Source organism: Tursiops truncatus, chromosome 17 (genome assembly GCF_011762595.2).
Source record: "Tursiops truncatus isolate mTurTru1 chromosome 17, mTurTru1.mat.Y, whole genome shotgun sequence".
Taxonomy (NCBI): domain Eukaryota; kingdom Metazoa; phylum Chordata; class Mammalia; order Artiodactyla; family Delphinidae; genus Tursiops; species Tursiops truncatus.
In genome coordinates this window covers 61,205,053-61,277,141 of record NC_047050.1, presented here as the reverse complement: position 1 = coordinate 61,277,141, position 72,089 = coordinate 61,205,053, and the positions used below count along the sequence as shown (strand labels likewise).

The following is a 72,089-nucleotide window of genomic DNA, read 5'->3' as shown; positions in this document are numbered from 1 at the left end:
TGACTGGATAGGTTCCAGCAAGTTTTCTTCAACTCCCACAATCTTTCACCCACTCTCCTTCACCCCTTCCTCTTGGCTCTACCCATCTCTGGGAAAGTGGGAAAAGTACAACAAACCTTAGATCCTTTCTTGGAGAATTGTGAGTCGCGTATTATATCCTAATAGCCTGTTGGCAAATCTAAGCCCTATTCAAAGAAAATCCACTTTTGAAAACTGGGTCTGTAGAGATGTGGACATTCCTGGGAAAACACATTTCTCCTGTTACTTTTGTTTTCTTCTTTTATCTGAGGGCTTAACTTTTCTGGTTTCGTTATTTGATTCAGGGCTTCCGTTATTCTGTTTTTCGGAAATAGCGCCCAGCGTGGACAGAACAGAATACATTGTACAGAAATGCCTGCGACTGTTTTGACTGGCACGAGACTATCACCTAAGCAAACTGGCAACATTAGGAGAGAAGTAGCTTACAGGCTTGTATAAGAACCAGCAGCCGCAAGTACCAGCCCCAGTTCTGCGTCTTTCTTCCTGTTATCCTTGCCTTTATAAATGCCTATTTTGGGATTTTTATCTCTGAGTCATTGAGGTTAGGCAATCAGAAAAACCTGGCATGGATATGTCTTACTTGATGTTTTCTCAAGGGAATATAACAGCTACAACCTTTTGGGTAAATAGTGTTCATTTTCTAGCCATGAATGGACATTTTTTAAACCCATGGAATCCAGGGTAATTATGCTCTAAAGGCTACCTTTATTTAAGACTTGCTTCTGTTATCCTCTCTAGATTTTCTCAGCTCCTCAGTGGACTTCAAAGAGGTAAAGAGAGACACGCTGTATGTAAAACCTACTGAAGGGCAGTCACAAACGCATGGGGAGGTATGGAACAGAGCTTGATAAAGCCATGGAAGTTTCCACATAGGGAACATCTGTGCTGTTCCTTCTTCTGGAGAGAGGGGGACACTTTTCACATTCTCTACAATTGGTCTGTGTGACTTAAGTTAGTCGTTTTCACTCAGCAAGTATTTTTGAGCAGCTATTATGCACCAGGTAAGCTACACCCTACAACATTGTAGAAATATAATATTGAAATAAGACCAAAAAATGAGACACTATTTTTTAAAGGAGAAATAAAAATACATTTAACAAGGACCTCTGAAAATATGAAAACTCTGTCATGAAAGAAGGAAAAAAGGAAGGGAGGGACAGAAGAAAGGAGAGAAGAAAGAATTGTCTCTTGAAGTTATTTCATTCTTGCTACAAAAGACCCAAGGAATTGAAAGTTAAGGTTTTGATTTTATTTCCCTTAGAAAACTGAATGAGAGTCCCTCTACTTTAACTACCGGCTAGTTTACATAAACCAAACATTTTCTATGGAATAATCTCATGGCAATGATTACATTTGTTTTTATAAATGAGCTTCCCCAATTATGTCACGTGCTTCCCATGCATCGTATCTTTTCTTTTTAAGAACTATGAATTCAATGAATATAAACCAAGTGTTTGTTGTCATTTTAGACGGAGGATTATGGAAACTCCTAACTACTTTATGGGGTCTTTACAGCCAGCATTGCTGATTATGTTTGATTTCAGGCCATCCCTACCTAGAAATGGCACACACTCTAAGGAAGAAAACCCATTCATGTGAAACAGTCATAATCATATTCTGGGAAGTTATATTTTAAGGGAAAAAAAGATTAACTATGACAGACTTTTTCAAACAAGAAATCCATTTCGTCTAAGAAGCCGCTTTTTATATCATTTGAGAGCTTAAAATTGCAAAGCTGTTATATAGACTAGCAACTGAGTTTACCATAAATAAATTGAGTCAAAATATTTGGGGGCAATATTCAAAGTAAATTGAGAAATGGTGAATAGAATCAATTTTGATCTATTGATTTTGAGCTCATTTTCATGTCACTCTACAAAAACATGCAAATGGGAAGTAGTGAATTTTAAGAATAAGAGTTCATTGAGGCAGGGTTACAGAGGCAAATTAAGAATTTCATCCCTGGGTTGATATCTTCATGACAAGTTGAAGAAAATACTTAAAACTGGCATGCTTCTGTTTTAAGGAATTCTAAGTTATATCATTTCCTGAACTGTTATATTTAATCAAAGCTCAGTTTAATTAAGCCATGCATACAGAAAAGTTTTCCTTAAATAATTTTCCCCAGAAATATATAGCCATGACTGCTGTATTTAAGGATGTTTTCATAGAAGTTATTTTGGGGAATTCCACTCCGGGAAACAAACAGAATTTTCTCTCTATTTTTTTCTCTTTTCTTTCTTCTTTTTTTAAAACTGTAGTAGGTAAAATATAGTGCCCCAAAGCATTACAATTTGACTCTGTACTTTCAAAATAATATACATACTTATTACTTTCTAATATATATCTTATTTCTTAGATGGTCTGAGAACTCTAGTCCATGACTCTCTTCTCAAAAAGCCATAAACACTAAAAGTGAGGGAACTCCCCACAAATCACAACTCGATGTTTAACTGGAAGTGATAACAGCATAGCTAGTGATTGATTTATTAAAATTTTAAGGTGTTGTTGAGCAGGCCACTCTTAGCTCTTTTAATCAAATTTCTCATTTAGTTAAATTCTCTGCTTCTCTTTTGCATAAAGTCATTAAATAAAATGCACAGAAAAAAAATTACTTGAAGGGAACACTGAAAAAGACCATTCTATCCTTTATCCAACATTTATGCAAAAGAAGAATAAAATCTAGATTTTGTTCATTGTTGGCTAAAGGGAGTTTAATGACCCTGCAAGGGACATAGCACAATTCGTACTCCCGTCACACATTTTTATACAACCCTGGGCACTAGGGCTCTCTGTCAGTATACAACCTACAAGCTATCTCTGAAGCAAAGTCTCTTCAAAGGATTTGTCTTGCCATTTCCCTGTAGCTGCTAATGCCACTCTGTCAGCCCTTCTGATCTTGTAGCTGTCCTAAGAGAGTCTGGGTCTACATTTTCCAAGGGAAGCTTTCAGTGAACCGTAATCTATCTTTCCATTGGCTAAGCCTGTAAACCTTGGTGGGCTGGGTGGTTCCAAAAAGAAAAGAGGATGTTTTCTTTTTCCACTGTTTAAACCTCTTGTGAGTAATTCCCCACAGCTGTACGTAAACACCCCCTTTCTGAGCAGGGAGAAAGGTCTCGGAACAGAACAGCTCTCTGTTAACTAAAAGGGAGCCTCCTGGTCTCGATGCATTTTGTGGGAGACTTAATTGTACTCTGGGGCTTCAGGCTAGACTTATCCTGAGTTTTCCTTTAAAGAGTAAAAAGGATAAAGAGGAAAAAAAAACAAGTTTAAATTGCTGCTTGTAAACAAAACTGAGATTCTTTTGCAGCTCTTATGAGATTGTTCAACAATTAAATAGCTATAATTGTAACCCCAAACAATGTTTGACTGGGCTGGCTGCCTAATCAGTGAAGTTGTATTTTCACAGCAGACTAAGCATATTATTGTTAAAACAAATGTTATTGGAAAAACAGCTCTAGAGAATACATTTCTGCCTACAGAGAATAGGTGGTTCTTTTCAAAGATGCCAAGAAATTGGCATATAGAGGGTATAAAAAACCTACCATATAGAGGGTATAAAAAAACACCTGTTGGAGTGAATAGAAAATATTTAGGTTTGTTTGCAAATAATCTCTTGCTGTTGGTGGTTTTCAAACACCACCACATAGAATTTTCTACTTTTTAGACCCACTTGTTCTTCTAGTTCAATGTGGTTAAGCCAAAGGCTAAGTGATTTTGCAAGGTCATGCATTCAGTAGTAGACAGTGAGGTGGCAGACTTCTTCGCCTCACCGCCACATAGACCTTATAATTACAGTAATTGATTTAATTGTCTGACTTCACACATAGGCTATGAGATCCAAGAGACTTTGAATACCCATTGCCGAGTTAGGGTGTATGTGCATGTGAGTGTGTGTGTGTGTGTGTGTGTGTGTGTGTGTGTTTCTGGTGCAGAAAACATGGATGATGCTAAGGGTGAGTGCCATTAGTAAGTTTATAATAACTTGTATGAAGTATTGTATGAACTTGTATGACTGAGTCAAACTCAGACATAGTTATGAAGTAATGGTGAACAAGACATGTTTTCTGTATAACTACAATTTGATAGAAAATAGTTATATAAATTACTAACTCCTTTGTATTTTCTACAAGATCTAGTAGAGTGTGTCTCGTATAATTGAACAAATGAATGAATGAATAAATAAATGAATCCAAACTTGAATGTATAATGCCCCCCAAATAATAATCCAATCAGCTTCCCATTTGTTTCCTGGAAGTAAAAATAATTCTGTGGATGGACCTAGAGACTGTCATACAGAGTGAAGTAAGTCAGAAAGAGAAAAACAAATATTGTATATTAACACATATATGTAGAGTCTGAAAAAATTGGTATAGGCGATCTTATTTACAAAGCAGAAATAGAGACACAGATAAGAGGACAAACGTATGGATACCAAGGGGGAAGGGGGGTGGGAGGGTGGGATGAATTGGGAGATTGGGATTGACATATATACACTATTGGTACTGTGTATAAAATAGATCACTAATGAGAACCTACTATAGCACAGGGAACTCTACTCAGTGCTCTGTGGTGACCTAAATAAGAAGGAAATCCAAAAAAGAGGGGATATATGTATAAGTATAGCTGATTCACTTTACTGTACAGTATAAACTAACACAATATTGTAAAGCAACTATACTCCAATAAAAATTTTTAAAAATGATTCCAAAAAATAGTAATCATAGTGGCAACTTAAATGAGCCTGTGAATTTACAGCTGACAAAGCCTTTTCACTTCTATCATCTTTTCTTCATGAAAAACCCACTGAGACAGAAAGTGCAGGTTTTATGACTAGCTTCGTATGATAGACGAGCAAATTTTACCTCAAGGAACTTAATTAACCTAGCTAGTCAGAGTCAGACCTTCCAACTGAATTAAAATTCTGCTGGTGCAAAATTGACCCTGAGATGCAAGATTCAACAATACATGGTGAACCCAGGAGCCTGGTTTAGAAGATAAAACTCAGGAGACAGAGTTCAACACTTATTAAATGGGTATCATTCTAAGCTACTTGACCACCCTGTTGACTCCATTTTCTCATTTAATAAACTAGGGTTGATAACTTCCACTTTGCAGGATTGTTATCAACATTAAAAGAGCTGTTAGAATGCTTTTTGAAATGTTATATGAGAATTTTGGTTAAGCTCCAAACCAAAATGATGACTTCACTTTTGAATACGTACTTCAGCCTAATGAATGGACGCTCCCCGTAAGTTATCGGGTCCAAGCCAAGCTGATAGTTTGACCATGGTGATTGCTCTGGCTGTATTTACATCCAGCTTTGCCATTTAACAGCCTTGTGACCTTTGTTAAGTTGTTTAAGTTGCCTATGCCACAATGACCTCATCTATTAAATGGACATTAACAATAGATGCCATCTATTGTATAGAACACTTGAAAGGAATGACTGGAACTTACAAATGTAAAGGCAATGTCTGACACATAGTAAGCATTTAATAGATAGATGACAGATACATTTTTCTCTTTTTTTATTGAAGTATAGTTGATTTACAATGTTGTGTTAATTTCTGCTGTACAGCAAAGTGATTCGGTTATACACATATATATATACATTCTCTTTTCATTTTCTTTTTCATTTGGTTTATCATAGGATACTGAATATAGTTCCCTGTGCTATACAGTAGGACCTTGTTGTTTATCAATATATTGTTTTTCAGGTGTATAGATTAAGAGCTGTGGGCTGGAACTCCTTTGGTAAAAATATATTGAGCACCTATTACATGCCAGTCACTGCTCTAGATAAGGAAGGTTTATTTATTTATTTTTGGCTGCGTTGGGTCTTTGTTGCTACGCACCGGCTTTCTCTAGTTGCGGCGAGAAGGGGCTACTCTTCATTGTGGTATGCGGGCTTCTCATTCTGGTGGCTTCTCTTATTGCAGAGCATGGGCTCTAGGGGATGCCAGTTTCAGTAGTTGTGGTGCACGGGCTTCAGTAGTTGTGGCGCACGCGCTTCAGTAGTTGTGGCTCACGGGCTCTAGAGCGCAGGCTCAGTAGTTGTGGAACACAGGCTTACTTGCTCTGCAGCATGTGGGATCTTCCTGGACCAGGACTCGAACCCGTGTTCCTTGCATGGAAGCCTGGGAGGTTCATCCTTGAACAAGACTATATTTACCTTTCTTTTTCCTACTCTAGAAATAAAGGGAAAGGGGACTTCTTCCCCTCTGTGGCTTCAGAGGGTACAAGTTTCATCAATGGAGGTAGAAGAAGAAAGGAGGGTCTTGTCAGTTGTGGAGTGCTATGATTAACCTCTGGAAACTCAGAGATCAGTCAGACCAGGACTCAACCGTGACAGTTCACACAGGTTAGAAGTTCACGTTTCCTTAATTGATCCCAGACTCTCATTACGAACAGTCGTCGTTGGTGGTGGCTTGCCAGGCAGCCTGCTCAAGGTGTCCCATCAGATAACAATGACTTCATTTTCCCCCGGGCATGCTCAAGAAAATGTACTCACTCAAGCTCCTCCTATTCTTCCTGGAGAAGTGTTTCCTCATTTATCAACTGACAAATAGAATATATCCACATTTGCCTAACTTGTTTATCTTGAAGTGGGGACCCAGCACTTATGTACGAGTTACTCGCAATTTAAAAGGCAGAAGATTCTATCTGAAAGTCGGACAGAGAGAGAAGCGTTATTAAAATATATGTAAATGACCTAGAAAAATATCTCTTCTCTACCACAAAAGGTTACTATGGGCATCAAGGTCGATAAAAGACATTAAGCAATATTTTTCCCAATTAAATTTTTTTATTTTGAGAAAATTGTTAAATTACATGCATTTGAAAGAAATAATACAGAGAGATGATAAGTACTCTTTACTTAGTTTCTTCTAATGGTAACATCTTGCAAAATTGTAACACAATATTAAAACCAAAAAATTGACATTGATAAGATCCACCAATTTTATTTAGATTTTATAAGTTTTACCTACACTCACTTGTGTGCATGTGTGTGTGTGTTCACGTTTAGTTCTGTGCAATTTTATCACAGGTGTAGGTTCATGTACCCACTACAATTGTCAAGAGACAGAACAATGTAATTACTATCACCACAAGGATCTCTCATGTTGACACTTTATAATTACATGCCCCCCATACCACCCACATTGGGCACTAACTCTTGGCAACCACTGATCCACTCTCCATCTCTATAACTTTGTCATTTAAAGAATGTTATATAAATGTAACCATATAGTAACTGAAAGTATAAAGAAATGTAAGTTGGCATTATTATTATTATTTAAAGTAATTTTACTAACAATTTGTTATTTTTTACACCAACCATATTTTTTTAGGTAACTATAATTTACTGTGAGCAGTAGATTTTCTGACTTATATGGATGGTCCACTAAAAGGGAAATGGTATTAAACAGTAGCTGGATTTTCTGACAGCTTTTCCTATGGGAAAAGGCCTCATTTTGACAAACACACCTAGGGAGAAGACTAGAGTCTATACAACAGAGCTGTTCACTCTTTCTAGAAGTTTTTATTATTAGCTTTGTAAAAATAACTCCGTGGCTTTTCCCAAAGAGGTATACAGTGATCTAAAGTGTGGTGAATAATATACCTTGACAATCTCGGAGATCAGAGTTGATGTTTGAAGAAGATTAGATGCAGCAAAATTTGTTTCACAGTAATTCTGAGACAGTTCTCCCTGAGAAAAAAGAGTTAAAAATTGTTCTGATAACATAGGCAAATTAAATTCATAAAGCAAATATTTATTATTATAATTATCATGAGATTGTTTTGGTATGATATGTTGAATTCTATTAGGCATGTTATAGAAAATATTTCATTCAATTCATACAATATCTTTTTGTGATTAGTGTCTTTTATCTCAATTATTGAGAGAATATTGAAGCTTGGAAAGATTAAATAATTCTTTGAAAGTCCCATACCTAGCAAATGGCATAGCTGTACTCAAACCACATCTATCTGGTTACAACTCCCATACTCTTTTTTGGAGCAGAGGCATTTAAACCTATTTTATCTTTGCTTTTATCTCCAAAATTTTTATTCTGATAAAATTAAAACTAACAGAATAGTTGTAAGAATAGTACAAAAAACACCAATATTCCCTTTACCTAGGTTCATCAATTGTTAAAAATGTACCGCATTTGGTTTTTGTCGAAACCAGTAGTAGTCCGGTAGTCGTCTTTGTAAACGTATTTTCTCAATTCAGGATCTAAATATTTAGTTTTCCTGTCTCTTTGGTCTCTTTTGTTCTAGAATAGTACCCAAAGCCCATGTTCATAGCCACTGAAAAATACTGCCAAGCACCCGTCGCACGAATTTAACGACAAAGAAGAATTAGGCACATTGTAAGGAGGCAGTTCTTCCCCATCCCCTCCTACTATGACAAAACAAATACTATATTTTCTCTTTCCCCATGATAGATAGTCCAGCTGGGCTTAGTGTTACTGTCTTCAGGCAACATTTTTCTATTTTGCTGTGTATACAGATGATAAAACATATATACAAATTTTGCTTTATCCAAGCAGGTAGGAGGCCAGATTTCTTGCTGCTTGTAGAGTGTTCAAAGAGCTTTTAAAAGATGCATCTCGGGTTTCCCTGGTGGCACAGTGGTTGAGAGTCCGCCTGCCGATGCAGGGGACACGGGTTCGTGCCCGGGTCCGGGAAGATCTCACATGCCGCGGAGCGGCTGGGCCCGTGAGCCATGGCCGCTGAGCCTGCGCGTCCGGAGCCTGTGCTCCGCAACGGGAGATGCCACAACAGTGAGAGGCCCGCGTACCACAAAAAAAAAAAAAAAAAAAAAAAAAGATGCATCTCTATTTGTCATGCTTCATGCGACAGAAAGGGTCGACTGTAAAGTATGCCCAGGGCTATTCAATATTCTGACTTTGGAATAGGAGGCCTTGGGTTTGAATCCCAGATCCAGTGTTCCCTAGATATGTGGCTTTAACCTTTGCTTCTCTAAGGTCCAGTATCCTCATATGTAAAATGGATATCTACATGTAACTTACAATGTTTACATATGAATGCATCACCTATGATAGAATCAACATAATGCCTGGCACTAGCAGGCAATGAATAAGTATAGAACATTCAGACGTATTCAAGTCAAAATAATAGGATCTGTTGAAAAAAATGTCCCATACCAAATCCACGTCTATAGCTTCTTTTCCATAAGGAGTTTCCTTTATTTCTCTGGGGAAAATTAAGTTTTAAAATCCTCCATGGTTTTGAGGCCCTTATCTGTTGTCTTATAGGAGTTGTTGAATATAGAATTCACTGAGAGATACAGCACCAAACACAAGACTTTTCCCTTCATTTCCATGATAGATTTCCACTAGAATTATGGCTCATCAGTCATCCCAGATTGTGGTTATAAAGTTGTCCTTTGGGTTGGCCACAGGCCGATTTTCTCATTCTGTGGTTTGCTGCGGTTGATTGTGTGCCCTATTTACTCCCGGGAAAACCATAATACTCTGTATTTTAAAGTATATTCCTGAGACCAGTTCCTCCTCATTCTTCTATCTCACCCTTCGAAAGTGATTTTTAGCTTCTCCATGAATAATTATTTTTGTGTTGCCAATATTTTTCTTTTCCCTATTAAACAATGATTAAGAAAGCCATTTATTTGCTTTTGTTTTTATCATGGTTTATATTTATTCTTTCATTTATTTAAAATGTTTATAAAGCCCTGTTTCACTCATTGTGAAAGGAACTTTAGATATTGCAATAGTTAATTTTATGTGTCAACTTTATTAGACCATGGGGTGCCCAGATATTTGGTCAAACATTATTCTGGGTGTTGGGTGTGAACGTGTTTTTGGATTGAATTAACATTTACATCTGTAGACTGAGTAAAGTAGATTGCCTCCCCCTAATGTGGATGGGCATAATCCAATAAACCGAAGGCCTGAATGGAACAAAACAACTGACCCTCCCCAAGAGAGCATTCCTGCTGCCTGACTGCCTTCAAACTGGAACATCGGGTTCTTTTCCCACCTTCAGATTTGAAATGGAACATCGGCTCTTCCTGGGTCTTGAGCTGGCTGGCTTTTGAGCTGGAACTACGACATTAGTTCTCCCGGTTCTCAGGCCTTCTGACTTAGAATGGAATGTATCATGGGCTTTCCTGGGTCTCCAGCTTACCGACCCATCCTGCAGATTTTGGGACTTATTAGCCTCCATAATAATCTGAGCCAATTCCTTATAATAAATCTCTTAGAATGTATATATGTGTGTATATATATATATATATATAAATAAATATATGCACACACACACACATTCTATTGATTCTGTTTATCTGGAGAACTCTCATACAGATAGTGTATCACATTTAAGCCTCACTCTGAGATAGTTATTCTTGGCCTCTCAATGTTGAGGACCCTGAATCCCAGTGACTTTACAGTACTTACCTAACATTACTCCCCTGATAGATGCCCACTATCTTTGCTCAGGATTGTCTGACTTCAGTGTCCATAGCGGTTGCATAAGGGAAGATAAGTAGGCTGAGGTTTTATTAAGCATCTTCAATTCCAGTCCCAAGCCATGTGATTCTCTGCATTCACAAATAATATCTAAATATATACACACACAGAACAAAATTTATATGCAATATACAGACGCACAGAACATTTCACTGAACTTTACTGTTGTAGCCGCCTTTTTTTTTTTTTTTGTAGCCTTCTTTTTTAGGAAAAGCTACTTGCCAAATGACATATATTTGATTGGAAAATAATTTAGTTAAGAATGAATATAGCCAAGATTGTTTTAAGATAGATACAAGGAGCAGTCACCAAATCAAATAATTTTTGCCAGATTTACAAATGGCCAACTGCTTTTATGTGTTCTAAATGCCTCCTTCAAAACTATTAAAGGCATTCTAAGCACTCTTAGCTATATTTGTCAAATATGCAGGTTATTATAAGCAAATTGCTACATATCCCTTTACCTGGATATATAATATGATAATATACAACAGGGTGAGGAAAATGAGAGATTATCCTGAAACTCACTTGGTTTGAGGTCTAAACATTTGGAGGAAGACATTTCATTGCCCTGTAGCTGAGAAACAAAGACAGAATTTTGGGGCAAAGAAGCTCAAACCACTGGTACCTGAAGAGGTGGGGAAAGAGGGAAAGGTATCATTTCTGAAAAATGAAAGGAAAGAAAAAGTAAGACAGCTTGCCAGGGAAATGAAAATTAAAAACAGGCAAAGGTGTGTTTTTTGTTTTTTGAGAGATTGAGATTTCAGGAAAAGAGAGGAAAGGGCAATAAATCAACAGACAAGCTTATTTTGTTGAGAGTGGAGAGAAACCTCTTCTCATAAACTGCTTTAGGAAGGTAACTTCCTATAAACTTTACTTGAATCACAAACCTTTCAAAGACTCAGCTGGGAATGAGGACAAATGCAGGAGATAGCTAAGAGAAACAAAAGTGTCTTCTATTAAAACCTTTCGTATCAGGAAGAACTATATATCTTGACCTTGAAGTTGCCCAAGCATCACTATTTGCTGTGTAAATAACTAAAAGCTTTTATATACCTCAGGGCATCAAGAATGAGCCCAATGTGGGAATAAACACATCTGAGTAGATTTAAAGTGTGCATTGAGGTAGGAGGACATCTATTCTTCCTTTATCCTTTATTGTCTTCTCACAACATCTCACAAAATATACCCAATAAATGAATCAACTCAACCTACATTCAAGAAATACACATATATTTCTTAACATATAAAATATAGGTTTATATATTATATTTTATATATAACACATAAATATATTTATGTTACATATTTCAGTTTGTTCATTCATCTATTCAAAATTAATCTTCTATTATATGCAGACTTACTGCTATGCCCCTGAGATATTCAAGTATATAAGACAGTATCATTTCCTATGTGAAGAAGAGCTCCTAGGAAAGAAGACAAGCATATTAATAGGTTCTTGAAATAAAAATTAACGATTAATAAAAATAGATGAGAAAGAAAATAGTTATATGTGTAGTAGTCAAAGAGGATGCTCTCTAGGAGAATCTATCTGTGTCCTAAAGAGGTGCCTGCTATAGACTTAAAAAATTGCCAAGGCTCGGGCTTCCCCGGCGGCGCAGTGGTTGAGAGTCCGCCTGCCGATGCAGGAGACATGGGTTCGTGCCCCGGTCCGGGAAGATCCCACATGCCGCGGGGTGGCTGGGCCCATGAGCCATGGCCGCTGAGCCTGCGCGTCCGGAGCCTGTGCTCCGCAGCGGGAGAGGCCACAACAGTGAGAGGCCCACATACCGAAAAAACAAAAAAAAAATTGCCAAGCCTATAGCCTTACTAGCCAACTCATTCAATTACATATAAAAGAAAAAGCAACCAAATTATTGCAGGGGCGTGGTATAGTTATGTAACTTAGCATCAGCACATCATTACTTTTTCTCTCTTCTCAAACTGTCTTGCACAGGTGGAGAGTTTTATCTGGGCATATGACTCTCCAGCTAGAATCATTTCTTAGCCTCCTTGAGAAGCACATGGAATGTGGATGTGTTGTTTGGAACTTCCATGTCAGTTTCTTAAAGGATGTTGCTTGCCCTCTACTCATCCTCTTGGTCTTCTTATGGGCTGAAACCTAGGACAGCATCCAGCTTTGGCCTGGCTTCCCTGTATGGCCTGTGAAGAAAAGTGGCTTGGTTAACCTGGACCACTCATTTTCACACTATTACATGAGAGAGAAAGACATAACGTTTCTATCTTATTTAAGCCAGTGTGTTTGGGACCTGTTTGTTAGAGCAACACAACCTATATCATAATTAATACAGACATCTCTTTTCCCACTTGTCAAAAATTAAATGGAGTTAAAAAAGAAAAAACATACACTGTAGAATGGTTACAGGGGATTGTTAAAAGAAAAAAATAAAAAACATACATTTAAATTGCAGAAAAGAATCATAAGTAAAACTGACTTTTAAGGCTTTTTAAAGTAAATGTTCATTAGCCTATTTCCTTATAGTTTACTGTAAGAGGAGAGTATGTTTTAGGGACTTCCCTGGTGGCGCAGTGGTTGAGAATCCGCCTGCCAATGCAGGGGACGTGGGTTCCAGCCCTGGTCCAGGAAGATCCCACATGCGCGGAGCAACTAAGCCTGTGAACCAAAACTACTGAGCCTGCACTCCAGAGCCCGCGAGCCACAACTGCTGAGCCCATGTGCCACAGCTACTGAAGCCCGCACGCCTACAGCCCGTGCTCTGCAACAAGAGAAGCCACCGCAATGAAAAGCCCGTGCACCGCAACGAAGAGTAGCCCCTACTCGCCACAGCTAGAGAAAGCTCGCACACAGCAACAAAGACCTAACGCAGCCAAAAAAAAAAAAAAAAAGAGGAGAGTATGTTTCAGAGCTTTGGAGTCAGACAGACCTACATTCAAATGTCAATTCATATAACATAAAGGTAATATTATTTAGTGCCATCCCTGTGTCAGAAACTGAGTTTAGTAGTGAGTATTTGACTCCATTTCATCTTCAAAAACACCCAATAAACTAGTTATTATTCCCATTTTACAGTAAAATAATGTGAGGCTTAGAATACCTCGTGGGGTCACGCTAGGTAACATAATTAGCAGTGATGGGAGAAACGGGATTTTATTCTAGGTCATTCTGGCTTGTAAACCTGTAGTGAACAATGCTTCATCACATAGTAGCTGAAGGCAAAACTCTGGTTCCCAATCTATAAACTGGCAACAATATTTAGCTGTTTACGAGGTCACTGTGAGGCTTGGATAAGTCTGTATGTGATGCCCTTTCAGGTTCTGACACATAGGAGATACACAATAAATGTTGGGTACCTTTCTTCTTCCTTTGATGGTATTAGAGCTCTTACAGTGAAGGAGTAATATCCCTTTCACTTTTGTATTCCTCAGTATCTGAATGTCTGGCAAGATGTAGGTGCTTAATAAACATTAGGATAAATCAAGAGAATGAGGAAAGTAGGTATAGAAACTGGCAAATGGACAAAAAGGCAGTAAAAATAAGGGTCAATAAGGTCAAGGGTTTACCTGGGCTCCAGAATGCTCCCCCAAAGCCCTGTCCTGCATGGTTCGGGATTAAAGGTGATGGTTTGTAGAGCCCTGGCCCTTCCCAGCTTGACCTCTCAATGTCCTGCGGTAGCCAGGTGGGCTGTAGCTCCGGCTTCTCCCCTCTGGGGAGAGCTCCTGGGTGGCCAAGCAAGGCCTGTGGGCTTGCACAGCTGCCTTCCTTGTCGCTCTCCAAGCAGCTGGGCACGTGAGCCGCTCCAGCAGCCTGGAGTCAGATTGTGTAAACTGCTGTATGCTCCTGGCAGCTTTGGGACTGGCTGAGTCCCTTCAGGAAATGAAGGGAAAGCTCCAAGTGAGCTTGACAAGGGCTGCTCTGGGGCAGGAAGCAACAGACACTTGACCTCATTGAATTTCCAATGCAGCCCGTTTCAAAGGCACATGCTGTGTCTTAATCTTCTACAAATGTATTCTTTTATCCACCCCAGGACTTGTTACACAGTATGTGCTCAATGAAATTTTGCTGAGTGAATGAATAATTGCATGAAAGAGATGCAATTCTGTCTGCTAACATTGCTAAGAGCAATAATAAAGTAAAATTTATTTTAAGGCCCTTTAACAAGCTCCTTGAAACCAGTGACTTCCGGCGCCCGCCTCTTTCATAGCCCCTCCCATTTGCCTTGACCTCTGCCATTACTCATCACTCCCTCCTAAATCTACTTCTTCTTACCCCATGCCATTTACCTCTTTTTGATCCACTGTTTCAAGACTATACTAAGAAATAGCTAATCATTTGATCAGAATGAAAAGTAATTCTATTATGTGTCAGTGTTCATCCTCCCAGAAAACACGGATAAATCCTAACAGTACTCTTGCAGACAACTTCCTATTTCTCCTTATTTTGGCTACTATGACCAGCAATAGAAATATATTTTGCCAAAGGTCAACTGTTATGAAATCGTCAATCTACTACCTATTTTTTTCTCTACATTTAAGGCTAGCTCTGTTTTGGAGAAAGAGTCACAGATGATATCCACAGTTTGATGAGCTTTACAAAATATAAAGACAATATAACTATCATGTACATGTATCCACGCAGACCTCCAAGTGTTTTGAGTCATATCAAGTTGAAGGATAGTTTGCTTTTTTTATCTCCTTCTGAAGTGCAATTTTATCAGAAATTGTGAGTGAATGCAGTCTCAAATGTGGGTGGCACTAAAAGTTCCAGTCTGCATTTTAACAATGCTCCTTAATTTCTGGGGAAACACATATCAGGAATCTTTCTTTCATAATGGAAAGAAGTTTGCAACAGTATATTAGAATCAAGTTTCCAAAAATATGTAGCGCAAAACTATTTGTAATCTGTTTGTTTACAAGTCTATTTAATTGCACAGGAAAAATCAGTATTGAATGTGTTATAATAGTAGAATTAAGGTTGAATTTTTTCTCTTTTTTGTTTTTAGATATGCATTGTTATTATAAAAGTTGTACTGTTTTTAAAAAGTATAACATTATAGAGCTATAGAAAGTAAACGGTAAAAACGCTATCCACCCCTCCAAACTTTCTAGTCACCATCTTCAACAACAGTTGATATATGTCTCTTGAGACTAGGTTCTATATTACTGAAGAAAAAAAAAACTTATTCCATTAGTATTTATTAATTACATTCTGTATTCCAGGCACTGTTCCAGATACTTGGAATATAAGAGTAAACAAAATGGACAAGACCCATCCTCTCATGGCGATTACTTTCTTTAGAGAGAAGCAGATAATAAATAATGACTATAATGAATAAGTAATGTACAGTGTGGTAGGAAAGGTTAAGGGGACTAGACAGGACTAGGAGAGAAGCTGGGGCTGTAATGTCCTATTTTACAACGGAGTGGTTGAGGTAGGTCTCATTCAGAAGATGACAATTGGGAAAAGACTTAAAGGAAGTGAACAAGTCAGCCATGTGGGGACTGCAGGAAGATCATTCCAGGGATATGAAACAGCCTTAAGGCGGAACGCGTAGCTTGTTCTAGGACCAGCGAGGAAACTATGGGAGCAGAGAAGAGGGATGAGGACAGGAAGGCAGTGGGAAATGAGATCATGGAGGCGCCTGTAGCCCTTTGTAAGAACTTTGGCTTTCATTTTGCGCGAAGTGGAAGCTGCTGGCAGGTTTGAGCAAAACAGTAAACATGGTATGACTTGTGTTTTAAAGAAATTATTCTGACTGCTGTGTTGAGAACCCACTGAAGGGTGGCAAAAGGAAGAACAAGGAGAACTGTTGTGAGCCCACTGCAGAGGAGAGATGGTATCATATTTTGAAAGCACAGTCAAAAATATTTCCCAAAGAATTAAAAGCAACGCGTGAGACAAAGAGAAGAGTCAAGGACGATTTCAAGGTTTTACTCTGAGAGATTGAAAAAGTGGTATCAATACTAAGCATACATTTCTGAAACTTAATTTTTGTGGTACGCGGGCCTCACTGTTGTGGCCTCTCCCGTTGCGGAGCACAGGCTCTGGACGCGCAGGCTCAGCGCTCATGGCTCACGGGCCCAGGTGCTCCGCGGCGTGTGGGATCTTCTCGGACCGGGGCACGAACCCGTGTCCCCTGCATCGGCAGGTGGACTCTCAACCACTGCGCCCCCAGGGAAGCCGTAATTTTTTTTTTTTATTCACAATATATTATGAACATCATTCCTTGTCAAGGCGTAGGACTACCTCATTTTTAGCAGTTTCCTGATAGTCTGTTCCATGGTTACACTGTAATTTATTTACTCAACGTATGATTGCTTTTTTAAAATTTTTTTCCTAAATTTTTTTCAGTAACATTTTAAAATTGCTTTAAAATAATCTGATCTTGTTATTTTTCTTGAACAGGTAAATGTAGTGGCCTAAATCTACATTTAAAGCCTTAGTAGTGAATCTTTCTGAAATCTAGTTAATTAGCAAAAAGGGACATTATATATGTTCTTGCTATTGTGTGATATCTTTTAAGTTTTTCATTATTAGAACCATGTGCTTAATAATTTTATTTTTCATTACATCCACTCTAGTTAGAAATCTGGAAAGAAATAGACAGTGAATTGCAGCAATTTTAATTCTATTCTTGGAGAAGTTCTGCACCCAGGTAATGAAACACAGAGAAAAAGGCCATGATGTTAAGACAACACCTAGAAAAGGGGTTCAACATTGCCTTATTACATAAATGTATACCTATTACATAAATACATACTTAGCTTGGTTAAGAATGGTGACTTTATGCTATTCATCATTTCTTAAAACAACAAAAAAATTATTCAGAATCCATTTCTATAAATGATAGAATTAGCCATATACATTCATTTTTGTGTGTTTTTAGTTGTTTTTATAACTGTTCATGAGAAATATCTGTCTATATCACATAAAAAAGAATTATATTTACCTAGGGCAGAACTTATTTAAAACATTTAATTATTTACTTCCTTATGGAAGAGAGAATAGACTATATAGTTGCTTGCAGCCGTGGTGACTGCAGACCTAAAACCACTAAAATGCAAAGTGATTTGACAGGACCTACTATGAGAAGATGATAATGTTATATGTAACAATTAAAAAAGAAGAGAGGATGACTGATGACCCTTTTTTACATTTTGAGCAAACTAAAGACTAGGCCATGTAAGAATTTTTTGTCAACCTGCCATTCAGTCATCAAGATAACCCAAGTGTTATATGTTTGCACTAGAAGCCTTTGAACTTAGAAAATGTAAAATATTTTAGAAATAATATTTAAAATTGTGTTTGATTTAACATCCAGTACAGAGAAAGGGGAAAGTTTGGTAGTAGTTGGTAAAAAGAATGATCATGAGACAAGTATTGGACTGAAACTTCAGATTAGTTTTTTAAACTTTTGCTAGAGTGATTGTATATATTATATTTTTAAGTTCTTATTAAGTAATTATATATTATATATTTAAGTGTTTTAACTTTTACGAGTAATGGCGTAGTGTAATTTGAGCCTGCTCAGTAGAATCAAATGTAATTAAGTAATCCAGTGAAGGACATGCTGAAGTATACACACAATAGATAATTATTTATTATCTGCTTCTCTGAAGCAGTGTGTTTTTAGTTAGATTTCGAAGGGTAGATGAAGTTTTAGAAACTGAAGCTACTGTACAAATAAACAGCATTCTAAGTGGAAGACAGAACATTAGCAAAAATGATAAAAGCAGGAAAGCTAACATTTATAGGTAACAGTAAGTTTGGGTCCAGCATAGTTTAAATGCATTAAGAATAGTGGAAGAAAATACTGCAAAGGTGGGTTGAAATTAAGATTATATTCTTTATTCAACAACCTATGGAATGGGAAAAAATATTTGCAAATGATACAACCAACAGGGATTAATTTCCAAAATATACAAACTGCTCATTAGTTCAATATCAAAAAAACAAACAAAATTTCTCCAAAAAAGACATGCAGATGGCCAACAGGCACATGAAAATATGCTCAGCATCGCTAATTATTAGAGAAACACAAACCAAATCTACGATGAGGTATCACTTCACACCAGTCAGAATGGCCGTCATCAAAAAGTCTACAAAAAATAAGTGCCGGAGAGGGTGTGGAGAAAAGGAAACCCTCCTACACCGTTTGGTGGAAATGTAAACTGATACAGCCACTATGGAGAACAGTATGGATGTTCCTTAAAAAGCTAAAAATAGAGTTACCATATGATCCAGCAATCCCACTCCTAGGCATATATCTGCAAAAGACAAAAACTCTAATTCAAAAAGATACATGAACCCCAATGTTCATAGCAGCACTATGTACAATAACCAAGACATGGAAGCAACTTAAATGCCCAACGACAGATGAATAGATAAAGAAGGCGTAGTATATATATATGTGCAGCAACATGGATGGACCTAGAGATTATCACACTAAGTGAAGTAAGTCAGACAGAGAAAGACAAATGTCATATGATATCACTTACATGTGGAATCTAAAAAATGATACAGATGAACTTATTTACAAAACAGAAATAGACTCACAGACTTAAAAAACAAATTTATGGTTACCAAAGGGGAAAGGTGAGGGAGGGATAAATTAGGAGTTTGGGATTAACATATACACGCTACTGTATATAAAATAGATGAACAACAAGGGCCTACTGTATAGCGCAGGGAACTATATTCAATATCTTGTAATAACCTGTAATGGAGGGCTTCCCTGGTGGCGCAGTGGTTGAGAGTCCGCCTGCTGATGCAGGGGACACGGGTTCGTGCCCCGGTCCGGGAAGATCCCACGTGCCGTGGAGCAGCTAGGCCCGTGAGCCATGGCCGCTGAGCCTGTGCGTCCAGAGCCTGTGCTCCACAACGGGAGAGGCCACAACAGTGAGAGGCCTGCATAATGAAAAAAAAAAAAAAAAAAAAAAAAAAAAAGCTATAATGGAAAATAATCTAAAAAATAGTATATATGTATGTGTATAATCGAATCACTTTGCTGTATGCTTGAAAGTAACACAACATTATAAATCAACTATATTTCAATTAAAAAAAGGAAATACACACACAAAAAAGAGTATGTTCTTTATTCAGAAGGAAATGGAGACCCATTGAAGGCTTTTGAGAAGGGAAGTTGCACTGTTACTTTAGGAAGATGAATGAAATGGAGTGGCAGCATACAGGATAAAAAAAGTACAATAGGCTGCAAAGGAAGTGATGTTACAGTAGACAGTGTGCTCCCATATTCTTAGACACTCCTCCCATCTAGAGATGGGACTCGTCTCCTCCCTTCTAATCAATCAAGGCATGCTTGTGATAATTTCAGCCACTAGAGTATCGCAGAGGATGCTACCATGTGACATAGTATTTGCTGATGTAGAGTAGATGTGAGAAACATGAAAGAGGGAGGAATGAAAGACATTGTCATCTTATGTTTAGGTGAATATTGGCATTCTAGTTCCATTAACTGAAATGTTTAATTGCTATAATTGTCTTATTTAGTTGTTCACTCATTCAATCAATCACTTAACAAATGGCTATTGAGTTTCCAGTATGTTAGTCAATGTGCTGCAAACTAGAGAAACAAAGAAAAAAGACATTTTTATCCACAAAGTGCTTTTAGCCTAGAAGAAACATGGACTGCAAGTTGCTGTGTTCAGTGCCAAGAAAGGGTCAGCCCAGGTGAAATGAAGATGGAAATGATGAACTAAAGGAGAGCAGGTTCTAAAGTCAGCAAAGATCTGTCCAGCAATATCAGTTCTGAGGGTTTTCTCCTGAGATTCTGATCCCTTCCTTCTGTGTCCATGATTCCCTAACTTTGCAACATATAATTCCTGTCTTGTTGAGTATGGTTCTCCATTTCCCGCTAATCTAGTTGCATTCCTTAGCCCAGTAAGGACGCTTGCATGACTGCCTCCCTGATATGGTTCCTGGAGTCTCCACTGACCTCTCTCACAAATCAAAGGGAATTGTTTATTGTTTCCCTAACAGGTATGCTCATTACCATCTTCAAAGCTTTGCTCTCTAGGCCCACCTGCCTGGAACGTTCTCTCCTCTTCAAAGTCCAAATAGTCTAGGCCGAACTCAAATCATTTTTCCTTATTTTGATTATTACATCACAATATTTTTTTCCCTTTCTGAATTCCCACAGTATTTTGTGACTCGATCATTCATTGAGAACTTCTGTTATGCCAATCTATCTGTAAGTTTCATCTTCCTAAATAAATACTTTTACAGAATAAGGATCGAAACATATACTTAAATTCCTCATATCTAGCACCTTGAATTGTCCTCAGGAGGCATCTGACTAGTATTTCATTGATGACAATCATGAAAATGTTGATCTCGATATTCCTAATATTTCAAACACTGCTCTTTTATTTCATATAATTGAAGTGGATCTATTATTTAAAATCTTATACATTTTTTTCCTTCTTAACTATTTTTCATTTTAAAGGTTGTGATTGGTCATTAGGAAATGGATTTTTTCCTGTTCTCTAGTATTTTGCCCGTTTCAGAAATTGAAAAAAAAAATGATATTGTTACCTAGATTACAAGCAACCTGGTTCTATGAATCTTGAATATTAGAAAATAGGCACTATGATATCTGAACCCAATTTCCCAAATCTTAACTTTTTTAATGGAGAGTTCAAGACTTTAAATAAAACTTACAATAAACAAATATTAATTTAGTTATAATTTTTATTCAAAGCAGACAAGGAGAGTATAAATGAGATCTCTTAGATTATTAGCGTGAAGAATTTAACCATATATGTACTGCTTAAACACGTCATAATGTGCTAAATCTGGAGCCCACACTGAAATTACCTAGTTGCATCAATATGTTAAAGAAAATAAGGTAGACTGACGGAGAAACATGTATTTTTTCAAAGCCTGGGGCAATCCTGACAATCTGTTGCCAAGGCTAAAGGTCTCGTTCTGAATGTGTTATTTAAACCTCCCCTGGGAAATAAAAGTATCTGACCCTGACAAAGTTCATCCTGACCAAAATGTTGGTTTATTTTGTATGTGTCATCTTAAAAATCAAAAACATCAGACATGATGCTTCTTGCATCCCTGTTATTTATTTTCCACATGAGGACAAACTGCCGCAAAATGACCCAGAATGTAACTTGACTTCGAATCTTATTTTTCACCAGGTCCCAAGTTGGCTATGAAGTTTTGGTGAAATAAAATGTCAGGGTGTGGTCCCCTTGCTGTTACACGTTTCTTCCCCTTTCTGCAGGAGTTAGCCAGCAAGAGGAAAAGGACGCAACTCTGAGATAAGAGTAAGGAAACCTACACTTCCCCACTCTCCTGATCCGTCTCATCATGACTTGACAGTGAATTCTCAAAAGGTGGGTAGGGACTCTAGGGATCTCTGGACTTTGCTCCTGTGCTAAGTGTTTACAGTCTTACAGTCTGACCATGTCCCTGCTTCTGCTTCAGTAGGAGAGTGAATACTGGCTCAGAAGAGTTAATCCAATCCAGATGTTACCATGACAGTGTCTCATGCAGAGGTGAGGCTGTCCTCCCATTCATTAGCATTAGGTGGTTTCAAAACTGCACCTGGGGGAGATAGGTTACAAAGGCTCTCTCTTCTGACAAGTATATTTGAGTCAGTTCCTTTACTATCTGTCTGGTAATTTTGAATCTCTTAAGAATAAACAGAAGCTCAAAATTGTATCTTTTTTTTCCTAGAGGAGTAATACGAAGGTTGATACTATATAGGGTGAGCAGAGCATATTAAGTATTCTTAAAAGAAAAATTGTATTCAAATGAATTCATCTTGAAGGTTTCAAAATAAGTTTGAGTCCTCCAAAGGCAAGAAATTTTATTTTTGTTCACCCTACTGCTCAGATTCTATCCATTTGCATGAGAATGCTCTCAGCTGACATTTTCAATAATTTTGATGATCACCAACAGAGCAGAGAAGTGAGGGTGTTTAGGGACAATTTACTTCTTGACAATATCGGGAGCCAGACTGGAATAAATCTTCATCCCTTTCTCAACACAGTCAGTAGAAGAAATGTTTTCATAAACGCAGTGCCAATCAATTGCAGAAATGGAGGTGTGAGGACAGAGAGGAAAGCAAGGATGAGATGGAAGGAGGATTCAAGATTTTGTCTTTGGCTAGTTTATTCTCAATATGAGTGATTTTACGTGATATTCTTTCTTCAGCAAAAATCCCTTCCCTGGCATGGAAAATATATGTCTGCAATGGTAGATGGTAGCCCACAGCTCTGAAATAATGAAGGCCTCTGGTGACTAGGCAGAACACAAGGGCAGGGCCAAGTTTATTGAAGGTGGAATGTAGACCTGCCAATTTGACTGTTTGATGTTAGCAACTATTAACCCACCTATTATAGTCATGATTTATTCTCATTAAAACATGGTTGATTTGTAGGAAATGTGATGCCTTATACTCTTACCTACTACTGACAATTTAAACTCAACTGGATTACTGAATACACAGCAGAGCATAGACAGGGTAAATTTCACAACTGGGTACATAATGGATATTTCAGGGCGTGGGGTGGAGATGTAATGGTCACTTATGGGAAAGACAGACATATGAGCACAGCGGTCCCTGGAAGGAGATAGAGGGTGTAAATGCAGGAAAAGGCAGGAAACAGCAGCCCCTAATTAAGAGAAGGAATAAGGCTGGTTCTCAGATATGCCTTCAGTTGAATAGACACACAAATACCAGTCATCTCTTTTAATTTATGAATACTTTTTTAAATCATATCTAGGCTTCTAGGGCCCAGGATTAAGGGGTGGGGAATAAGGAACACTGTGTACAGCAAGGACAAGAGAATTTCCATCAGAAGATGGGAAACATTTTTGTCAATTAAACTCACCTGAGCCCATTTTCTGGCTCTGAATCTCACCAGTGGCTTGTGATTGTATAGATAGTCTAGGATTTGCACAACTGCTTTATAGCAATTTCCCAGCTGCAGAAGCGGAGCAGGCTAATCTTCAATACACTAGTTTTTGGAGCCGGAAAGAAAGCTTAGGAGACTTTTCTTTTGAGGAGTAATTACTATAGATCCCATCCTGCAGTTGCTTGATTAAAGGAATGAAAAGTATCCAAATTAAAAATCCGAAGAATATCCTAGAGAATGCTTGCCCAGCTTCTAGGACTTTCTCTATGGGCTCTTAAAAACTAGAAGCAATCCTGTTTACTGAAATGTTTTCTCCCAAGTTTACTACTCCACAACTTCCTAGGCAGAATGAGTTCCCCACAGATGCAAGGTAGGAACAAAGGATTTAGCTTGAGAAAACACTAGTTAGGAGTAAGGGTTTTTTTTTTTTTTTTTGCGGTACGCGGGCCTCTCACTGTTGTGGCCTCTCCCGTTGCGGAGCCCAGGCTCCGGACGCACAGGCTCAGCGGCCATGGCTCACGGACGCAGCTGCTCCACGGCATGTGGGATCTTCCCGGACCAGGGCACGAACCCATGTCCCCTGCATCGGCAGGCGGACTCTCAACCACTGCGCCACCAGGGAAGCCCAGGAGTAAGGATTTTTATCAAAGAGCAGACCCAGACCTCTTTAGCTGGACATTCTGACAGCGAAATAAAAGAGCACACCAGATCTTAATATAACCAACTCTGTGGTACAAAAGAGAAAACTAGGAGTGAAAGGATGACATTGCCCAATTGAAACAGCTGGGAAGTGGCAATGTCCGGGCGAAAACCTAGTTTTCTCACTCTTGGTCCAATGTACTCTTCGTTATAATACATCGATATTCCTGTTATTATGCAAGTCACACAACTTGCAAATCTGACTTTTCTGTGTTATAGGAACAAGTATGTGTTTGCTGATTTAATTTTATATTCATATCACCTAATTTGTTACTCTTGCTGCCTCTTGGTTGTTTCCTGCTAAAATGAACAAGACATTCCAAGAAGAAACTATTTTATACCTGCATTTGCCTCGGCTCTTACTGAGTTTCTCATGATACATACTTGGGCTTGTGACATAATTGAATGCAATAATAGGAGAAAAAAACATAAGCAATGTAGTGAAGCTAGAATCTAAGAGAATAGAGAAATCCAGGACAGATTGTACAGCCAGGACATGGTTTATTGCTGATCTCTTGGCTGTAGTATTTTTTTGCCTTCAATCAAGTGTACAAGACTGAGAATGAAAAGAGAAAACCTCCCCAAGCTTTTCTCTACAATTCTAATCTTATCTATCATATTAAATTATTTTTTACAGGTCAATAATTGTAATAACATTCACTTCTTACTTCTGACTTAATGTTAAGCTAAGGTATGAAAGCAAAGGAAAAACAGCCCTTTTTTTATGAAGAGGTGACAGTATAGAAACCTGGGGATCGGATACGTAGATAATACAATGTAAGTGCTTGAGTAAAACTCAGCATGCAGGGGAATTCCCTGATGGGCCAGTGGTTAGGACTCCACGCTTCCACTGCTGGGGGCCAGGGTTTGATCCCTGGTCCGGGAACTAAGATCCCACAAGACTCATGGCATGGCCAAAAAAATAATAATAAATAAATAAATAAATAAAACCAGGTGCTTAAAAAAAACAACTCAGCATGCAGCATAGAAACTTTTATGGCTTAGGATGGGAAACAAAGGGCAAAGGCTGGGAATGTCTTTCTCAAAGGGAAACTCTCTAAGCATCTGGAAATTAGTTTTTAGGCAAGTCAAAGGAAGGAAAGTGTGTTTCTAAGCTGATGGAATAATATATGTATAAAGGCACAGAAATAGGGAGAACATAGTCTTTTGGGATCAAAGTCATCTCTGTGACTAGATTATAGGATTTGAGAGGAAGAGCCACAAGAGTTAAGCAAAAGCTGGATTTTCCAAGGGCTAACATTCCCAACACAATGTACTCGGTGAGTAGAATTCAGATAGTAGAGATATTGATATTTGGGTCAATAATAATTAAATAAGGCAAACCATGCAAAAAACAAGAATCAACTCTTCTGTTCTCAGAACAGCCTGCTGTTATTACCCCATTGTACAGATGAGGAAAACTGAGGCACAGGGAAGTAAAGAAGTGATGAAGTTTTGAATTAAACCGGATTCCACATTATGTAGAAAGCTCCAACCACCACCATGGCACAAAGAAAATCACTCCACATGTAATAGTCACCACTCACAATTCTCAAACCAATAATTCATGCCCAGATTTTATTTTTCACATTAAAGAGAAAAGTCCCAAGTGTGACTTAGAGATCTTTGTCTACTCTACTGAAATCACCTTATTCTGTTTGAGGTAGGATAAAATGACACTACTGCCTTCTCTCTCCAACCAGCTCTGGAAAGTGACATAGATTTGCAAATGGCTTGATTTTCAGGCGGGGATGAAAGTGAAAACTTCAGTTATCTAGTGTGGAAAGAGCAGTCAGCTAAAGAAGGAGAGGATGAAAAAATGTTCTCAAATCGCTGTCCAGTTGGCCCATCTCCAGCTCAGAATGAAGTGTTCATTTTCCTGAAGAACAGGGATTGCTCACACCCACTTACTTACACCTCATAGGTAATCTTTTTTTTTCAGACATGAAATCAATCACTGAATGAACCCTTTGTAAGTTAGGGGCATAAACTGTCCAACCTTGTGGCTGTTTGTGATTATAGCTGGCAAAATGAAAGATTGTTCAGTAGATATTAACAGTTAAAAGGACAGAGCAAAAGAAAGAAGCAAGTTAATCTCACTGCAGACTTCCAAACTGAGGAAACTAGCTCATGAGGAAGTCCATGGATCTCAATGGGGTTGCCCAGGGCTCTGTTCTATTTGACCCTCAAAGCATTACCTTCATCTGGAAGAGGTGTTGATGAATGCAGGAGAAAAATCTGACACTGCCTAGTATTTCTGTGCTAGAAAGGAAATGAAATTTCCCTTGGTTTAGTTTCCTCTCTGACGCGGTTACTTTTTTTTTCCAGTTAGTGTACAGTACTGCTGAGAATATCTGCTGGAGAATAAAAGGCATCTCCTTTCTTAGAACAGAACCTGCTGAATATCAGAATAATGGCATTTGTGACAGCACTCCTGAGTGGAAATTTGAAGTTATAGGATTCTAGGAAACTTGAACTTGGAAGGACTCTCTTGGCTCGTCTATTGAGCCTAATGTGTCATGGACCCAAAAGCATCTCACAAAGAGTTTCCTAAACATTCTGACAAATGTACTTCCGGAGCAGGCACGAACAAACTACAGCCCACGGGCTAATGATAACCCTCTGCATGCTTTCATATGGCCCATTAACTAAAAATGAATTTTACATTTTTTAACTATTGAAAAATTATCAAAATAAAAATTATCAAAAATAAAAAATATCAAAATATTTCAATTTCATTATGAATAAATAAAGTTTTTTTGGAACCCAGCCATGCTCGTTCACTTTCATGTTATCTATGGCTCTTCTGCACTACAAGGGCAGATTTGAGTCATTACTAAAGAGACCATATGGCCTGTAAATCTAAAATACTTGCTATCTGGCCCTTTACAAAAAAAAAACAAACAAACAGTTTGTCTATCCCTGGTCTAGAGTATAGTGAGTGAGAAGAATGTCTTCTTTTGCTAAAACTGCAGCCTAATAGAACTTGAATATTTCTAAAAGGTGTTTGCAAAAGTCCAGTCTAGTTTATACGGACCTACGGGAAAAAACAGAACCATTCATTTCTGTTGAATATGATTGAAGCAAACTGAAAACTGGCCTGAATGTATTTACCAGGTCTGGCACACTACATTAAGTCAAATTAAATTCACCAGTGAGCTGTCAAATCTCTACTAATGATTGTGTTGAACGATATGAAATCACAGTTATTGTAGGTCGAAAATAATTAAATATCGGCAGTTTCTTAGGGTTCCTATGACTTCATAAGATGCTTTACAAAGAAAGGAGTCTGTTTTAATATCCATCTTTGCCAGCTTTCCTCTGTCATGCTTTGCACCTGACTTTGCTTTATTTTCCAACACTTCACATAACGAATGCATAGCACACATTTGTTGACAACCTGGTAATGAAAGAATAAGTTAAAGTTCTTTCTAAACAATCTGCACTGGTAAGAGTGTTACAAAGAAAGGATACCAGGACTTGAAACTTAAAGTGAGAAGTAAATTCTAAGTTCTAAGGCTTTCCTTAGGTTTGGGTGTGTTGCTCTGAGTGTCATAGGAAGACTTGATAAATTTGGTATGAGGGAATAGAGTTGCAATGCTTGCCTTTGTATACTACAATTACTAGTACATTTACTGTCAGAGCACTGGAATGGTTGTGGATTTACACTACTATAATCAGGTTTCTTTTGTCTCTTTACAGTGAAAGAACAACAAAAATTATACTAAGAATCTAAGATATATGTGGTACATATACATGTACAGTCAGCCCTCAGGATCCTTCGGTTCCACATTTATGGATTCAACCAACCTGGCTGCATCTCCCTCTGCTCTGTCTTTATACCATCTTCTACTCTGTATATCTTTGTCTGCTATACATCCCTCTATCTCTTTCTTATAAGGGCGCTTGTGATGGTATTTAAGGTTTATGACATAATCCAAGCTAAGTGCCTTCTCTCAAGTTCCTTAATTTGATCACATCTTTTGCCACATGAGTATATAAGATAATCTTCACAGATTACAGGCATTAGGAAGTGAATATGTCTTTGGGGGAACATTTTTTTCAGCCTACCACAGTTATGATGACATCATATTGAAGTCTATCTTAAAGAACTGCTTTTAAATTTTCTGAAAATAAATGGAAGTGAGACCAAAATACTTTTTACCTTGGAGCTAATTAAGATTATTTTAATATTAGGTGGATGATGGTTTTCTCCAAAAGAATTACTTTCTTGAGCTGCTAACTCTGCATTACTGTAAAAAAATATTTATGGTACTTGTGAATAAACAACAGCCTCTGAAGAGGTACATTACCAAGCGGTGTTTTTCAAAATGAAGATGAAAAACTAAATGATTTATCAAAGAAATTTCTGTTATCCATTTTTCAGTGGGTTTGCTTTTTTACCCACAAGAAATATTCATCAGTAAAGACCTTTCATTTGATTAAAAACAGGCTCTAATAAATGTGCATTAGGATCACAATGATAACCTATATTCAAGAACATGAATAAAAAGTGCTCTTGAAGGGAAAGGCTCACATATGTTCACATTTGATACCGGGAAATAATCGTATGCTGTTGAGGAGTGATTACTACCAGCTGTAAGCAAGTACACCGCACAATAATATCTCATCTGTACAACCACTTGGAAAGTTTCTTTCTTGCTCTCTCTCTCTTCCAAGAGTTTCATAAAATATGGCCAAATCTCTCCCGTCTTACTGAATACTGACCTTTTCAAATCCCTACATATGAAAAGAGAAAGACTTCGAATCTTGAAGAACACCAAGAAGAAACATGAAATTTCCATGCTTTTCCCAAAAATAAGATTGGCAAGACCATGTCACTTTATCCTTTCTTCATATTCTGTATGACACATTTTTTATTGTTTCCAGTGGCACTAGCAAGTTTTTAATCTGAATGGCCTAGAAACATTACTGAAATACAAGAAAACGGTTCTGAATAAAAGCAGTTCGGATCTCACTAATGCATCATTTATCTATAAACGCTTATCATTGGAAACAATTTGAAACATCATCTTGACTACCTTCCTGAATTTCAGGTATGGCAAATGCTAAATCACTTCTTCACCATAATTCAATCTCAGAAAGGCTGCTTTCTTCCTCAACCTGTCTTACGTTAGCTGAGCTAAACTAGGGTTCTGTAGAGGGATTTCTGGAAGGTTAGGAAAGAATAGTGGGGAGGGGATGGAGAAAATTTGAGAAGTTCTTGACTAACAAAAACACATGTGGGTTGGGTTTTTTTTTCTGTTTTAAATTTTAATATCCCAATAAGATTTTTGTTTAAAGAAAATATTCCCAGTTTAAACAAGGAGAAAAAAAAAGACAAAGGGGTATCATTGCCTTAATCTTTTTAACAGGAAAGTTAAGAAAAGGAAGATAGGAGACACTATCAGTGTGGACATCAGAACTCTTTTTTTTTAACCTGATGCAACTAGATGTAAATTAATCAAGGGCAAATGCACTTTCTGTGTTCTTAATATCACTAGCAGAGCCAAGTAACTATGAAGCATTTTGCCTTTAGAGAGAAGGCAAAGCGGGACTTCCCTGTCTATCCAGTGGTTAAGACTCTGCGCTTCCACTGCAGGAGGCACGGGTTCGATCCCTGGTTGGGGAACTACGATCCCACATGCTGCACCACATGTCCCCCAAAAAAAAAAAAGAAGAAGGCAAAGCAACAAATAATCAGTTAATTAACAAAGTATTTAGAAGATGGTGATCTCTGTGCCTAGATATCACTTCTCTCTTCCACTCAGGCATGGACTGATGCCCCGTGCGTAAAAGTTCCCTTTACAACATATATCTTAGCACTCAACACACTGCATTTTAATTGGCTGCCCTCCCCTACTACACACATACCTCAATATGAACTCTGTGACAAGCTATGTTAGCCTTTCTTATTAAAATCATAGACTATGGCAAAATATATGATTTATCTTAAGTAATAAACATTTGTTGAACGAAAGAATGGAAGAAAAGATATCTTATGAAGAGGTGGAAATAGACTCACACTCAAAAGCATGGAGCTCTTTTGGCTGAGGCTATGATCTGAAGACTCACATAAATTCATTCCCTGTGCATAATGGTCTACCCAGCCTCATGCCAACTATCAGTAATCTAATAATGAAAGAACAATTGTTCTGGGCCAGATGTGTTATGCATATTACCTCTGTAACAACATTACCTCTAGAGCAGTTAAGTATTACTGTCCTTATTTTAGGAATGAGAGAATTCTACTCAGATATACTCCTGCCTTTAAGCGGCCATTTCCAATTTTAAGTGCATTCATGTATAGCTCTTAAGCTGCTGTTCGTTACATTACACCTCCCTGACCTGTGTTTCCTTCACCCTTAGCAATGAAAAGGTTGAGGGAAGCTGCTTTCATCTTATTTGTACATGGAACTCATACCACGTTCATGCCACGTGACGATAATATATGTATGGCAAAGAATTACAGATCAAATGGATGGTAGAAGCACAAATGATCAAAGTAAAAGGCAGGGAGATTACCCAAGACTGTGAAAGGGAAGACGGCAGAACGAACCGAGCAGCAGTGCTCTAAGCCCTTTGTCTCTTGGTGAGGCTTAGAGCTTGATAAGGGAACATAATCTCAGAGAGGGATTTGGTGTACCCTAGACGCTGGACCTCCAGGCAAAGCCAAAGATCGAATGTCCAAAAGTATAGAGGGAGCCAAGGTGCTTTCTGACTCCAAGTCACCATGAGGACTACAATGAAGAGCCCATTAGTGATGATGCACATGAGTCAAGAAAGAAGGAGCCTTCTGGAATATTCTGCTCTGAAGCAGATCGTATGAGGTTTTGCACAACCCTTTAGGAAAAGATGAGTAATCCCCCGTAATAACAGAGACTGAATTTCTAGGCAGATCAACAGCATGAGAGCTCAGAGTAAAATTTAGTTTAAGTCTTTTTTTTTTTTTAACATGGAACGCTTCACGAACGTGCGTGTCATCCTTGCTCAGGGACCATGTTAATCTTCTCTGTATCATTCCAACTTGAGTATATTCACTGCCGAAGCAAGCACTTGATAAGTCTTTAGGCAGCATAATGTGTAAAATGTTTTCATGTTCCTGAGACTGCTGGGAAAAATTCATACCTGGGAGATATTGATGAGGCCATATATCATTTCGATCATATTGTCCCTTAGCTTTTCCTATTTGAAACAAATTTTTGAAAAGCTTTACTTTCTTAGTCTCTTTCTATGGGGGAAAAAAAAAACACCTATTAAATATTTTCATTTTTCATTGTTACGATATTGTTTTGTCCAATGGCTCCCAAGCCTGACTAGCATTCACTATTCCCTAGGGCGAATATTTTTTAAGTATATAGTCCTGTGTTCTATCCTTAGGAATTCTGATTCATTAGCTTTTTCCAACCCAAATATAATGGTCAAGAGAAGAACACTGAAATTCATGATGCAACATGGCTGAAAAATGGGGTTGCCGGAATTCTGATTCCATTGTTCACTGGCTATCTCGGTATGATCCACATGCTTGGAGACCCTTTGAAAGAAATCAGAAAAGAGGCAACAAACAGATCAATCACTGATTCAGCCTTTAAGTATAACTAAAATCTTTTTTTTTTTTTTGATTTAATGGAATCGTTAAGGAACAAGATTATTCCATCAAAAGAAAATTATTTTCAGAAAATGGAAATTGGCAATATACCCACTGACGCCTGGAACAAACTCAAATGTCTACATTTCCAGTGGAAATGAAATCTGACAGCCAGGGAGTCCAACGTGCTGACAGTACAAAAATAACCACCTGTTGCTGAATAGGAGAAGAAGTAACCAGGTGGGATACGTACTCCACAAAGGAAATTTGAGCAGGCTCTTGGCTTCCTATGGGATGAAAGGGAGTAGGAAAGCTGGCAGCAGGGAGGTTGAGAAGAGGAAATCTGAGCAGGTTTCCTAGCTGTCTTCCTTGCGGGGAAGGCAGGATTGAATTGGAAAGACTGTAAAACAGGAAGATTGACAATAAAACTTATGTGTTTAAGGCACATTTAAACTATTAGAATGCTACAGAAACACATAATAACTCCTCTGAAACTGCAAGTATGTCTAAAAGGTTATGAAACCAGGAGTTACCTCAGGTACTATCATTCTAGAAAATTTAAATGTCTAGTAAAATGCTCTTCTGCGAAAATAGTATTTGCAGGAAAATAAAGTTTTAAACATAGAAGAAACACAAGAACAAAGGACTATCTACCAAAAATCCAAACTCTGAAGGCTGATTGAAATGAAAGGCTTCAGCCTTTTTCGACATGGGTGATATCAAACTAAACAACAAAAAGTAATATTTACTTACATTTATTTTCCCCCTTTCTTTCTGACCCTCTCTCCTATAAGGTAAAAGAAGAAAATGAAATATCTTAAAGTAAACGTTTACAGAGGGAAAAAAATCTGTAAACAGAATACATGGATCAATAACCATTATTTGTATAGCTGAAAGCATCCCATCAACTTAGAAATTAATTAAAAAGGACGTAGCTTATTCCACATGCAGCCATCAATGCAATGCCTTGTTCTAAGTGCTGTGAGGTATCATTATCCTCACTCTTGTAAAATAAGAAACTGATAGAGAGATATTAAAACTTTTTCAAATATATAACTCTCATGAGTGATAAGTCTGAGATTTGATGCTAGGCTCTATGGCTTTAAAGACGATCAACAGCAATATGTTGCTATCAAGCAGCATGAGCGATCCAGAGTATGGCCAAGATTCTGAAAAAAGTCTTTATTTATTTATTTATATATATAGTGCGGTACGCGGGCCTCTCACTTCTGTGGCCTCTCCCGTTGCGGAGCACAGGCTCCGGACGCGCAGGCTCAGCGGCCATGGCTCGCGGGCCCAGCCGCTCCGCGGCATGTGGGATCTTCCCGGCCCGGGGCACGAACCCGTGTCCCCTGCATCGGCAGGCGGACTCTCAACCACTGCGCCGCCGGGGAAGCCCAGAAAAAAGTTTTTTAAAAAAAGCATTTCTAAGAAGTTAAATAGACATGTACCAAAACTCTCAAGCCTTCTCAGAGCATATTGATTCAAATTAGGATAAAATATTAACAAGCTAGATTATCTCATTCCTAAGTCCAGAGCTGACTAATAATAGCAAATTAATAGGGGGTTTGGAGGACCGTGGGGGAGATGGAAAAGACACTGGTAAAACAAGAAATAGATTATCACTTTACTTTCTTTTTGGTTGCAAGTGACAGAAAAATTAATTAAACTTATTTAAGCAAAGAGAATCTACTGGTTTATGACTCAATTACCTGTGAACCCCAGTCATGGGGACTCCAGGGGTCCAAGCATGAGATCAGGACTCAGTTTCTTTCCATCTTCATTTTCTGCTTCCAGGTGGCAATCTCCAACACTTCTGAAGTTACATTGTTTTCAATTTCAGTTAAAACAGAAAGAGTAAGTAGACACTTTGCTTCCACTCATTCCCCCAAAATAATTCTCTGATTGTTCCTAATTCTAGTTGGCCCTAGGCATAGTTATGGAAGAAATACAGAGGCCAAAGGGAAAGGAATCTTGGGGTAAGACAGGATGGATCCTGACCTGAAGTATACAGACTGATTCTGAAGAAGGGTTGGTTTCTTTAAAAAATTCAGGGTGTCGAAAGGAAGAAAGAAATAACTGGCGCTGAGAGGGAAATAGAGAAAAATGAGAACTCCAGATGAAGACAGAAAAATTTATTTTAGAAAAATGCCAAACACAAAAATCCAGCTAAACTTCTATTATTATTTATAGCTAAGCAGCCTCACATAATTTAAAACCATTGTATACCTTGAGTTTTCCAAAAGTGTAATGATCAAAAGGTAGAAATGGTATCAACAGGAAGGTAGAAATAGCATCAAATCTAAAAGATTAGCATCTATACCTTGTTGACTATGTGTCAGGCATTGTAACATCACAACTCTATGAAGAAGTACCATGACAATCCCCATTTTACAGTGAGGATAATGTGAGGCACAGAGCAATTTCCCAATGGGTTTCAATTAACTTGCACAATTTAACAGTGTAAAAGAATGGTGATTCAAACTCATACACTATGATACAAGACATTTTCATATTGAACACGGTTAAACACTATCTTATACCATGTAAGATAGTTTAAATATATTGCCACTGAACATTACTTCTTTTTTTTTCTTTAGGTTATCTATGTCTTCTTTTTTTTATATACACACATATATATACATGTACACGAAATATTTTTATTGTTGTTAGTTTCACAAAAACAGGGTTATATTATTCATACTTTTCTGCATCTTGCTTTTCTTTATTTTTTTGAATTTTATTTTATTTAGTTTTTTATACAGCAGGTTCTTATTACTCATCCATTTTATACACATCAGTGTATACATGTGAATCCCAATCGCCCAATTCATCACACCACCACCCCCAACCCCTGCCGCTTTCCCCTCTTGGTGTCCATACATTTGTTCTCTACATCTGTGTCTCTATTTCTGCCCTGCAAACAGGTTCATCTGTACCATTTTTCTAGGTTCCACATATATGCGTTAATATATGATACTTGTTTTTCATTTTCTGACTTACTTCACTCTGTATGACAGTCTCTAGATTCATCCACATCTCTACAAATGACCCAATTTCATTCCTTTTTATGGCTAAGTAATATTGCATTGTATATATGTACCACATCTTCTTTATCCATTAGTCTGTCAATGGGCATTTAGGTTGCTTCCATGACCTGGCTATTGTAAATAGCGCAGCAATGAACATGAGGGTGTATGTGTCTTTTTGAATTATGGTTTTCTCTGAGTATATGCCCAGTAGTGGGATTGCTGGGTCATATGGTAATTCTATTTAATTCTTAAAACTTGTACTTAAAAAAGATAAGTTGTAGTCATGTAAATTCTAAACCAATCTTGGTTTATCACACAATTTGACAATATATTCTGTATGAGAACTTACCACAGATTCTTTCAAATATAGTTATTGTTACTCTTTCTGCTCAGTTCTTTTGATTTTGATATAATTGTTGAGCATCTACTATGTTCCAGGCATTATACTACATACTCAGGATATTGGATTTGCAATCTACACTTGCATAGCATCCTTGAGCATGTCTGGCATGCATTCTTTATTCAAAGTTTAATATCTACAATGGCTCCATCAACTTGTTATTAAATATCTAACCCAAAATATTAAGATAATAACAATAACCATATTCTTATGACTGCTGAGTGGGAAATAATAGAATTAGCAGCAGTAACAAAGAATTAATTTTTATGCAAATAAAATATTGGATGCCAAATTATGTTAACACTTCAAGTTGTTAAGTATCCATCCATCTCAACGGATGATTGGCAGGCATTTTTATTAGGCATTATTAAACAAATCTCTGAATTTTTATTTCATGGTTAAGTATCTACTCATGCAGTGTAGAAAGCAAAGACAACAGAAATATTTCACAAAGATCTTTTATACAACTGAAGAACACTTCTTACATAACTTAATAACAAATTCTACTTAATACAATAATTTACACATTTTCCTGTCTTTTGAACTTGTCTGAAACTGATTTATAGAAGATGTCTTTACATGTATTTAATCTATTGTTTTTAAAATAAGAAATGGATAGACCAAAGGGAAATACTAACTTGTAAAGGCAAAAATGCCTGGGCTTCCCTGGTGGCGCAGTGGTTGAGAGTCCGCCTGCCGATGCAGGGGACATGGGTTCGTGACCTGATTCGGGAAGATTCCATATGCCGCGGAGCGGCTGGGCCCGTGAGCCATGGCTGCTGAGCCTGCGCGTCCAGAGCCTGTGCTCCGCAACGGGAGAGGCCACAACAGGGAGAGGCCTGCGTACTACAAAAAAAAAAAAAAAAAAAAAAAAAGCCAAAAGCAGTTTTCTGTGATTTGAGTACTTAAGAAGTATATCTGTATATGGCAGAATCTTTTTTGTGGGGTGGGAGGAAGGAAGGGAGATTCCACTGAGATTTATTTCACTCTGAATTCCCTTTGACTTTCTTCTGTCCCTGAAGTCTAGGCTATGTTCTATCCTAGGGCATTTTCTTTCGAAGTTGAATATCAACTTTATGATCATCATGTTTTTGTTTCCATGCGGAAAACATCTTAGTTTCATAATCAAACCTCTGTGAGTCTAGTGGCTCAAAAATAATTTCTTCTGCTTCATGGAAAGACTTCAACTCCAGGTAAAACCTTTACCCTCAGCTTGATAGATCTACTAATCCTAGAGAAATTGCCACAGGCTTCCTATGAATAAATATCAAATCCACTGAACACATCCACACACCAAATGGAATGCAGTAAGAATCTAACCTCCCAAGTCAGTGTTCCTGGGTTCAAATCCCATTATATTACTGTCTTTGTCCTTTCTGACTGCTACAACAAAATTCCACAGAATGAGTGGCTTATAAATGACAGAAGTTGATTTCTCATGGTTCTGGAGGCTAGAGTCCAAGATCAGGGTGCCAACATGACCAGGTCCTCATGAAAAAGCTGTCTTCCCTGTTCACAGACTGCCGACTTCTCATTGCATCTCACATAGCGGAGCAAGTGCTCTGGAGTCCCTTTAATAAGGTGTGAATCCCATTCACGAGAGCCCTGCGCTCACGACCAAATTTTCTCCCAAAGGCGCTACCTCCTAATACTATCACCTTGGGCATTAGATTTTCAACATACGAATTTTGGAGGGACACAAATATTCAGACCATATCAGTTACTTAACAGTTGTGTACACCTTGGGATTTTTTAGTCGCCACTTCTAATCCTTAAGATCTTCATATGAGTGTTGACCTCATGGGGCACACCAAGCATCATATATTCTATTTAGCACAACGCCTAGTACAGAGGAAATATTCAATAAATTTTGTGTATTATTATGGCTGTTCTTCGTATCAATAATTGTACAATTTCTGTTTCTATTAACAAGAGGATTTAGATAAATTACATGGATCCACAAAGAACAGATAGGATTTCCAAAGTGAAAACTGGATTGTCGTGAGGAGAGGGAGATCTTGAACAAAAGGCAGAAAAACAAGAAGCATCAGTAGAGGCATGATGGCTAGAAAATAGCAACTAATCCAATTATGGCTGGAACATAAAACACTTGTTCTATTAGTGTTGGAAAGAAGACTGGAAACACATTCTTCCTTCTGGCCTGGATTGGTGGTGTTCAAGGAAGACTTGGTTTACCTCAATGTATTATGGATACACTGCAGTGACCTCAGGTTTGGAAGAGCAAATAACTCAGGATAAAACCCTGGTCTTGCTACTTACTTTTGTGCAAACTGGGGAAAAAAAATCACTTAACCTCTGTGAGTCTCAATTTTTAACAGATAAAATGGGAAAGATACCATTTTGCACAGTCACTCTCATGATTCAAAGTAGTAGAAATATTAATAACAACAACTCCTGCCTTTGAATGAGTGCCAGGCATTGTGCTAATGTCTTTACATCCATATATATTTTTTGTTTGTTTGTTTTGTTTTGTTTTGTTTTGTTTAATTTTTTGGCCACACCTTGCAGCATGCAGGATCTTACTTCCCCGACCAGGGATTGAACCCCTGCAGTGGAGGCATGAAGTCTTAACCACTGGACCACCAGGGAAGTCCCTTTGCATCCGTATTTTATTTAGCCTCCTTAGCTTCTCCAGGATAATGAATGAAAAGTGGTCATCACACTAGAATTGCAAGTGGATTCAGGGCCTTATACAGAGGCTGCCAAAAAAAAAGGTATTAATTATAAGAAACAGAATGAACTCCTTTGAGTTTCCATAAATTACAGACGTGACACTCAAGAAAATTTTAACTAAGTTTCTGAGCAGAGACGATTCCAGCTTACATCTGAATTACAATAATTTTGTCCTCCATTCCTCACAGCATTGTTGTTAGATTAAAAAAAAAAAATACTACGTAGTAGAAGACTCTTTATCTTAAAACCCAAAGAAGGAAAATCAATCAAAAGGCCAGTTAAAGAGAAAAACAATAAAAGGAATAAATAAATATTTAATCTAACTTAAAACTTTGAAAATACACATTTATCAACCAAACTTTTGATGTAAAGCCAAGACATTTCTTTGAGTACAGGTTCACTAACTTGAAATCTGTATCACTTTTCTCATGAAAACCACACCCACGATGAATCTGTGATATTTGCTTTCTTCAGGTTGGAGCAGAATTTGTGAAAGACCCTTGCAAAGCAACCTGAGTACAGAGGCTTTACAGAAGTTCTATTTTTTCCTCCACTTTCTTTTTTACAGTTGTCCGTCTATATTCTATATTTTTTACGGTGTAGAGCATTCCTGTTTTTAAGACACAGAGCTTATTTTTCTTAGAAATAATTATCTTCTTTCATGCTCATATTTAATTGGTTTGATATTTAGTTAAATTACATAATGGCTGTAAAGTGTTACTGATGTAACTGGTTTGGGAATCACCATGTTTGACACTTGGCAAGCACTCAACTCACTTGATGAGAATAAAGGTGTGTAGACATCTAGAGAAAAGCCTGCTAGTCATGAGAGTTCAGTAACTGTGGGCTTCAGCCAGTATGATTAATAGAGGAAATGGATAATATCATTTCATCTAGCAGTTTTATTAAGGGGATATGAAGTAAGAACATGTCTACTCCTTTTTAAAGCGTATTGCAAGCTCATATTAATTTGAAAGAAGATAACATATTTTCTCAGATCATTCTTCTATGACAAAAATACACTTCAATATATCTGATTTTATAGAAGGAAGAAAATTTGTGGCCATATAAAAAAATCATTTAGGCCTTAGTAGCAAACCTATAAGAAGCAGCTGTTCAAGATAAAGGTTCGTCCTGAAAATTTTCTTTACATTCATCTTAACCTTTGGGCATTCACCTTATTTGTGTTTCAATGGTGGCATAGTGCAGCCAATCAAAGAGACAGTTTGTTTTCTATACCTTTCTTCACGTTTCTTTTCTAATCCTCATTTGTTATGTTGCCCAAGGCTATACAACAACAACAAAAAACAGTCAGGTGGGTTGTAGATACAAGCTTTTTGTTTTGCTGTGAATAAGCTCTATTCACCCAGTTGTTGCAAAATGGACCAACTTTTTTGTCCATTACTGTTGTGTGCAAGAACTGGCATTATTTCTTCAACTTGAACACAGTGAGAAGTATTTGTATTCCTGTCACATATATGACCTATAGCATGCCCACTGACCTTTAATGATGTCTTCGCAGTTACACAGAAGGAAGAAGAAAGCAAACTGTAAGCATCAGATACCCACCAAGGGCTAGGCATCAGGCTAAGCTTTTTATATATAAAAAGTTTTCTCTACAATAATGCATTTTTAAGAGGCAGTAAAGAATCTTAACAACATTTATTTTATAAATTAATAATATGTGGTCACAATGAAAATAAAATAATTATTTCCTTAGCATAGCACAGCAATGCAGGTTTGAATTACAAAGCTCTCTGATTACCCGGTAAAATAGTTTCAGCAGTAACAGATCAAACAGCACATGAGAAAAATCTCAGTGCCCCTTTTCCCTCTAAGTTTATTTTGTCATCAGGATTATCTTCATACTATTCAGATTCTGGTGTTGGAAGAGAAATCAACTAAAATTCTGACTAAGAGTTAGATAATAAAACCACCTTCTATTTGTACAATGTATACTTCTGGTTTAAAGGGTAATGTCACTACAAAGAAACCAGTTGCTAGTGAGTTGCTAACATAAATCAAGGAAGAGAGCCTAATAATTACCTCTAGTAGCTACATTCAACCAAGCAGGCAAAAAAGAATTGCTTGATTAGGAGACAGACGGAATAAGCAAAACCAACCCAAAAGTTCATCAAGGAGAATGGATAAATTAACCAGAGTCACACGATGATGCAATGATACTCAGCAAGGAGCATTCATACAAAAACATAGATTCAAAAACTTCGTGTTGAGTAAGAGAAGCCAGACACAAAAGGTATATAATATGTGTGTAAAATATAACATGTATAAATTTTTTTATGAAGTTTAAGTAGATATAAACTATAGTGATAGAAATCAGAAGTGTAGCTACCTTATGGCGGGTAAGACCTGACAGAAAAGGGGCGTGAGGGAACTCTCCAAGGTGAGGAAAAGGTTCTATATTTTTCTATCACTTTGTTTTCACTGTGTAACAAACCACTGCAAAGCCTAGCAGCTTAAAGCAACGTTCACTTTATTTAGCCCATGATTTTGCTGATCAGCTGGGTGGGTTTTGTCATCTGATTTTTTTTTTTTACATCTTTATTGGGGTATAATTGCTTTACAATGGTGTGTTAGTTTCTGCTTTATAACAAAGTGAATCAGTTATACATATACATATGTTCCCATATCTCTTCCCTCTTGCGTCTCCCTCCCTCCCACCCTCCCTGTCCCACCCCTCTAGGTGGTCACAAAACACCGAGCTCATCTCCCTGTGCTATGCGGCTGCTTCCCACAAGCTATCTATTTTATATTTGGTAGTGTATATATGTCCATGCCTCTCTCTCTCGCTTTGTCACAGCTCACCCTTCCCCCTCCCCATATCCTCAAGTCCGTTCTCCAGTAGGTCTGTGTCTTTTGTCATCTGATCTTATACATCTTTCATACATACTTTTATATGATCTGGATTATCTAGAAGGACCTTTCACTTATGTCTGGCTGTTGGCAGGTTCTGAGGTGGGTCACCTTGCTTCTCCTCCAGGCGTCCTCTCACCTTCCAGCAGGCTAGCTCAGACACATCCACGTGGCCATCTCAGGACTCCAAGAATCTGCAACCATTCTTTAAATCCATTCCAATTTGGAGTGAAGTGTCATTTACATGGGTGTATACATGTTGTCCAAACGTATACTCAAAATATATTTGAGTGTGTTTTACTGTATGTAAGGCATATTTCAAAGTTAAAATACTCAAAAGAAAAAAAAATACATATGTGCCTCTGAGGTGGAAGCATCAATATATTATAATACATGGCTTATCATATAGCATGATTTTTATAATAAGAAACAGAAAAATATGAATTAAATAGATTTAAACAATAAAAATAATTTGTTTTTTAAATGAAAAGACTAATTGTAGCTGCAGGTATGGTTTGACCAATGCTCTAGCTTCAGTGTTCTGCAATTACCTTTTTTTTTTTTTTTTTGGCTATCCTTATATAGGAGTAGATTTTGTTTCCAGATTGGCACTTTTCATTATAGCAAAATGGCTATAACCTATAACCATCTTAGGCCTTCCATCTGCAAGTTGTCCAGAAAAAGATGCAGATTTTCTGCTATCAATCAGCAAACAAAAGTCAAGGGTTTCACTCTGATTGGACCAATTTAAATCCAAAACGTAGACAGTAACTAAAATAAGCCTGTGTTCCAAGGTTATCTATGAGCCAGTCATTGTGGTAGGAGGAGTGGACATGATTAAGGTCATGTCAACCAAGAGCCACCCCTGAAACAAGGAGTGGATTAATACTGTCCTGATCTCATGGCACCTACAGAGTGTACAAGGGGTGGACTAGATGCTCTGAAGGCAATCAGATTACACAAAGCAGATGAATTTTGGGGAAATGGTAAATGAGGAAAAATAATCTAAGTTGAGTAACCAAGGAAAAAACTAACAGAAAGAAAGGATTTTCTGGAGTTGGTTACAATTCTCAATCAGAAAATGTGGGTAGATTTACTTTGCTTTTAGTCCCAAGTAAAATAGTTCAATAGGAAAAAAAATACAAAAGACTGGCATGGCATGAGCTTTTATTTTTCTTTGTATTTTTTGACACCACCTACATACAGCTCCCTAGTCGAGGCTGTCTTCATCCCACTGCACCTGTCCTGCACCTGTTTGTTTCACTGTTACTATCAAGTTGTTCTGAGGGGATGGTCTGGACTTTGGATTATAGCCATTTGGGGGCACTAACCTGGTTTACTCCCAACCCGTAGATTTTATTATTCTGCAATATCTCACACGACTACTGCTGTGATGGAATGATCCAGAGACCTAGAAATTCAGGATATGATTTTGGAAACTTGCCTAGGAGACAGACCATGTTCTCCTCCCAAATATTTATTTTTATCGTGTGGCTCTTTTTGAGGGAAAATAACAGGCAGGGAGTGCTTTTTGACATTCCCACATTCTCTGGTATGGATCTGAACTACCAGTCAAAAATCATCTCTTTTGCTTTACATTTTCTATGTGAGAAATGCAAATAACTATAGAAGAAATACAATTTAGCAGTAATTTGCACTTCAATGTCAGTGAGTTTGAGGGTTCTGAGTAAGCAAGATAGGAGGAACAGGGGAGGAAGGTAATGTGTCAGGACAATAAAAACTCCTGAGTACTTTCCGAGAAGAGGACTCACTAAGAGGAAACATTCCTGAAACTAAAACTGGAGTATCCAAGATAAATGACATCTACTTTATAATTGTGTCCAATGTACACCTGGGCTTTATCTCAGCATTTTTTTAAATTGAAGCACATTGATTTACAATGTTGTGTTAGCTTCTGGTGTACAGCAAAGTGATTCATTTAAAATATACGTATATATTCTTTTTCGTATTCTTTTCCATTATGGTTTATTACAGGATGTTGACTACAGCTCCCTGTGCTATGCAGTAGAAACTTGTTATTTATCTCTGCATTTTTAATGTAAGTGCGGAACAGTTTGTATAATGCAACTCTGTCACATTGTCTTAAGGAAGATAATGAGACATCGAGGAATAAGAAAAACGTCCTCAGGAGAGAGCACGACATCCTGTCTTGAATGTCTACTCTGCCACTTGCTGCCTATGTGACCCCAGGGAGGTTACTTAGCCTCTTTGAGCCTCCATTTTCTCATTGGAAAATTGGGGATAATAACATTTATCTCACAGTGTAATTATGAGAATGAAAATGCAAGGTACATGAATGAACCAGTGTAAAGTTATTCTATCATTAGTCACACTCAAGCAATCATTGTCACAGTGGGTGGGGAGGAGGTGAATAAGAGGATAAAAATGAGGGAGAAGTTTTTTCTTGTAACTACAACTTATGCTGCAGAGAAAACATTAAAGTGTGCTGTTAAGCATCTACTTTTAGGTCCAGCAGCACAGTAGACATTGACAGTGTTATAAAAGACAGAGTTCTTTTCTTTACAGGCTTCACAGAGTCACTGAGGAAGTAGGTACAAAAGACACATGCAAGAAATAAGCAATGTAAGAACCACTGTCAGATAAACAGTTAGCAGTTAGAGCTGTAACCAGTCAGAAAAAGCTTAAGGAGATCAGGTAGGGCTTCATGGAAGAAATGGACTCGGGCAGTTTTTGAAAGGATGGCTGGATGCAGAAGAAGTTTGCGATCTTCACTTGGGACCCCAGAAACCAGTAGAGCTGGGTAATGGATGGATGCCCTGCTATCTGGAACAAAAAATACTTTCTGTCTTTGCTGTGGACCAGAGAGCACCTGGAAGCTTAGAAACACGGTCAGCGTAAAGCTGAGTTGATCTGTGAAAAAGCAAGCCAGACATCGTTCACCAGCCCCATATAAGCCATGGGCTTTGAAGACATAATTAATTCAGAACAAAATATAGTCATAGTATCCAAGGCAGGAATCCAGACGACTCTAGTCATTTAGAACTAGGAGACATGGTCATGGTTCAATGTACTATTTTCCCTTTTCAGAGGAAGAACCCAAACCCTGATGGGTGTAGTTACTCAGAACCACGCTGACTTTCCAGAGGCAGATTCAGAACAGCAGGTATTCTGAGGCTAGCTGCTGCTCTAACTGGGACTTCCTCTAAGGTTAGAATTTCAAAGGACAGTTTCCCCATAAACACAAGCATCTTTCTTTCTCTTTTTCTCCTTCTGGAGATAAAAAAAACTTGGTATTCTCTGGGTTTTCCTTATCAGTAAAAGGAAGAGGTTGAACTACCGTGTCACCATAAACACTCTCCCGTACTTCCCAGTCATATTTTAATTCTCCTTCTTCTTCTGAACATTTTCTCCTCAGTTGATAATTGGATATTTTTAAGATAGTCCTTGATCAGTGAAAGTAAAATTTAGAAAAAAATGGGAATAAATATTAACAGAGCACACAATCTCGTGCACGGGGACTTTGTAATGACACTGACAAAACTCTGGTCTTTTGTGAAAAAAAGCCCCCAAGTAGGTAGAGCCATCTTCCTGTAAATCAGGGAACTGGCTAAAGTGATATATCACCTTGAAAGTGTACGTAAGAAACAAAGTCATGTGGAAATAATATCAATATTATTCAACTGGATGGACCAAGTTACTCTGATCTTCAAATGTAGCTCTTTACTTGGTAATATCTGTGTTATCTTTCACTGCACAAAAGAGTTCATGTCTGCCAGGTGCTTTCAACTCCTTAGAAGAAAAGTGCTTAAATAAAATACGATGTGTCCCCTTGAGTGGTGAGCTTTGACCTCCAAATGCAGAGAGGATGGGTTTAAACTCGAGGAGCTGCGAACCCATTTGTTCTGCTTCACAGTTTCTTCTCATCTGATTTGCTGCTCATCATAATAGTGTAGATCTGAAGGTGAGTTTTATTTTCATCCATAAATCAAGGTTGGGTTCTTCCAGTATTTAATGATGGTATTTTGACTATCTAAGGGTTTTAGAGGAAAGCAAACTACAAGTTATCTTGTGTTCAGAGGATCTCCCGCTCTCCGCTTCCCTCTAGGAATTGCTGTGTTGTATCAGAAACCATTTCCTTTCCCAACCAGAGCAACTCTGCTCTTATCTGAGATCTTGATCTTAAGGAAACACCCTTACAATAAACCAGACAGGCTGATGTTTGATACCATTAGCCTCTGACCTCTGAAGAACTTCCTCAGAAGGGAACGGATTATCAGACCATTAACAAAACTTGGTCATCCAGAGAGGCACCAGAGACAAATTTAGGAGTAGGGTTTTTTATTAACTTTGAAAACACAGAGTTTTCTCAATTCAGTAGGCATGCTGGAGGGGAAAGGAAAGAAAATAAATGAAGGGAAACTTTTGAAAGTTATGTTATTGTAAATTAAATACCACCTCACATCCACCTAACTCAGCCATACCCAAAGTTCCAACATTCTCCTTCAAGGTCTTAAAAGGCAGGAACTACAATTATATTTTGAAACAAATAATACTTTAAAAATATATACTAATGCTCCTTAGTAATATAAAATTTGCATAACGTGACTAAGCACAAAATATTGTCTGTAACATTCAATATTCAATTGCTTCCAGATGAGAAAAAGGACACTACAAAAAATTTAGATTTCTCCATAGCAGACACGTTGCAGGACAACCTTGTGGTTAGAAAATTTGTTTAGAAAAAATATGACTCTCTATTGCATTTTCTGGTCAAAACGTCCAATTTAAATATTTTTTAAAAGTCTTGGCAATCAAAACTTAGACACATACAAGCAAAAATTTAGAAAGCTAAGGAAGGAAGGTAGATAAAATATACTCATTGGTCCACTGTGAGGATTTTTTTTTTTCTGGTTAGATTTAATAAGCAGATTTGATGCAGACAACAGAATTACTTCAGCTAAAATTCCAAACAGTACGATCTGAAATTGGATGGTATTTATAGCTCCCCACAGTAACTATCCCAACTGGAACAAGCTGAAAATTGACTCAACCAATTTTATTTTGTTTGGATGTTGAGTTTGTTATGTTCTTTTTCTTCTGTTTCCAAAGGATGAAGGAAAGCCTGAAACCTGAATGAAAAGTTTTGAGCAATAGTGAGAAAAGCATTTGCTTTTCTGTCACTCTTTCTCTTATTTGAATGAATTCCTTTGGAAAAAAATCATTTCTGTTAATTAAAAAAATGTAATATGTTGCAGATGGAAGCACTGTTATAGCAGCGGCATCTCACACAGGTGTTATCCTGTCCAGCCTAGGGCAGGTGTTGGTCATTTTTAATTAGAAACATGCCCTATGAAGAAAGAGAAAATCAAATATTCATTAAAAAAAAAAAGAGGAAGACTTTAGAGTACTTTAGGAGAATCCATTCATTGCAAGTCTTAAAAAGTCAAGTTAGCTACGAACCTGGGCAAAAGATTGGTTTCTACCATATCTGAGAAGAATATGAAGCACTGAGCAAATTCACAAACAGCCTGTAAGAATTAAGCATCCAATAATACAGATTTGTCCTGCAGGACCTAAAAGTATAAAAAAGACATAATCACAACTTTCCAGAAACTCAAAGTCTGGTAGTGGGCCACATTAATAACTAGTTATTATAGCATGGTAAGTGCTATGTTACTGACAAAGAAAGGATGGGGCAGAAGAAAAGTGAGAATTAGTTCTGACTGAGAATTCAAATTCCACAAATACAGTCCTAATCCATCAGTATAGCTTACTTTCTTTGACTCTAAAGCCTTTTTTTTTTATTTACATCTTTATTGGAGTACAATTGCTTTACAATGGTGTGTTAGTTTCTGCTTTATAACAAAGTGAATCAGTTATACATATACATATGTTCCCATATCTCTTCCCTCTTGCGTCTCCCTCCCTCCCACCCTTCCTATCCCACCCCTCTAGGTGGTCACAGATTTCAAAAATGTAAACTACTACTTACTGAGAAGTTTCTATTTGTGAAAAAGTAAAGCCCATTCACACAAGATCTACAGAAGGACTATAAAAGGAAGGCTTTCTTTTCCCCACTTTTATAGCTAAAAAATGAAAATTCAGAGATGCTAAAACTAAAGTCACACAACTACTAAGAAGTAGTGTTTGAAATAATTACAGAACTACTCGTTCTTGGGTTCAGATTTTCTGCCCGCTTGATCTCATTTCTGTTTCTATAAACCCACTCATAAATACACTTAAAACAGGATAAAATGGAATAGGTCTGGGGGTTAGAAAGAAAGGAGAAAAAAGACAAAAAGGGATTGTGGGGCACCCAAATAAAGTTTGTAACTTTCTCATTTTTCCTTTGAGGGTTTTTTTTTTTTGGCTGCGTTGGGTCTTCATTGCTGCGTGTGGGCTTTCTCTAGTTTTGGGTGAGCAGGGGCTACTCCTCGTGGTGCATGGGCTTCTCACTGCGGTAGCTTCTCTTGTTGTGAAGCACGGGCTCTAGAGCACAGGCTCAGTAGTTGTGGCGCACGGGCTTAGCTGCTCCGTGGCATGTGGGATCTTCCCTGACCAGGGCTCGAACCCGTGTCCCCTGCATCGGCAGGCGGATTCTTAACCACTGAGCCACCAGGGAAGCCCTGAGGGGGCTTTTTAATGGCAAATATATATTGTATATACATGTGGTCCAGAATACTCAAAATAGTGAACAAAAACCTTTGCTGAGCAAACGACACTTCTTTTCTCACAGAAAGGTCTCAAGCCAAATATTGGAAAGAGGTTTTCTTCCCTCCAGGCCACTTTCCCATAAATAGCACAAAAATGAACTTTTCCTTTCATGAGTCTCAGTTATGTAAGGGATGGAATTTTGGATGCAGTTGTCCCTTCAATACAGTGAATCAAGCAAAATCAATCAGAGCATCTCCTTGGACATAAGGGGAATGCCTCTTTATGGGTAGCTACATCAGGGGTCAGAGGTGGGAGAGGGGAGATTCATATATAAATTGATAAATTAAATCCCATTAAGTCATCATTAACAAAACAAATATAACAGGGTAGTTCGGTGTTCCCTCCTCCGTATGCCCAGTGGTATATTTTTGTGATGACTTTTCACCTCTCAAACAAACACAGTTAAATACAATTTGATCAAAACTTTGTTTTAGGGAATAGAGCGGAAGAAGAAGAAAATTCCAACAAGTTTTAAAACCTGTTGATTTTTATGTTTTCTCCTGTAAAGCAGGGATATTAATATTCCCGCAAATGATTCAATGAGACGATCTCAATAATATGGGGGCAAAATGACTGGGATGTAAACACATCTTTACAGAGGGTAGAAGTAGTCCTTGGAATTACTGTTTTTTAAAAATTATTATTATCATGATTTTTTAAATCATTCCATCATGATTAGCCTGGACTGTCTGTGAGTCTAATTTCTTCAAATGTAGATTACTTTCCCCTTTATTTTCTGGTTCTTACCCCTTGGTTTGAAAATGTATTTCCTAAGATCTTTTTCTATTTAAAGTGGTCTTTTAAACTTGTTCCAAATTATCTGTAAAATTTCCATCTTTTGCCATCTTGTCCCTTTTCATATTTCATCTTCTAACAATCCCTGTAGCTTATAAAGCTTCCCTTATACCATTTCCCCTCCCCCACCGCACCATCGATTTTTCTCTCTTTTCTTCTCAGTTTTCCCACGTTGGTTTCCATAGTCACATCAGCACCTTTGACCACTGACAGCTAGCTAATCACTGCCCATTTCTCTGCTGACGGCCTACTGGCCTTCGGGGAACATTATGTCACAATGACATTGAGTCCTTTAGATGTTCACAAGTCAATCTGGAAACTCAAACCCTAAATTGAAAACATATTTCAGCAGAAATGAGATGCAGATTTTCCTGTACGTATAGGGTTTGTTGGAACCTTGTAAGGTGGTACCATTGTAGGGAAAAGGGAAAACAGAAAAAGGGAACCGAGCTCTCAAAGGTCATGACCCAATTCTTCCTTTTGGAGGGTTTCCAATCAATTATTTCCCCCCTTTTCTGCGCCTAAGCAGTTTTAGCCTGGATCATTTTGGGGTGGAATAATGAGGAAAGTTGGTAGGATCTGAGAATATGCATCATTGAAGTATAGATAGAGCAACCTACAATTAAAAATATGGAATATAAAACCCATCTTCCAGATCCTGGCCACAACCCATACACACAAAAATCAGGGCCACCCACATCTTTTTCTTGGATGGTTCCCTAGAAATCTTGTGCTTTGCAAATGACCACTACTTGCCACAGGATTTAGAAGAAGTACAAGCTAGTGTCTCCTCTCCCATCCCCTTAGAATTAAGATTTACGGGACTCTTCATCTGTGGGAAGAGTTAGGTGATGGAATAGATTCCCTTTTCATACATGGTTTATTATGAATCCCTCTACATTTAAGGGCATTTGCTATTTTCAGCTTCCCATTATCATAAAAGTTTACAGAACAGAGAAAAATATCATTATTGAAAATAAGACAAATTTCAAATCAGGAATTAAAATAACAACTAGGAGAATGGTCACCTCCTCCACTGAGGCTTCTTCTCTCATTCACTAGAAATTGCTTGCTAACCCAGACAGCACATAGCTTTCCAGTATTCATTGTATCTTCTACCATAATTCTCATCTAAAAACAGAGTTGCTGTGAGGACAATTACTGCTAGTAATAAAAATAATAAAAACTAGCAATTATTCATAAAACATTGTTTCTATGTTCCAGGAACTTTCCTTTAACATTCATATTAGTTAAGATAATGACAACTGCTATTTTTTAAAAGAGTCCCTAAAATTCAGTGGTTCAAACAAGATAGAACTTTATTTCTCACTCACGTAAGAGTCCAAGGCTCTCCTCCTTGCAGTCATTTAGAGACCAAGGAGGACAGCTTCGATACCATCTTTAAGACAAGGCGTCCATGTTTATTGTAACCAGCATCATTGCTTTCAACAGGAAGCAGAGAAAAAGAGTAAGTACAGAATCCAAAAGTTTTTTTAAACAAGGCTAAAGGACTACAGCTACAGCCCTGTTAATGAAGGAGAGAATGGATTTGGTAAACAGCTAGCAGTTTAAATAATAGCAGTTTATAGGTTAACATCTGATTCAATCTTCAAGAATAACCTTATAAGAAAGATTAAAAGATACATATGGCTGTAAATACCTACCTTAATGTCTGAAATATTGTAAGAATGTAATAAATTGAAAATACTATTTGTAGTTTCTTGTTGTCATTGCTATTTACAAACATCTGATAGCTCCTGAATGTGTTTGATTTGCATTTCATGAAATGAGATGCATCTGAGGTGAGACTCCTAGATTTCATTGTTGTTAATCTTGAAAATGGAAATGCTATGAATTTAAAATTGCAAATAGTTATCTGCTTTCCAAGAAGCAGAAGGCTGAATTTGGAAGCAGACTATTTCTCCAGTTACGAAGGCAGAACTCAAAGCTTAAATTGCGACCCTTTTAGTTATCTAACTGTAATTTTTTTTTTTAAACGAAAGAAAAAGGAAATCTCTTCTCTAAACTTCTAAAGGAGATTTATCCCTAGCTTCAGATGGACTAGTATAACAATGAAACAGGTTTGGTGATGGTTAAACTGTATCTTTGCAGGCTCTGTTTCCCTTAAAGACATAATTCTTTACTATAAATGGAATTACACAGCCTTGTGCCTGTGTTTATTGCTTGTTCATAAGGAAATGTATATGTTTATATGGGTCTGTGTGATTCCATTATTTTTGATCCTTCCTTGTGGCTTTACTCTTGACAATGCTCCTTATCTTAATAAAAAGAAAAGTTAGTGATTGATAATATATAAATGAGCCTTTGCTCTTTGCATTCGAGATATAAGACCTTAAATAAATAAACTGTTTCAGGATAGAATTAGGGCTCTGTGGCTGACAGTGAGGAAGAGTACCTGAGGGCAGAAGTAACATCCCTTAAAACACACGAAATAGCCATGGGTTAAAAATGGTCATAGATTTTTACAGTTTGTGACATGAGTGATTCAGGGCGCTTTTTCTCCTGATTTTACCTTTCACCCAAGAGTGAATTCGCAAGAAAAATGAGAGTGAAAGTAAATACTAAGTGGCAAATAAAGATTATAAGAATGACTTAAACTTATGTAACAATTTACTCTTTTCGAAAAGAAATTTCCATATACTTAACTAATGTGATTGGTTCATTTACAAAACAAATATTTTTGCACCTCCTATGAACTAAAGATACAGTGTAAAATAGATAGCTAGTGGGAAGCAGCTGCATAGCACAGGGAGATCAGCTCCATACTTTGTGACCACCTAGAGGGGTGGGATTGGGAGGGTGGAAGGGAGACGCAAGAAGGAGGGGATATGGGAATATATGTATACGTATAGCTGATTCACTTTGTTATACAGCAGAAACTAACAAACCATTGTAAAGCAATTATACTCCAATAAAGATGTTAAAAAAGAAAGATACAGTAGTGCACAAATTAGATATAGACCGTGCTAGACTGCTGAGGCAGTTTTAAACAATAAAATAATAATAAATACGTGAAGTAGATAAGTTTTGATACAACTTTTGATAAGTTCCACAAAGAAATAAAAATGACAGTGCTATACAAAATAACAAGAAGGAAAGGTCTATCTTAGAAAGGATAATGAGGGAAGTTTTATCATTTAAACAATGAAAAAAAAGAGATTCAGGAGGATTTAGGGACTAGACCACAGTCACACAAGCAGTTAGAGGCAGAGCCAGAACTAGATTCCAGATCCGACCCACAAAGCAAAAAAAATGGAAAAGAGAAATAAGAATTTTCACGGTTGCATTTGATGACTTGAGAAACTGCAAGACTTACACTACCCTTAAAATACCTGAAAAAAGAAACTGCGTTCTTTTGTTCTCTATAATCTCAGGCGGACTAAATGGTCCTTTGAACGCGGGACAGAAACAAGAACATCCCTCTCACTCTTCTAGGGAATTAGCAGCAGCCAGGCTTGTTGACAGAAGGGGTCTGATGGGGTATCAACTGATAGTGACAAATCCATTCATTGCTGTCGTAGGCTCTAGCCACTAGCCGAAGTGTCACCAAATGTAGAAGAGATACTCTCTATTCAGTGCAGCTGCAACTCCAGAGCTAGCCCTCCTAGATTTCGGGTAGTTTCCTGAGGGAGAGGTTATCAGGCCTCCCGTGGCTCTGGAGATAAGGCTCCTTTGCTGAAGAGTATCCACCCACTGCCATTTCCAAAGAAACTTCCCAATTGTCCACTGTTATTTTTTTCTCTTTCAAGAGTTTTCCAGCTATTTAATTAATGGGTTAAGGCATAGTGGGACTTTCCTGGTGATCCACTGGTTAGGACTCCACGCTTCCACTTCAGGGGACCAGGGTTGGATCCCTGGTCAGGGAACAAAGATCTCGCATGCCACATGGTACAGCCAAAAAAAAAAGACATAGTGAGAATTAAGAGAAATTGTTCAGTTTCATCCCCATCGCTTTAGTTCATGCATACTTTCCAAGCGTCTTTGGGAAAACTGCATACAATGCCCAATTTAAATTCTACCTCTACCAGGAAGTTCTCTGAGCCCTGACTTAAAGAATCTCCGCCTCTCCACAATTCCCATCTCATCCAGTTTCTGCTGTTTATCATGACATTGTTGAACATTAGGGAGAAAAAAGGATGAAACAAACAAAAAACCCCTGCTAACATTAATTGAACACAGGGCAGCTGTTTTATGATTTTTTTTAAAAACTCATCCTCAGAGAAAATCTTTGAGGTAGATATTATGACGATGATAATAAGGGCGCTATTTATTGAGGAGTTATTACCTAGTACTGAGCACTTCACTGGATTCCTTGTTTATACTCATCACTGCATAATCCCATGAAGTGTGTTTTATTCTCTTCACTTCCCAGATGAGGAAACTGAGGATCATAAAAGTTCACAGGGCCACCCCTGACCTGATACCCTAGCTCACAGGATGCCTTCGTGCAAATTAGAAAAATGTCCCTCCAGGCAGAAGCATCCTCAGGGCATACAAGTTTAGCAAGTGATTGATGTCTCTGCTCTATTGAGAAAAATAAACCTCTTCTTCCAAGTGGAAGCAGCTCTTGTGCCGCGACACTAGGCTTAAACAGCAGAGTAGGGGCTGGATTTCAGATCCCACTTGCTTCTGGGGCCTGACACCCTTGAACAGTGAACATCCTGCACAACCGTACCCTGCAGCTCTGCAGGCACATAGAGGTGAAAAAGACCAGAGCTGGAACTTGAGTCTGTGTGATGTGAAGTTTGTGATCTCATTAACAAGCAGTTGTACCTTTGGATGTGGTGGATGTCTATATGCAGAGGGCTATTTCTTGAACACAGTTCAGAATTCCTGGAGGTCAAGTATCATATCCAGTGCACCTCGGAATCCCATCCTGTAACTTTGCACCCCAAAGCAACTCTGGATCTACCTGCTGCTGAATGGTTTGGTACACTGAGAAGGTTCTAAAAGGACAGCAGACCACACCCCAGCCGTCTCCAGGGAGCCAAGGGAAGAGCAGCCGGGCACCCAGTTCTCCCAGCGCTGCTTCCATCTCTTCTCTCCCCACTGTAATAGTGCCCATGCCTCAGCATAGTCATCTGAAACATGGGCCTTCGGTGTTACCCCATCCTCTCACAACATCGTTAAATCAAACCTCTGCAGGAGCAAACGTGTAGAGTTAATGAGACAAACCATGAAATAGATCCAGATATCTGAGCCTCCTTCTCACAGTTCACTGCCCCTTCCCAGACATCAGACACCCACTCCTTGTGTCTCTTGGGCTTTCCCTCACTCTTTTAAGGCTCCCACCCTTTAATTTGAAGCTGCCCCTTTGGGGATCAGACTCCACTGACTCAGCAGGCTGAGAAATCCCAGAGAGGTTTTTAAAGTTACAGCACCGCAAACCCTTTCAGAGATCATCTCTGCAGCATAGACTTTTAGATTGGTTCATTAAGGCACTCAGAGATCTCTGGGTCAAGGCTTGCCATCTCCAGATGAGAACACTGCGGGGTAGAGGGGCAGAGATGTACTGCCAACTCTTGAATCCCATTGATTCCCCCTGCTGTGTTCCTTCTATGTAGTTTTCCCAACCTGAAGTTAAATCCCAGTCAACATTTTGCTTATCATCTGTTACCTGTGGAGAAAACTTTTTTTTTTTCCATGAAGACTTGTTTAATTTTAGCCCTGATCTAACTGCTCTGGCTTTTCTTTAATAACATATTCAAATAACAATTATTTTTAAAGAATATTTAAAATAACAGATCTATCCTGGGCCTGAGATCTAAGGGTTTTTTGTTTTTGTTTTCGTTTGGAGGGGAGGGGAGGTGTAGGGAGGACAGAGGAAGGAAGTGGAATTCAAATTGTGCAGGAGGGCACAGAGCTGAGAAATACTCAGAACAAGACAGCTGACTTTTTCTTTTTTTTTTTTAAGATCTTTTCTAGACCCTCTAAATCCGGCTGCCCTCCTACCCTGGATCTCAGGGCAACACGCACATTGCCATCTGCCACTCACAAAAGAAGCTACATCTGCGTGTGGGTGGGGACGGGGACACTTAGGTTAAGGGCCGTTTTGTGGCTCAAAATCTCCGGCAGGCAGGAGACGGGTTTAACCGCGAGCTAGAGGGTTTTGCACGACGCCTGTCCTCCCAGCCCCAGCCCAGCAGCAGGGTTTACTTCCGTCCCCAGTGACTCAGACGATTCTCCCCGCCAGGCCCAGCCTAAACACTGCCCACTTCGCAGAGGGAGCGGCTGTTCCCCCAATCGTTCAGGGACCTGGCGGCCCTGAAAGGAACAGCCCGTGTCCCCACGTTTGCTGCTTGGGGAGCAGTGCACGGAGCACAGCAGCGCTCAGGCGAGTCATCCCTGGCGGCAAACACGACTTCTCCACCCGACCCCGCCGCCACACGCCCCGCCCTCCTGCAAAACACAGCAACAGGAAACGTGCAGAGCGGCGCGGGCTGAGCAGCCTGTCCTCCCTCAGGGTCCGCTAACCGCAAACAAGGCCATCTGCGCGCGGTACACCGGGATCCCTTCGTCCTCCCGGTGACGCAGCCGCAGCTGAGGCAGGGTCAGGCGAGCAGCTGGGAGAGGCCACACAGCAGCGCACTAAGGGTCTGGGTAGGGTGGCAGGTGGGTCCCTGGCTTGCAAAGAAGCCGGGGGGCCCAGACCGCAGTCACTCCCAGGAAAGAGTGCTTTTGGCTGGCTCGTTGGTCCAATCCATCCACATTTGCCAAGCTCAGGACTGACTGCTAGAGAAACACCCATCCGTCAAGGGTGTTGTAAAATGCCTAAGCCACGGTCTCTAGTCTCAGTCACAGTCTAGCTGGAAAGACAAAAAAGGTAAGAAATGAACGATGACCGACTGCGCAAGGGCAAGGGATTGAACCCTTTGAAAGAGGTGTACAAGGCCCCTACCTTCCTCTTATGTCTCTGATTTAAAAAATTTTTTTTTGTCCTTCAACAACATGGCCTAGGCACGTGGGAAGCATGCTCAAGTGTCCCCTTTACCTGATGTCTTTCCCCACTCTCTGCACCTGGGTTGTAGAAGCCATCTCTTCAGAAGCAGCTCAGGCTTGCCCTCATTCATGCATTCTTCCTGATCTCCTTCATCCTGCCACTAGGATGGGGAAGGTCCTCTCCTTCGTATCTCTGTCATGACACATCCATATTGTTTATTAAATGTTTGTCTTTGTTTCCCTTTAGACTAGGAGTTTCTTGAAGGAAGACAGCGATGGCCATTTCACTCAGCACTCCTCACACCAGCACCATATCTGATACATAATAGGCAATCTATAAATATAAATCAAATATGGGAAACAGCTGAGGGAACCCTCAATGAGGCAGGACCTTGTCTAACCCCCTCCCCCTGGGTGCAGGAGGAACTTGTAATTTGCTTCTGACCAAGAATAAATCAACCGTGACAGGGTGTCACTCCCATGATGAGATTCTGTTATGTGGCAAAGGTGATCAGATGTCATCTCTGTGATCATTCCCTGAGAATGGCTCACATTTTAAAATCTTGATATTCAGATTTTCCAATTCTTTATTGTTGGCTTTTTCTATTAGTTAAATAAGGTATTAAAATTGCCAGCCACGGTGGTGTATTGTTTAATTCTCCCTTTAGTTCTGTTTTTCCTATGTTTTGAGGCTTTATCACTCGGTGCAAAAAAATTGGGAATTATTATATCTTCCTATTCAAATGGCCTTTTTATCATTATGAAATCTTTCTCTTTGTCTCCAGTATTAATTCTTGCCTTAGAGTCTACTTTGTTGTTATTAATACGGCTAGTCTGATTTTATTTTGATTAATTTTTGCATGATATATTTTTTATTCTTTTACTTTCGACCTTTCTGGGTTCCCATATTTCACGTGTGTCTCTTGTAAGCAGGATTGAACTTTCTGTAAAAAATCAGTTTTATTACCTTTGTTTTATAAAAGACATTTACCGCATTTTTCTTTAAACAGAAGCCCAGGACCAGATGGCTCTGCAGGCAAATTCTATCAAACACCTAAAAAGGAGTTAACACATATCCTTCAGAAACTATTCCCAAAAATTGCAGAGGAAGGAATACTCCCAAACTCATTCTATGAGACCACAATCACCCTGATACTAAAACCAGACAAGGGCACCACAAAAAAAGAAAATTACAGCCCAATATCACTGATGAACATAGATGCAAAAATCCTCAATAAAGTACTAGCAAACCGAATCCAACAATATATTAAAAGAACCATACACCATGATCAAGTGGGATTTACCCCAGGGATGCAAGGATTTTTCAATATCCTCAAATCTCCAGTCAGTGCGATACACCACGTTAATAAATTGAAGAATAAAAATTATATGATTATCTCAGTAGATGCAGAAAAAGCTTTTGATAAAATTCAATATCCATTTATAATAAAATGTATTTGCTGACATATTCGATTTTAAATCTACCATTATCCTATTTTGTTTTTTAATTAATTAATTTATATTTTATTTTTGGCTGCAGTAGGTCTTCATTACTGTGAGTGGGCTTTCTCTAGTTGCGGTGAGTGGGTTTCTCATTACAGTGGCTTCTCTTGTTGCGTAGCATGGGCTCTAGACTGCAGGCTCAGTAGTTGTGGCTCGCGGGCTCTAGAGCACAGGCTGAGTAGTTGTGGTACACGGGCTTAGTAGCTCCTTGGCATGTGGTATCTTTCCGGACAAGGGCTCAAACCCGTGTCCCCTGCATTGGCAGGTGGATTCTTAACCACTGCACCACCAGGGAACCCCATACCATTATCCTATTTATTTTGATTTTCTCATTTGTTCTCAGTTTCTTTGTCCTTCTACTTGACTTTTTTAAAAAGTACTTCTCTTTTTGCTGCTATTCTTATTGAGAATTCTACCCTCAGTTGTATTTTTATTCCTTTGGAAGCAATCTATCTTTTGTTCTGGTTTAGGTGTTCCATAATTTCAGTAAGGTAGAATTTTAAAATTATCCATTTCCCTTCCATAAGTTTATTATTATTTATTCACTTATTATTCTTTTAATGTTTCGTTAAAAATGGTAAATGTATTCTTATTACAGTCTACTCAAATTAGTATTTTTTCCAATTTCCAGACAAATGAAAAGCCCAAGAACATTTTAAAATCAATTTACCAACTTCATCTCTACCCCTAGCCTTTTAAGCTATTTTTGTCATATATCTTAATTCTGTATATATTGTAAATCCCACAGGTCATACATATTATTGTTTTAAAAGTCAAAGTTTATTTAAATTTACCCAAATATTAACTCCACACATTTACCCTTTTATTTCTAATACTTTAGAGCTTTCCTTTAAATGTTATTTAGCGAAATCTAATGTTAATCAATACGTCTGCTTTCCTCTGTAGAAATTCAAGGAAGTGAGGATGTTTAAACTCTGATCAGGCTCTCTTGCCTCATGTGTTATTGTTAGCCAATAAGTTACACCTCAAATATTTAAACCCCACAATGAGGCATTCATATGTTATTATTTTGCATAGTCAATACTTACTTAGATTTACGCATATGTTTACAAGTTTATTTGCTCACTATTTCTTCATTCATTTCTTTTCTCCCTAGGTTTAACTTTCTTCATTCTGAAGCATTTCCTACAGCAGTTCTTTCCGGGTTTAGAAGTGAAAGCTCTTTGGCTTTTAGAGATGGAAATGTTTCTATTTTCTCCTCATATTTAAGTTATATTTTAGCTGGTTATAGAATCCGAGGTTGTCTTTTTTCTACCAACATTTTGAAAATAGTATTCCAGTCTCCAATTATCTTTTGGCTTATTTTATTTTTTAACATCTTTATTGTAGTATAATTGCTGTACAATGGTGTGTTATTTTCTGCTTTATAACAAAGTGAATCAGCTATACATATACATATATCACCATATCTCCTCCCTTTTGCCTCTCCCTCCTACCCTCCCTATCCCACACCTCTAGGTGGTCACAAAGCACCGAGCTGATCTCCCTGTGCAATGCGGCTGCTTCCCACTAGCTATCCATTTTACAGTTGGTAGTATATATATGCCAGTGCTACTCTCTCACTTCATCCCAGCTTCCCCTTCCCCCTCTGTGTCCTCAAATCAGTTCTCTACATCTGCGTCTCTATTCCTGCTCTACCACTAGGTTCATCAGTACCGTTTTTTTAGATTCCATATAGGTGCATTAGCATACGGTACTTGTTTTTCTCTTTAGGACTTACTTCACTCTGTATGGTAGACTCTAGGTCCATCCACCTCATTACAAATACTCAGTTTCATTCCTTTTATGGCTGCATAATATTCCATTGTATATATGTACCACATCTTCTTTATCCATTCATCTGTCAATGGACATTTAGGTTGCTTCCATGTCCTGGTAATTGTAAATACTGCTGCAATGAATATTGTGGTACATGTATCTTTTTGAATTATGGTTTTCTCAGGGCATATGCCTAGTAGTGGGATTGCTGGGTCATATGATAGTTCTATTTATAGTTTTTTAAGGAAACTCCATACTGTTCTCCATAGTGGCTCCTTCAATTTCATTCCCACCAACAGTGCAAGAGGGTTCCCTTTTCTCCACACCCTCTCCAGCATTTACTGTTTGTAGATTTTTTTTTTTTTTTTTTTTTTTTTTTTTTGGTGGTACGCGGGCCTCTCACTGTTGTGGCCTCTCCCGTTGCGGAGCACAGGCTCGGGACGCGCAGGCTCAGCGGCCATGGCTCACGGGCCCAGCTGCTCCACGGCATGTGGGATCTTCCCGTACCGGGGCACAAACCCGTGTCCCCTGCATCGCCAGGTGGACTCTCAACCACTGCACCACCAGGGAAGCCCAGTTTGTAGATTTTTTGATGATAGCCATTCTGACCGGTGTGACGTGATACCTCACTGTGGTTTTGATTTGCATTTCTCTAATGATTAGTGAGGCTGAGCATCTTTTCATGTGTTTGTTGGCAATCTGTTTGTCTTCTTTGGAGAAATGTCTATTTAGGTCTTCTGCCCATTTTTGGATTGGGTTGTTTGTTTTTTTTATATTGAGCTGTATGAGTTGCTCATATATTTTGAAGATTAATCCTTTGTCAATTGCTTGGTTGCAAATATTTTCTCCTATTCTGAGGGTTGTCTTTTCCCTTGTTTACGGTTTCGTTTGCTGTGCAAAAGCTTTTAAGATTCATTAGGTCCCATTTGTTTATTTTTGTTTTTATTTCCATTTCTCTAGGAGGTGGGTCAAAAAGGATCCTGCTGTGATTTATATCATAGAGTGTTCTGCCTATGTTTTCCTCTAAGAGTTTTTAGTGTCTGGCCTTACATTTAGGTCTTTAATCCATTTTGAGTTTATTTTTGTGTATGGTGTTAGGGAGTGTTCTAATTTCATTCTTTTACATGTAGCTGTCCAGATTTCCCAACACCACTTACTGAAGAGGCTGTCTTCCATTGTATATTCTTGCCTCCTTTATCAAAGGTAAGGTGACATATGTGCATGGGTTTATCTCTGGGCTTTCTATCCTGTTGCATTGATCTATATTTCTGTTTTTGTGCCAGTACCATACTGTCTTGATTCCTGTAGCTTTGTAGTAGAGTCTGAAGTCAGGGAGTCTGATTCTTCCAGTTCCGTTTTTCTTTCTCAAGATTGCTTTGGCTATTTGGGGTCTTTTGTGTTTCCATACAAATCGTGAAACTTTTTGTTCTAGTTCTGTGAAAAATGCCATTGGTAGTTTGATAGGGATTGCACTGAATCTGTAGATTGCTTTGGGTAGTAGAGTCATTTTCACAATGTTGATTCTTCCAATCCAAGAACATGGTATATCTCTCCATCTGTTTGTATCATCTTTAGTTTTGGTCATCAGAGTCATAGTTTTCTGCATACAGGTCTTTTGTCTCCTTAGGTAGGTTTATTCCTAGGTATTTTATTATTTTTGTTGCAGTGATAAATGGGAGTGTTTCCTGCATTTCTCTTTTAGATTTTTTTAATCATTAGTTTATAGGAATGCAAGAGATGTCTGTGCATTAATTTTGTATCCTTTTACTTTACCAAATTCATTGATTAGCTCTAGTAGTTTTCTGGTAGCATCTTTAGGATTCTCTACATATAGTATCCTGTCATCTGCAAGCAGTGACAGCTTTACTTCTTTTCCAACTTGGTTTCCTTTTATTTCTTTTTCTTCTCTGATTGCTATGGCTAAAACTTCCAAAACTATGTTGAATAATAGTGGTGAGAGTGGGCAACCTTGTCTTGTTCCTGATCTTAGTGGAAATGGTTTCAGTTTTTCACCATTGAGGATGATGTTGGCTGTGGGTTTGTAATATATGGCCTTTATTATGTTGAGGTAAATCCCCTCTATGCCTACTTTCTGGAGGGTTTTTATCATAAATGGGTGTTGAATTTTGTCAAAAGCTTTTTCTGCATCTATTCAGATGATCATATGGTTTTTCTCCTTCCATTTGTTAATATGGTTTATCACATTGATTGATTTGCATATATTGAAGAATCCTTGCATTACTGGGATAAACCCCACTTTATCATGGTGTATAATCCTTTAATGTGCTGCTGGATTCTGTTCGCCAGTATTTTGTTGAGGATTTTTGCATCTATGTTCATCAGTGGTATTGGCCTGTAGTTTTCTTTCTTTGTGACATCTTTGTCTGGTTTTGGTATCAGGGTGATGGTGGCCTCGTAGAATGAGTTTGGGAGTGTTCCTCCCTCTGCTATATTTTGGAAGAGTTTGAGAAGGATAGGCGTTAGCTCCTCTCTAAATATTTGATAGAATTTGCCTGTGAAGCCATCTGGTCCTGGACTTTTGTTTGTTGGAAGATTTTTAATCACACTCTCAATTTCAGTGCTTGTGATTGGTCTGTTTATATTTTCTATTTCTTCCTGCTTCAGTCTTGGAAGGTTGTGCTTTTCTAAGAATTTGTCCATTTCTTCCAGGTTGTCCATTTTATTGGCATATAGTTGCTTGTAGTAATCGTTCATGGTCCTTTGTATTTCTGCAGTGTCAGTTGTTACTTCTCCTTTTTCTTTTATAATTCTGTTGATTTGAGTCTTCTCCCTCTTTTTCTTGATGAGTCTGGCTAATGGTTTATCAATTTTGTTTATCAAAGAAGCAGCTTTTAGTTTTACTGATGTTTGCTATTGTTTCCTTCATTTCTTTTTCATTTATTTCTGATCTGATCTTTATGATTTCTTTCCTTCTGCTAACTTTGGGGTTTTTTTTGTTCTCCTTTCTCTAATTGCTTTAGGTGTAAGGTTAGGTTGTTTATTTGAGATGTTTCTTGTTTCTTGAGGTAGGATTGTATTGCTATCAACTCCCCTCTTAGAACTACTTTTACTGCCTCCTTTAAGTTTTGTGTCACCGTGTTTTCATTGTCATTTGTTTCTAGGTGGTTTTTGCTTCCCTCTTGATTTCTTCAGTGGTCTCTTGGTTATTTAGTAGTGTATTGTTTAGCCTCCATGTGTTTGATATTTTATAGATTTTTTCCTGTAATTGATATCTAGTCTCATAGTGTTGTGGTTGGAAAAGATACTTGATACAATTTCAATCTTCTTACTTTACCAAGGCTTGATTTGTTACCCAAGATATGATCTATCCTGGAGAATATTCCATGAGCACTTGAGAAGAAAGTGTATTCTGTTCTTTTTGGATGGAATGTCCTGTAAATATCAATTAAATCCATCTTGTTTAATGTATAATTTAAATTTTGTGTTTCCTTATCTTTTTTCATTTTGGATAATCTGACCATTGGTGAAAGTGGGGTGTGAAAGTCCTCTACTTTTTTTTTTTTAACATCTTTATTGGGGTATAATTGCTTTACAATGGTGTGTTAGTTTCTGCTTTATAACAAAGTGAATCAGTTATACATATACATATGTTCCCATATGTCTTCCCTCTTGTGTCTCCCTCCCTCCCACCCTCCCTATCCCACCCCTCCAGGCTGTCACAAAGCACCAAGCCAATATCCCTGTGCCATGCGGCTGCTTCCTCCCCTACTGTTATTGTGTTACTGTGGATTTCCCATTTTATGGCTGTTAGCATTTGCCTTATGTATTGAGGTGCTCCTATGTTAGGTGCATAAATATTTACAATTGTTATATCTTCTTCCTGTACTGATCCTTTGATCATTATGTAGTGTCCATCTTTGTCTCTTTTAATAGTCTTTATTTTAAAGTCTATTTGGTCTGATATGAGAATTGCTACTCCAGCTTTCTTTTGATTTCCATTTGCATGGAATATCTTTTTCCATCCCCTCACTTTCAGTCTGTATATGTCCTAGGTTTGAAATGGGTCTCTTGTAGACAGCATATATACAGTTCTTATTTTTGTATCCACTCAGCCAGTCTGTGTCTTTTTGTTAGAGCATTTAATCCATTTACATTAAAGGTAGTTATCATTATGTATGTTCCTATTACCATTTTCTTAATTGTTTTGGGTTTGTTATTGTAGGTCTTTTCCTTCTCTTGTGTTTCCTGCCTAGAGAAGTTCCTTTGGCATTTGTTGTAAAGCTGGTTTGGTGGTGCTGAATTCTCTTAGCTTTTGCTTGTCTGTAAAGCTTTTAATTTCTCCATCGAATCTGAATGAGATCCTTGCTGGGTAGAGTCATCTTGGTTATATTTTTTTCCCTTTCATCACTTTAAATATGTCCTGCCACTCCCTTCTGGCTTGCAGAGTTGTTGCTTTTCCCTTGCTGCTTTTAATATTTTTTCTTTGTATTTAATTTTTGCTCATTTGATTAATATGTGTCTTGGCATGTTTCTCCTTGGATTTATCCTGTATGGGACTCTCTGTGTTTCCTGGACTTGATTCACTATTTCTTTTCCCATGTTAGGGAAGTTTTCAACTCTAATCTCTTCAAATATTTTCTCAGTCCCTTTCTTTTTCTCTTCTTCTTCTGGGACCCCTATAATTCAAATGTTGGTGCGTTTAATGTTGTCCCAGAGCTCTCTGAGACCGTCCTCAATTCTTTTCATTCTTTTTTCTTTATTCTGCTCTGTGGTAGTTATTTCCACTATTTTATCTTCCAGGTCCCTTACCTGTTCTTCTGTCTCATTTATTCTGCTATCGATTCCTTCTAGAGAATTTTTAATTTCATCTCTTGTGTGGTTCATCATTGTTTGTTTTCTCTTTAGTTCTTCTAGGTCCTTGTTAAATGTTTCTTGTATTTTCTCCATTCTATTTCCAAGATTTTGGGTCATCTTTACTACCATTACTCAGAATTCTTTTTCAGGTAGACTGCCTATTTCCTCTTCATTTATTTGTTCTGGTGAGTTTTTACCTTGCTCCTTCATCTGCTGCATATTTCTCTGTCTTCTCATTTTGCTTAACTTACTGTGTTTGGGGTCTCCTTTTCGCAGACTGCAGTTTCGTAGTTCCCTTTTCTTTTGGCTTCTGTCCCCAGTGGGTAAGGTTGGTTCAGTGGGTTGTGTAGGGTTCCTGGTTAGTGGGTATTGGTGCCTGTGTTCTGGTGGATGAGGCTGGATCTTGTCTTTCTGGAGGGCAGGACCCCATCCGGTGGTGTGTTTTGGGGTTTCTATGAACTTATTATGATTTTAGGCAGCCTCTTTGCTAATGGGTGGGGTTGTGTTCCTGTCTTGCTAGTTGTTTGGCATAAGGTATCCAGCACTGTAGCTTGCTGGTCGTTGAGTGGAGCTGGGTCTTAGCGTTGAGATGCAGATCTCTGGGAGAGCTTTCGCTGTTTGATATTACGTGGGGCCAGGAGGTCTCTGGTGCACCAATGTCCTGAACTTGACTCTCTCACCTCAGAGGTTCAGTTCTGACTCCCAGCTGGAGCACCAAGTCCCTGTCAGCCACACGGTTCAGAAGAAAAGGGAGAAAAGAAAAGTAAGAAAGAAAGAAAAAAAATAAAATAAAATAAATAAATTTATTAAAATAAAAAATAAAGAAAATATTATTAAAAATAAAAAAATTTAAAAGTTATAAAAAAAGGAAGAAAGAAAGGAGCAACCAAATCAATAAACAAATCTACCAATGATAATAAGATCTAAATAATAAACTAAGATAAACATAAAACCAGAAACAAATTAGTTGCCGTAAGCAAACCCCAAGTCTACAGTTGTTCCCAAAGTCCACTGCCTCAGTTTCGGGATGATTCATTGTCTATTCAGGTATTGCACAGATGCAGGGTACATCAAGTTGACTGTGGAGATTAAATCTGCTGCTCCTGAGGCTGCTGGGAGAGATTTCTCTTTCTCTTCTTTGTTCACACATCTCCTGTGGTTCAGCTTTGGATTTGGCCCCACCTCTGCGTGTAGGTCACTTGAGGGCAGGAGGGGGTTAAAGCAGTAGCTGATTAGGGGGCTCTGTCTCACTCAGGTCTGGGGGAGGGAGGGGTATGGATTTCAGGGTGAGCCTGCGGTGGCAGAGGCTGGTGTGACATTGCAGCAGCCTGAGGCATGCCATGTGTTCTCCCGGGGAAGTTGTCCCTGGATCACGGGACCTTGGCAGTGGCGGGCTGCACAAACTCCCAGGGGTGTGGGTAGCGACCTGTGGTTGCACACCGGCTTCTTGATGGCTGCAGCAGCAACCTTAGCATTTCACTCCCGTCTCTGGGGTCCACGCTGATAGCCGCGGCTTGTACCTGTCTCTGGAGCTCGTTTAGGTGGTGCTGTGAATCCCTTCTCCTCGCACACCCTGAAACAATGGTCTCTTGCTTCTTAGGCAGGCCCAAACTTTTTCCCAGACTCCCTCCCAGCCAGCTGTGGTGCACTAGCCCCCCTCAGGCTGTGTTCACGCAGCCAACCCCAGTCCTCTCCCTGGGGTCCGACCTCCGAAGCCCGAGCCTCAGCTCCCAGCATCCACCCGCTCTGGCGGGTGAATAGACAAGCCTCTCAGGATGGTGAGTGCTGGTTGGCACTGATCCTCTGTGCAGGAATCTCTCTGCTTTGCCCTCTGTACCCCTGTTGCTGTGCTGTCATCCATGTCTCCAAAGCTTCCCCCTTTCCCATGCCTCCTCTCCGCCAGTGAAGGGGCTTCTTAGTGTGTGGAAACTTTTCCTCTTTAACAGCTCCCTCTCAGAGGTGCAGGTACCGTCCCTATTCTTTTGCCCTACCCAGGTACGTGGGGAGTTTCTTGCCTTTTGGGAGGTCTGAGGTCTTCTGCCAGCGTTCAGTAGGTGTTCTGTAGGAGTTGTTCCACATGTAGATGTATTTTTGATGTATTTGTGGGGAGGAAGGTGATCTCCACATCTTACTCCTCCGCCATCTTGAAGGTCCACCCCTTTTGGCTTATTTTTATTGAACTCTTCCCCATCCTACTTTTGTTCCCTTGAAGAAACTTTGTCTTTTTTTTCTGGTTGCATTTGTGATCTCTGTGTTGAATGTCTTATAGTTTACCAAGAAATAAATATGTAGGTTTGGATTGATGTGTGTATATATATATATATATATAATCTTGGTACATACTTTCTGAAGCTGAAGACTTAAAATTCTAGAAAACTCTCAGCCAGTCTCGTCAAACGTTTCTTTCCTTCCCTGCACATTTACCAGGCCCCTGCTCCTCCCCAAACTCTGTCTACTACTCTTCAGTCACACACACACACACACACACACACACACGCACACACACTTCTCATTCTATCTTCCACAGTTCTTCAATTTCATATTTTTTATCTCATTATCCCTCTTTGAAGCTCCCTAAAAAATGTCCTCATTTCTATTAGTTTACCAATTCTTTCTTCAACAGAGCCTATTCTGCTGTTTAACTTATCAATCATGATTATAATTAGGTTCAGTTGCCTATAATAAAAATCAAAAGAAAAATAGTGGCTTAGTAATATAAGCTTATTGTTTCTCTCCTATAGAAGATACCCAAAAGTATGCCTTTTCAGGCTGTTATGGCAGTTCTATGAAGTAATAAGAATCTTTAGCATTTGGCTTCCATTCATTTTTTTTGTAACCATTTTTTTGAAGTATAGTTAATTTACAATGTTGTGTTAGGTTTCTGTGCTCATGGGGAGCCAGAGATATAATCTCACCAGCCCACAACTACTAATGATTCTCAATATTATATGAAGCTAAAGTTGAAAAGTGGTTAGACAGTCACACAGAGAGGATCACCTGTTGATCCAGACTCCTGAACTGGCCACCGTGTTCTTTGTAGAAGATTCCCACTCATTTGATTCCAAACGCATCTTAGGGTATTCTGGGCATGTGGTTGCAAGGTTGCAGCTTTTTGTTTTTAAATGCATAGCACTTCTAATTGAGCCAAATCAGCTATGCTAGGTCATTTACTTATTCATGTACTAAATATATAAACATTTAGTGTGCCTACTAGATGTGGAGTGTCTACCATGACCCGGGTACTATGTTTGACTCTGAAGGTACAATGTCTGGCAACCTGGACAAGGTCCCTGCCCTTAGGAAGTTTGTATTTAAATCTTTAGGACTTGATCTCCCATCTACCATCCCATGAATTTAAAATGACAACCTCTTTTCTTCCCCAGGGTTTCATAATGGCTTTCAAAGAGGCTTATCACTTTAAAATTTCAAAATGTAGAGACTCTGATCCCTTTCTCTTCTCTTGTTTACCTGGATAGCATTCAATTTGTCCACCCTTGTAAAGAAGGATATCTTCAAAAACCCAAGAAGACTATGTTCCCCATCCCCACCTCACTCACTACCACATACACAAACACTCACAGTCCTAGGACAGGTGATCTTCAGAGATGTAGCAATGCACCTAGGGGAGCCTGCCTTCTCATAGGAACCGCCAAAACAACTCCAGGCAATAGACACATGCTCTTCTGGAGCAGAGGGTAGAGTAGGGTAGATGCTACCATCAGCAATCCAAAGGGAATTTCCTGGCACTTTACTATGTAAGAAAGGTATAAACACAAATATAATCTCTGGGTGAGTAAGCACATTAATAAATAAAATTTTTCAAGTTGAAAGGGATTAACTGTTCCAACTGCGGTTATTTTCCAGAATAGAAGTAACATGTAAATGGTGAGAGACAAATAGATAGAGAAATCAAGTCCTTAGGAGAGAAACGTTTCTTGGGGGAAATGACGGAGAACCCATGTCCTGAAGCCCACTCTATATAAATAACACGTTTTCATCTAAATTCCAAAAAAAGTAGACTAGCCTAATAGTAGTAAGATTATGATGAAAATAACTAAAAGAGGGACTTCCCTGGTGGTGCAGTGGTTAAGATTCTGCACTCCCAATGCAGGGGGCCCAGGTTCGATCCCCGGTCAGTGAACTAGATACCACGTGCCGCAGCTAAGAGTTCTCATGCCACAACTAAGAGTTCACATGCCACAACTAAGGAGGCTGCATGCTGCAACTAAGATCCAGCACAACCAAAGAAAGAAAGAAAGAAAAGAAAGAATGAAAAGAAACTGAAAATACTGATAGTGTGGAATAGATGAATGAATCCTTTTTTCTTTAAAACTGGTTGCCCCATCAACCAAGAGTGTAAGACTCATTTCCCAGCTGAGACCAGTCCTCAGATCTGTGCTCCGTGTTTATACCTTCAGTCACCAAATACCACATGAGTGCCTATTCTATGCCAAGTTAAGTGCTTATATATATAAACTTGGATCCACTTCTGCATGAGGGCTTTGAGTATGAGTATGAGTATGGCTTTGAGTATGAGGTTAAGATGTGAACCTTTGTTTAAGAGGTAATAGCGAGTACAAAGGATGTCTGAGAAGGGTAATGACATGATCATAGTTGAGTTTTAGGAAGGGGAATCAGACATAAGTAGAATAGGCTGGAGGAGAAGAAATATGTAGGCAAGGTGATCAAGAGGAGGCCATCATAAGTCAGGTGAGGTGATGAGAATTTGACCTAAAGTAATGGCAGTATAGATGGAAAAAGAAGGTATTTGAGTCGGATTTGCTGAGCTAAATCTGGATGTTGATAAATACATTTGATATGGGGCCAAATGGAAAAATTACTTAGTCTTGATTCTTCTTTCATGACTGATTTCTGTTGCTGGGGGCAGAAGCAGGAATGGAGACAGGCTATTAGTTGAATATTTGCAACTAGAATAGAATGATATAATTAACTATGAGTTAACTGACAATTATAAAGTAATAGAATCTAATATCAACTGTCCAATTCACCATGGACATGAAAATAGCCAAAGCTTTTTCAGGAAAAACAAATGAACATCAAACATTCCTAATTAAACTCATGATGATAAATGGTCTTCGTCCCACTGCCACAAAATATACTTGAGTTTTCTCCTAAGGATCCCAACTTTAAAGGAAGTGACCCAACCAAACTAACTTATCATTGTACCTGGGAGATAAGTAAAATACTTTTTCTTATTTAAAGGAAACTTACTTTGCCACCATTGCCTCCTAAAGACTGTAGCATAATTCGACACTAAGGGAATAAACCCTGATACCATTTTCTTCCCCTCACAGACACAAAAGTGACAGAAAGAAGGGGAAATGTAGCATCATCCCTCAATAACTCTTCCTGAAAGCTAAAGCATAAATTCGTTCATTAGCCAAGTACATTAATGGGTCTTCAGACATGGAACAGTGTGATGGTTAACTGTATGTATCAACTGGACTCGGCCACAGGGTACTCAGATGTTTGGTTAAACATTATTCTGAGTCTTTCTGTGAGACCGTTTCTGAATGAGATTTTCATTTGAATCTGTAGCCTGAGTAAAGCGGATTGCCCTCTTCAGTACAGGCGGGCCTATCCAATCCACTGAAGGCTGAATGGAACAAAAAGACGGAGTAGGAGACAACTCACTCTCTGTCTTCAAACTGGGACCTTGGTCTTCCACTTCCTTCACACTCAGACTCAGACTTGGACTAGAACTCACACCATTGGCACTCCTGCTTCATAGGTCTTTGGAGTTAGACTGGAACTATACCATTACCTGTCCTGGGTCAACAACTTGCTGACTTTGTTTCCTCATCTGGAAAAGAAGGATTTTGAACTAGATGAACATAGAAATCTCTTCAGTTTGCTGAGGGTTCAAGACTCTTCAATCTGAGTGAAGGAAAAATAAAACATTTTCCTGAATGTAGAAAAAGACATCCCTGGAGAAAAATCTATTTCCAGCTTTTTGCTTCAGGCTTGGATGTTGAGAAATTTCTGCCAGAAATAAAAAGTACACAAACCTAGAGGGGCAGAATGGTGAAGATGTGTACAATCTGAAAAGTTAATGTATCAACATAGTAATTCCTCTCTGTGGGAAAACCACATGAATTCTGTGATAATCATTTGTGAAAGAAAGAAAAATACGTTGTGTTTCAGAGCAGAGTGAAAGGTTTTTAGCTCAGTAACATAAAAATCACTATTAGAGTAGGGGGAAAAATATGAATCCCAAAGCAACTATTAAAACAACGACAATAACAAATAATGATCCCTCCATAAATTTATTTTGATGCTTATACCTGTGTTCCATCTTTTGCCAAAACTGTAAGCAGCAAGATATGCAGACAGATGTAAGTTTTAAACTGTTTAACCCCAACTAGAAGTGAAGTTAGGCAACAGGCTCTGACTACAATGAAACTCCAATGAAACTGGTGCAGATCCCTCCTCTGTGATGTCATGGTTCTCTTCTCATCAGAGAATAATCAGAGAATAATCTCAAATTCCTCTGCAACGCCCTTTGTGTCTACAACTTTGGATGGGTTTTATATATTAAAAACACACAAGTGTGTTTCTCTTCCCATAAGAAATGATTGCATCATTCACAGGGTCCCCTCCCTGCCCCTGAAATAAAATAGCTTCCCTCTTCTCATTTCCACAGGTACAGAATGGCAGAAGAGGCTTCAGATAGCCTATAGAAAAAAAAAAAAAAAGAAACAATTGATCTTCTAGATGGAAAGAGCATCATAATAATCAACAATTAAACCATAAGATTAGAAGAGGGTAGATAATTTAATGGGATTCACGGGCAAAAGAGAACCTCCCATAAAAAGGAGAGCTTCCTGGGAGTTCTCTACCTATTTGGGATAGTTCTGTGGCAGGTGCTGTTTTCGTTCTGCTAAAAGCAAGGAGTGAAAGGTCGCGAACTAATGAATCCAATGAACTAATGAAACGAATGAAGCTCAGTTTAGAATCTGAGCTCTCTGGCTCCTAGGTTACTGCCACTCAGCCAGAGCCTCTGTATATTTGACCTGTGAGGGCACAAGGCAATTGCCAAGGCTCACAGGAGGGGAGAGGGCATTGGTTTAACCTACTGTCTTCTGAATGTAAGAGAATGTGTTCTTTGGTCAGAAAGAGAAGGAAGAGGATGGAGAAAGACACAGCAGGGAAGAGTGGGTAAAAATAATGACAAGCACTTCACAGTATTTACAATCTGCATGCTTCCCTATGCACTTTAGCATTTGCCATAATAGTTCTGTATTTCTAATATGCAATATTTTTTTTTGTCTGTGCCTGTGTGGCATTCAGGACCTTAGTTCCTCAACCAGGGATCAAACCTGCACCCCCTGCATTGGGGCGTAGATTCTTAACCACTGGATCTCTAGGGAAGTCCCAATATGCACTGTTATTGCACAGGACAAAATTAAGATTCTGAAAGTGTAAGTATTTTGTCCAAAGTTGAGTGGGAAATCACACACAAAATCTTTACTCCAAATCTTTGCTTTTTCTTTTTCTTGTTTTTCCCCCTTGAACACAGAACTTCCAGATTTTGTTTGGGGATCAATTTCTTCGTGGACGTTTAATGGCTAATTTTCTTAGATGCACAGATACACATTTTCCTGGACTCATAATTAAAGTCTTCTTTTTCTCAACCAGTTCTAACTCTACCATTGGAGAACTGAACCACTTGCTGGTTCTGCCCCTTCCTCCTCTAGCCTCGGTAGCAGAGCCCTGAAGTGTGCAGCACTGATAAAGATTTGGGAAGGTGTGTTTGTCCTTACGCCCTATGGAGGGATGTGTATCCCTATGAAAGGATCACTTCTAACCAGTTGGCTTGGATTTGAGATTCTAATTCCCAGAATAGGAGTTCCCTCATTTGTTTATCAATCATGCCTTGAAATAGCCTATTTTGTCCTTGGAGCCTCCAATGACAAATTTCCACCTCAGGGCACGATTTCACAATAATTATATAATTGCTCTATATCTTATCAACCTCCACCATGGATACAAGTTTATATTTTGGGCACAAACCTCCCTATGACTGGGTCCATGATGTCTATAATGTGATGTGCTGATAGCTACCTGCCTACTTGGATTTTTGCCGATTGCCAGTTATCAGCTCATTTGCCGATTATCTTATCAAATCATAAAAGAAATTGCTATTTATTGGGCACTTAAGTGCCTAGTACTGTGCTAAGCATTTTACCTGGATTATCCAAGTTGCTTCTTAAAATATCCCTGTAAGAGACAGGTATCACTGATCCCACTTAAACTTGAGCCAAAAAGACACTTCCTCAAACATGTGTGAAAGCAAAGAGATAATTTGTTCAAAACAACTTGGAAAGAGCATTTTATATGATGAAAGATAAGGGTCTATGTGTTTTAAATCCTTATAATACTGGTATAAAAACCATAAATCCTTAAATTGTCAATAAAATGAGTACTTGGTGATCACTTGCCCCTTAACCGTCCGGAAAAATTAGATTAGAATTAAGAAGTTAAGGGGGAAATTCCTTAGAGCCATGTTGTTTCACCTTGGCAAAGTGGTTGGAGAAAAAGGGACAATTAAACAGACACACGCACACACACACACACACACACACACACACACACACACACACACACACACATAGTGGTCTTCTCTGCTTAGGTAAACATGAAAGCCAAAAAACTATCAACAGTGACTTTTGAGATAATTGGGGCCTCTGTACTGAAATGCACTGGGAGTTCATCACACTAGTAGAAAAGGACAGAGTCCATGTACTATTATTTAACCACATTAATCATGATGATGAGATATGTTGTAAACTAATTCATGA

The 72,089-nt window shown here is 38.5% G+C and overlaps 1 non-coding gene across 1 annotated transcript; it reads right to left on the bottom strand.

Moving 5' to 3' along the window:
* Nucleotides 1-31,080: 31,080 nt before the first annotated feature.
* On the bottom strand, nucleotides 31,081-31,183 carry LOC117308776 (U6 spliceosomal RNA). The gene has a single exon (XR_004522957.1). It is a non-coding gene; the product is annotated as a U6 spliceosomal RNA (small nuclear RNA).
* Between the last annotated feature and the right edge of the window lie 40,906 nt (nucleotides 31,184-72,089).